This window comes from Mustela putorius, unplaced genomic scaffold (genome assembly GCF_011764305.1).
Source record: "Mustela putorius furo isolate JIRA1106 unplaced genomic scaffold, ASM1176430v1.1 tig00003988_pilon_pilon_pilon, whole genome shotgun sequence".
Classification (NCBI taxonomy): Eukaryota; Metazoa; Chordata; class Mammalia; order Carnivora; family Mustelidae; genus Mustela; species Mustela putorius.
In genome coordinates this window covers 10,024,120-10,082,727 of record NW_025422127.1, presented here as the reverse complement: position 1 = coordinate 10,082,727, position 58,608 = coordinate 10,024,120, and the positions used below count along the sequence as shown (strand labels likewise).

General features: G+C 42.8%; 1 protein-coding gene and 1 pseudogene across 11 annotated transcripts; both read left to right on the top strand.

Moving 5' to 3' along the window:
• The first annotated feature begins 16,060 nt into the window (after positions 1-16,060).
• On the top strand, positions 16,061-33,785 carry PEX5 (peroxisomal biogenesis factor 5). Of its 11 annotated transcripts, none has more exons than XM_013063586.2 (16): positions 16,061-16,213; positions 16,841-17,007; positions 17,340-17,375; positions 17,642-17,774; positions 17,985-18,116; positions 23,983-24,088; positions 24,622-24,712; positions 25,110-25,220; positions 25,456-25,548; positions 25,886-26,005; positions 30,205-30,348; positions 30,551-30,621; positions 31,015-31,227; positions 31,570-31,735; positions 31,999-32,156; positions 32,331-33,573. In XM_013063586.2, the coding sequence occupies exons 2-16, from the start codon at positions 16,861-16,863 to the stop codon at positions 32,530-32,532; spliced, it is 1,923 nt and encodes a 640-aa protein (XP_012919040.1). In that variant the 5' UTR covers positions 16,061-16,213; positions 16,841-16,860; the 3' UTR covers positions 32,533-33,573. The 11 variants fall into 11 exon arrangements, 10 of the variants coding, with proteins under 10 accessions (XP_012919040.1, XP_012919041.1, XP_012919042.1 ...); XM_013063587.2 differs by having other exon boundaries at positions 16,070-16,213; positions 16,844-17,007; XM_013063588.2 differs by lacking the exon at positions 16,061-16,213 and adding an exon at positions 16,220-16,323.
• Positions 33,222-45,865, top strand: LOC106007240 (annotated as a pseudogene).
• The last annotated feature ends 12,743 nt before the right edge of the window (positions 45,866-58,608 follow it).

Here is a 58,608-nt window from a genome sequence, read left to right as displayed (position 1 = left end):
CTCGCCCTGCTCTTCCGGTGCCATCCTGTCTTTGCACGTTCTGTTCCCGGTGCCCAGCGTGCCCTTTCCCCTTTGTGCTCCTCACAGTCTTCAACCTATCCCTGGAGACTCTGTTCAGACTCTTTCAGGACGTCTGTGCTCCCTTCCAGGACATCTGTGCTTGGTGCCCCTTGATCGCGACTTCACCATGGCACCCCCTCCTGCACTGTGGCACCTGTCTGCCTCCCCTGCCGGCTTCTCCTGTATCCTCAGCACCTTGCGCAGTGCCTGGCACAGGGGCAGGAGCTCCATGAATATGGAGCAAGGGATAATGTGTGGCTTTCAGACTGAGAGAGGACTTTATTAGCAGGAGGAGGGGCTCTGGTAGCCTCTGGCCTTGGGGGGTCCGTGCACAGAGCACCCAGCAGATGCTCTCCAGCAGCCTCCTGGATGCCAAGCTGATGGTTCAAGGTCTGTTCAAGCCATGGTTCAAGGTCTGATGGTTCAAGTGGGAGGCAGCTGGATCTGGTCAGCCGAGAGGTCCTCAGAAGCTCAGGTGGTGGCTCCATAGGTAGAGCCTTCAGACATCTGAGAGCCTTTGCTCTCAAAGGGGTAGGAGAGAGAGATTTAGTGAGTTACCTGCCTCTCCTCCTTGTTGCCGTCCTTCCAGTCCTCCCCTGGCCCTGGTCTTGGGGACTACTGCTTCCCATGCAGTGGGTCCCATTTTTCTTGTGTTGGTCCTTGGAGCCCCCCCAGTGTGGCTGAGGCTTTGGATCTTTATTCACCGCTGGCTCAAGCCATGGCGCTAGGGAGCAGGTGGAGGAGAGGGTAACCTTGTTGCGAACTCCACATCCCCCACCATCCCTGCCCTTGACTTACAGACTCCTACAGCCTGCAGAGCAAGTGCTGACATAGAGTCTTTCTCTTAACATCTGCCCAACCTTGGCCTGACTCTTAGTCTTCCCGGATCATGTCTTGGGGCCTGAACAGGGGTTTCTCCTGAAATGTATCATTCTGTGTTTGTTTCTTGGAGACTGGCTCCGTAATTAGAACCATGGATCACTGATTAGTTCTTGTAGGTGTGAGCTTTCCTGTCTCTCCTCTTCACCCTCCCTCGTTGTCTGACACCACAGATCTCAGGCCTTGGTGACCACTATCTCCCTCTATGACAACTGGACAGGTAGATGTGTCATGTAGTCTGAGGGTAGAAATAGGAGCCTGGAGGCCTACAGAAGACGTTGAACTCCTTGGGCCGCCACCTGCCCCAAACTGTTGCTCTTGCTTACCAGCCCGTCCTACCTCTCGCAATCTCTCTGTCCCTGTCTCTTTGTATCTCTCTCCTCTCCACCTGCCTCACCCACTACACACACACACACACACACACACACACACACACACACAGAGGAATCATGAGTGAGGCAGGATGCCAACTACAATCATGCAAAGAAAGGGCACCAGGCAGGAGTCCAAATGGGTTTTTATTTTGTTGCTCAAGCTCTCTAACCTCTCTCCCAGCAGCTGGTAAAGCCTCGGGATGCCAGGCCTTGGACAGGGTTTCCAGTTTGCCTGTTCTCAAGTTCATTAGAAACAGCAAACACATCTCCCTTGGCCTAACTCAGATCTTTCCTTCTGCATTGGGAGGCTGTTTTCCCGTTAGGTCCATTCTCTGCAGGGTAAATTGATTAGCTTGCTGAAGGGTGTGTGATGAAAAAGCTATGCCCTTGGGAAAAGCCATGCTGTCACCACCAGTTCAAGAACAGAATGTGTCCTTCTTCCTGTTACCAGACCGGAGACCTGAAAACTCACCTGTGCTTTCTGGGCAGGTGGACACAGACACACTGGTGGTGTGTAAACACAGCACGCGCGCGCCTTGACCCTTCAGGAGTCTCTGATTCCACTCTGCACCCTTGGGGCTGATGCACTAATCAGCAACAATAAGGAAGCCTCCATTTCCCCACCTACCAGCCCCCACCCCTGGGGCTTTGCTGGGAGAGGTCAAGAATGACGAAATTGCTCCCGGTCTTCTAGGAGCTATGGAAGATCTCATATTCCCTTTAGATTTTGATCTCCACTCCTGAGAGCGTGTCCCCTGGATCCCCCAGACTTAGGACTCCTCAGGGCTCCTCTGGACTGTGTGTTGATCCATCAGGTGAGTCCCTTGGACACTGGGGTGTTTCACGGCAGTGTCTCTAAAGGTGTGGACCAAGGAGGAGTTTGTGTGCATTAGTTCCCTCTGTGGTACTGCTGGGACCTCTGTGGTTCTGTGGGTCCTGTTTTCCCAGACTTCAGCTCCTGGGGATCCTCTCCTCTCCCAGTGTCCTGCTGAGGGCTCCCAATGAGGTCCCTCCTGGGAGAGAGTCAGAGCATGGGTCAGGGGGATAGATGGGAGGTGGATGGGGGAGTCCCAGGCGGGCGGGTTCATCTGACAGACAGAGGGGAGGAGCTGGCACGCTTATTTTCACAGCGCTGGTGTCACTGCCTCTCCTGCAGCACCACGCTGTCACTCCCTTAAAATACTCGCATCCTACAGGAAAGGGACAGATGAGGGTTTAAATATAGCAACGGTGGGTGGGAGGAGGGGGGATAGAGGCGCTGGGATGTGGTGGAACTGGCTGTGTCAGAAAAGCAGTGGGAACCCCATGGGACCTGGTGAAGATTCTAACCCACAAGGATAAGGGAACTAGTCTCAAAGACCTGACCCCAAATTTTGAAGTGCTCACCCCAATTCTATATCCCTCTCCCACTTTCCCAATCACATGTAGTCTTTTCTCCTCAAGTGTGTGTGGGTTGGGATTATGCTGCCCTTTTTCCATGGGCTGCAATGTGGCTGGCTCTAGGGGGTTGTTAACTGGACAAAGCAACATTTGGGAAGACCACTGGTTTTTACTCAGGCCACTGGAGGGGGACTAATCTTCCTTCATTCCATGTTATTACAGAGAGAGTAGAGTCCAAAAGGCAATGAAGAGAGGGTAATGCAACTTCCACCCAACAACTGGGCAAGGCACCAGGGTGCCAGTCCCAAGGTGGACTTGGGCTGTTTACATTACATTGTCCCTGGAAATCCAGCCAGCCCCTCACAGACCACTGGTAGTCCTTAGACTACCTCAAGACTCTACTCTTGAACTGCCATCTTGTTGTTTTGAGAAAGTCCTAAAGCCCAGAGGGGCACCTCTTGCCAGGGGAGGTGGTGGGTGAGGAGGAGGGGTTGAGATGGGCTTTGCTGTCAGGCTTCTGTGTTGGGATCCCAGCAGCTTAGGGTCCAGTCTTGGTCTTTAATTTCTCTGAGCTTTGCTTCATCACTTAACAAGGGGGAATTGCTTACTCGAAGGATTGAATGAGGCTTAAATAAGGTGACTTTTTCTGTAGTGACTCAGAATCAGGATATTACATTAGTTATCATTATCATTGATTATCGGGAGATGGGCAAAGCCCTCCCAGGCCCCAGTGGCAATGGGGTCTTCAGAAACACAAGGTCTTGGGGATGACAGGATCCCTGAAGTTTCTTTCACCCAAATCCCAGGCTTGTGGTTTTGAGCACATACTTTGGAGTCAGGCACACTTGGGTTTTCTCTCACCCTGGCTCATGTTCATAGGAGAGTGACTGTCTATATAGCTGCCAGGCTGTTTTAAATGGGCACAGGGTTATTTTTTAATAGGTGGGGGCTTTAGCAACAGGAGTTGCTAGGGTCTTAGTAGTCAAGAGCTCACAGGGGCTGACTCCTGCAGTTAATCTTGGGCTAGATGGGCAAAGATGACCTGGAGCTTCTGTTAAAGCAACACAGAGATTAGTTCACATAGAGATGGTTTTTTTTTTTTTTTTATCTCACTTCAAAATAGGCAGAGTTTTAGCTATGTAGTCTTTCCACAGTCAGATGTTGGTGGATGGAATAACTTTTTGTTCTGCTATGTTTTTCAGTCTGGTTTCCAGGCTGGGCCTCAAATGTCAAAGAAGCCAAGTGTCACTCCCCAGTGTATTTGTGTGTGAACTTTGTGTAGGCCTAGGTGGTCCAAGTGTCACTCCCCAGCATGTTTGTGTGTGAACTTTGTGCAGGCCTAGGTGGGCTGTGCCTGGTCAGCCTCTCACTGTCACTGGGGACTGTGTTATGCAACAAGGGAATGGGGTGTGGGGAGGCCTGGAGTTCCTTCCAGTCATCTCAGGGTGGCTCTGGAATTGTATCCTTTATATTCCTTTGGTTAAGTAGATGGTCCTTGGTCATGAATCCGAATCTCGTAGACCCAGACTGCAGCTTCACCTACCAAGGTTAGCATACTTTTTCTTTCCAATAAAGAGATCAAAAGAAGGGGGGTTCCTTTATTATATATAGGGGATATACCACTTTCCTGTTAAGATAAATAATTGAACTTACAGCAAACCCAAAGGCTCAGAAAGGTGATTAAAAAGGTCTGTGTCTGGAACTTTCTGGCTCTAAGAATCATGTTTGCTCAAGAAGTCGGGAAGAACTGCTTAAGAACAACAACAACAAACACTTCTCGGCCTTTTGGCTAAGATCATTACTCCTGGAACAGGAGAGGTGGGATACTGGAAGAAAAATAGAAGGCTGATTAAGCTAGAGGAAGGGATAGATTTCACTGGAAGAAAGATTTACAGTCTTTGAAGACAGGCTAGACACATAGGAAAGGAACATGGGGTTTCAGAGGTCAGGCCAGGCAGTGCGAATGGGAAAAGATTAATGTGAATTTGATGCCCCTTAATTAGAGGATTAGAAAAGAGGCCAGTGACAGGGCTAGAGAATCGGGTAAGACAAGCAAAACAGAGAAGGAATGGAAGACCTAATAAGTGAAGGGAAATTTGCTGAGAGATTGATGGGGTGCAGGAGGCATTCATCTATCCAAGATGGGAAAAGGTAGCACGTGAGAGGTGCTCTGATTTGAACTCACATGAATTGTGAGCTGGTCTAACTGAAAGCCCAGCCCTACGGTCTACGCAGGAGGCTCTGCCAGGAGGATATGCAGTGAGTTCACTGGGGAGAATTATCCTGACTACATGCAGCCCCTTCACTCCCCTGGTGTCCCTGTCCTGCTCTTCAATCAATCTGACAACTAACAGTTTCATTGGCATTAAATTTTTGAACTAATAACCTCAGCCTTCCTGACGTAGTCCAACCGATCTTCTAAGAAGGTATAAAATTTGGTATAGAGATAGTGAAGTAAATAATAATATTTTGATGTTAAGTTTATGGTAAGTTTACAAATCTGAATTTAAGTTAAGCTTTGCATTTTCAACTTGGAATATCTGTTGATTTTAGAGTTATGACTTTTAGTTGAAAGTTATAAGATAGTGCTCAAGCTTATAGACAGTATTAGAACATTTAAGACAAATCTAACATCTGAACAGGGTAAATTAAGTAATGTGATTTGTAAGAGTCGCTTATATTATAAGAAAGATTTTTTTTTTTTGTAAGAAAGATTTTGCACGTAAGGATTTTAACCCTACCTTGCCAGGCCATTACAACGAATGAGGAAAAAAAAGTAAAAAATCAAATGTATTTTTTAAGCATATGAATGCGGTCTAAAACGGAAATTTTAGTAAGTTTTAGTAAGTTTGTGGATGGAACTAATTGTTAAGGAAATTTGCATCTGTTCAAGTTGAGTTAAACACCAATCAAAGAACAAGTGGAAGTGATTAAAATGTACCATTCGGCACATTTATAAATAGAATTTCAGGACTCATAAGTTAAATTTAAAGATTAAAGCAAAACCAGATTTTATACTTAAAAACAGTTTTAATAAATTAGCTATTAAAACCCAGGTAACCGGAAGTAGTCGCTTCCCCACACACGGGACATCATAGCTCTTCACAACAATGTGGTGTATGTCAGTTGTTGAATCAGAAACAGTGATGGGACCTAAAGAAATCCAAGATGGAGGAGACATGTCCCAGAGAAGACCAGAGATCTCACGAGAGAGCTCCCGGCCAGGGCACAGCTGAGAGGTGGCTCCTCAAAGTGCAATAGAGACCATGATGGGACCACTGAAAATCAGAAGATTGAAGGATTGAAGATTGGCAGATTAAAATAGTGACACCAACCTGTTGACTGGCAAATCCTTTCAATGGAGTTTAATTTCATAGTCACTGGCATAGCCTGATACTGGTGAGCAATAGGGTATGTGATTCACATCCTATATTTGCCTTATTAAAATCCCCAAAGTTTTGAACATGGAGACACATCGAGCTCCGAGAGTTTAAGATGAGGGGCTGTGGACCTGAGAAAATGTGGGTCTGGGTTTTATATGTATTGTCCTAGATTCTAGGATATATCTTGCTTGGGCTAATCAGTTTTGAATTAGAATCTCAAGCTAATACCTTCTGGTGCCTCTGCCGTTTTAGACACATGATTTCCAAGGTCACTAGGCATGGATGGCTGCACCACGCTGGAAAGAGCAAGAGTTCAAGACTGGCACAGGGTGGGATTTCAGGCCAGACCTGGAAGTAGTGCCTATCATCTTGTTCAGGTTCTGTGAGCTCATGTTTAGTCCCCTAGCCACCTTAACAGCTGAGGAAGCTGGGAAATGTAGTTTGGCTGCATGCCCATTCCTCCCAAGAGGAGGAATGAGGCTTTGTAATTAGCTGGCAGTCTTTCTACGACAGTCCATTCTTCTGGTATTTTTGGCAAAATATCCCTCTTATCCTTCTTCCCATATAGGGAAAACACTCACCCCTTTCCCAAGGGACACACCCAAGTCCCAACCAGGCATTTCTGGATCGTGTGTGGCATTCTCTAGGTCACTCCTCTGGGTCTGGTGACTCGGGAGCTAAAAGACAAGTTATCTGAACGCTGCTAGGACTGCACAGGAGTTCAGCTTCTTTCTTTGCTTAGCCCTGCTTTCTTTGCTCCACCACACATGTTGATCCTAGAGGCACTCCCCATGAAACCTTGTGCATGCAAATTTCCACATTCAAGTCAGCTTGCAAAGGAGTCCAACCTGTGACAAAAGAGATATGCGAAGTAGTCTCATAATTAAAAAAAAAAAAATCCTGTTTTTTAAAAAATTATTTTCTCCTTGTCATTTCTTGTTTTGTGCATTTAAATTTCCTTTTCTGCCTCCTTGACTAGGTTTCTAGTAGTTTATGTATTTTCTTAACTTTTCGAAGAACCATCTATCTATCTATCTATATTTAAAATATTTACTTATTTGACAGAGAGAGACATAGTGAGAGAGAGAACACAAGCAGCGAGAATGGGAGAAGTAGAAGCAGGCTTCCGCTGAGCAGGGAGCCTGATGCGGGGCTCGATCCTAGGACCCTGGGATCATGACTTGAGCCGAAGGCAGAGGCTTATCGACTGACCCAACCAGGTGCCCAGAACCATATTGTTTTAAAGATTTTATTTATTTGAGAGAGAGAGAGAATGAGAGAGAGAATGAGAGGAGTGGTCAGAGGGAGAAGCAGACTCCCCATGGAGCTGGAAGCCAAATGTGGGACTTGATCCCAGGACTCCGGGATCATGACCTGAGCCAAAGGCAGTTCCTTAACCAACTGAGCCACCCAGGTGACCCCAGAACCATATTTTTAAAATATATTTGTTTTGTGATTTATTAATTTAAGAAAATTAATAGACTTTAATTTTTAGTGAAGTTTTAAGTTTACAGAAAAACAATTTCAGGTTTTACAGAAAAATGAGCAAGAAATACAGAGTTTACATATACCTTCTCATACCCTCTTCCCTCTATTATGCTTTAGTGCGATTATGTTCAGTATAGTTGATGAATCAATACTGATATATTATTATCAACTAAAGTCCATAGTTTACATCGGAGTTCACTCTTTGTGTTGTACATTTTATGTTTTTTTTCCTAAAGATTTTATTTATTTATTTGACAGAGAGAGACACAGCGAGAGAGGGAACACAAGCAGGGATGTGGGAGAAGGAGAAACAGGCTTCCCACTGAGTGGGGAGCCTAATGAGGGGCTTGATCCCAGGACCATGGGATCATGACCCCAGCCAAAGGCAGACACCCAGCAACCGAGCCACCCAGGAGCCCCCATATTATGGGTTTTGACAAATGCGCAATGTCACGTACTTGCCATTATAGTATCATGTAGAATAGTTTCACCTTGTTCTCCATCTAGTCTTCTCTTCCTCTTCCTGTCCCTGCTGGAAAGCACTGATCTTTTGATCTTTTTACCCTCTCTGTAGTTTTGTCTTTTTCAGAATATTACATAGTTGGAATCATAGAGTACATAGCCTTTTCAGTTGACTTCTTTCACTTAGGGTTCCTCCATTTCTTTTTTATGGTTTAATAGCTCTTTTTTTTCTTTTTTTTTTGAGAGAGAGAGAGAGAGAGAGAGAGAGAGGAAGTGCGACTGTGCATGAAAGCAAGGGGGAGGGGCAAAGGGAGAGGGAAAGAGAGAATCCCAAGTAGGCTCCACACTCAGCACAGAGCCCAGCGTGGGGCTCGATCCATCTCACAATCCTGAGATCATGGCCTGAGCCCAAATCAAGAGTCAGATGCTTAACTGACTGAGCCACCCAGGCACCCCTCATTTCTTTTTCTTTTTAAGCTTTAGCACATTTCTTTTTGCCACTGAATAATACTCCACTGTATGAATGCATCACAGTTTATCTATTCACCGACAGAAGGAATCTTGGTTGCTTCCAAGTTTGGGCAATTATGCATAAAGCCATTGTAAACATTCACATAAACGGTTTTGTGTGGACAAAAAATTTCAGTTCATTTGGTTAAATACCAAGGATCACTATTGCTGGATTGTATGGGAAGAGTATGTTTAGTTTTGTAAGGAACTTCTAAACTGTCTTCCAAATGGCTGTACCATTTTGCATTCCCACCAGCAATAAATGAGAGTTCCTGTTGCCACACATCCTTGCCAGCATTTGGTGTTGTCAGAGTTTTGGATTTGGGCTATTCCAGTAGGTGTATAGTGGTATCTCTTTGTTATTTTAATTTGTATTTCCCTAAGGACATAAAATGTTGACCATCTTTTCATGTGCTCACTTGCCATCTGTATGTCTTCTTTGGTAAATACATCTCTTCAGATCTTTTGCCTATTCTTTAATTGGGGCTGTTTATCTTCTTATTGAGTTTTAAGAGCTCTTGGTAAAATTTTGCTACCACTTTTTTTTTTTTTTTTTTTTTTAAATCAGGCATGTGTTTTCCAAATATTTTCTCCTAGTCTGTGGCTGGTCTTCTAACTTCCATGAATCAATACTTTTTAGAATCAATAAATGTAGAAGAGGTCTCAGTGGAAGTTGGGTTGGGAAGATGGGTGGGATGGAATGTTCCTAAGGGCAGGAAGTGTTTGTGTGTGGTGGTGAAAGAGGGCTAGGTAAGTTTGAACCCTGGGAGGGGATTTAAAAGTAATGTAAGTATCATGGTAAATGCCCAGTACCAGTGTCAATAATAAGGAATTAAGGAATTAGCATAGGGATTTGAGCTCAGTACATACTTGCTGACTTAGTGAATTAATTGTCTGTCTCTTCTACTGGATATTTGATACTACTCACTGCATGAGAGTCACAGATTTTAGAGATGGAAGCCTTTTAGAGATCTGATGAATCCTATCCCGTCCCTGGTCATAAATGAGAAAATGAGGTTTCGGGCCAAAGTTACTGCAACTCATAGATGGTGAATATAACTAACTAGTGGGAGAGACTGGTGATTCAAATCCCAGGTTTCATGCCTTTACCTAATGCTTATTCCAAAAAACAAACAGTGGTATAACATTGCTTCAACTATCAAACATATTTTAGAAAACTCAAGCACACTATATTTGTCCATAATGTTGCTTAATGTATTATTTCTTTTTTCATGATGTTGCAGTTTTTTTTTTTAAGTTTTATTGTTTCCCTCCTGCTCAAAGAACTTCCTTTAGCATTCATTTAAGGTGAGTCTGTTGATGACAAATTCTCTTCATTTTCCTCCATTGAGAATGTCTTAAGTTTCCCATTCCCGAAGGATATTTTCACTGGATATGGTACAGAACAATGTCCCTCAGAAGATGTCCATGTTATAATGCCCAGAACCTGTGATTGTTTTAGGAAAAATGGTTGTAGACAAATTAAGAGTGCTTGTCAGCTGAATTTAAGATAATCTGAGGGAGCTCAATATAATCACAAAGGTCCTTATGAGAACCTTTAGAAGAAGGAGGCAGAAGTGAGAGAACCAGAGGAATGGCAGGCAGGGTGACCAGAACTTGGCCCGACCTTGCTGGCTAAAGATGGAGGAAGGAGGCCATGAGCCAAGGAACATGAGTAGACTCTAGAATCTGGAAAGACAAGGAAATAGATTTTTTTCCCTAGAGCTTCCAGAAGGAATATAGTTCTGTTGACACCTCAGTTTTAGCCTGATGAGACCAACTTCAAGACTTCTGATCTTCAAAATTGTAAAATAATAAATCTGTGTTGTTTAAAGCCACCAAGTGTGTGATGATTTGTTATAGCAACAATAGAAAACTAAGGTTAATATATTATAATAATATAGGATTCTGGGTTGATAGCTCTTTTCTTTGAACACTTGAAAAACATTGTGCTACCTCTTTCTGGGCTTCTTGGTTTCTGAGGAGGAATCTGCCCAGGTTTTCCATTTGGCCTCCACTGACATGGAGAGGTTGAGACCGCTCTTAACTGAAGGGCTGGGTAGGAGTATTAATTCCAACTCCCCATTTTGTGTCCACTGACACTGTAGGAGATGGAGGAGAGCCTCATTACTGGCCTGTGGGAATGGGCTCCCTACCTGGCCTTCTTTGATTTCATCCCACAGTAGGTATTAGGGTATCTTGTAGGTATCTTGATATAGCCTCATGAGGGTGGAGATCTTGGCTCCACCTCTTGGCCTTTGCTTGTGTGAGTGTGAGTAGGGCCACAGTTTTTTAGTGTTTTGCTGGAGCAGAATTGTTGTCTAGAAGATTCTGTCTTTGCAGGCTAACCCTTTCCTGTCTTTTGGCTAGAGAGAGCAGGGCTTTTACTGGAGCTCTTTTTTTGTCTGTTAATGTTGGTGTTAATAGGTTGCTGACCCTTCCAGTGCTCAGTCTGGGATATAAGAGGCAAAAAGAAAATTCATAAAACTCACTACCATGTTGTTTCTTGGGTATCGAGGTCCCTAGCTAGTCTGCTTTCTTTTTTCCACCTTTTGGAATCTCCTTATATTTATTTTACATACAATGTGCAGGATTTTTAGCTGTACCTAAGGGGGAGGAATAGAGAAAATATGTCTTCTCCATTATTCCGAGAGCAGAAGTTTTCCTGAAAACAAATACATTGCTTATCTATGTAAGCTATGGATATTTGGTGAAAAATCCTGAAGAAGGAACAAAACTCATTTCGGGAAAGACTCCCAAATAAAAAACCTTGGCTTCTTTTTTTTTCTTCCTTCCATTCTTTGAGGGAGAGAGGATCAAAACTTTCCCAACTGGATTTGGTAAGAGTGACATATTCTGAAACTTCTCTGGATTTCTAAAGGTGGAAAATTCTGCTATAAGCAGGGGTAGAGGGAATGTGTACCATAGTCCTTATTGCTATCTGGGGGAATTCCCCGCTTTGTGTCCAGGAAATGGAGTACTTTGCACCTAAAGCTAGGTTGGTAGTGTGGGCTACACCTACATATCTATATCTAGATATACCTACACGTAGGTATATCTAGATCTCATTCTTCTTTTTATTTTTTTAATTTAAATTCAATTAGTTAACATATAATAATGAATTATTAGTTTCACATGTAGAGTTCAGTGATTCATCAGTCTTTTAACATACCCAGTGCTCGTTAAATCATATACCCTCCTTAATGTCCATCACCCAGTTACCTAACCCCCCAACCCCTCCCCTCCTGCAACTCTCAGTTTGTTTCCAATGATGAAAGTCTCTTAAGGTTTGTCTCCCTCTCTGATTTGTCTTGTTTTATTTCTCCTTCTCTTCCCCTATGATCCTCTGTTTTGTTTCTTAAATTCCACCTATGGGTGAGTAGATCTCATGATTCTGAACACTTAAAGCAAACTGAGATTTTTGTCCAGGTATATTTAGATGGGGCAGCTTTGGGATTTGATGCGTTTCACTACACATACAGCTTTCTTTCTCTACTGAGTTATCCCTGCCAGTGATGGTACTGAGGCTGAAAGGCTGTGGAAATCATAATCCACAAGTCCTGCCAAATGTATGGGTAGAAAGACAGTACCTTGATATGCAATTTCCAGAGCATGGACAGTTCCATAATGCTACATCTCATGTCATTAAAAATTAAAGAACCAAACCAGATAAGATAGTTCCCTATTTCCAACTCTACTCCCCACCAAAAAAGAAATATAGAAGTCAACACTTCTACAATAATTTGTTTGCTCCAGTGAAGTTGAGTAAAGAAATTAGTTGCACCTAAATGGGACAATAAAAACTGGGTAAAATTGAAACCTATGAGTCAGGTATCATATTCGTTGAAGGACATGGCCTTAGGGACTATGATACAGCAGAAAGAACTCATCTCTAAAATTGGGCTGAGAGTGTTTGCTTGTTATTCAGACAGCACTGTCTTGGAAATATGTAGCTCCTAAGTCTTGTGCCTTGGTCTCAAATCTCTGACTTTTAAGGATCTTTTACTATGGCCAAATTTAGCCTAGTAACCTTGACCTACCTAAGCCAGTAAATTTACTTTCCAGAGGTATAAGTAAGTGACTTTATGAATTAAAATATTTGATGTTTAAGAGAATCTGATGTATTAGCCTTCAATTTGGGAAGTAAAATTTTAGGCTTGAGAATTTAAGAGGACTAAGGGAATTGGAAAAATATTTATAAGTTTGATTTTTTAGATGTACAGGGTTGGGTTAATTTAGAAAGGTTCTGCCTGATAGGGTTGTTGGCCTTGGCATTCAAAATACTTAAAATATATGTATATTAAATGCCATGTAGTTAAAAATATTTAAAGAAATCTAATTTTTATTTTTAAAAAGGGGAAGTCTAGTGTCATGTTTAAGAGCATGGCCCCTGAAACCAGATTATGTAGGTCAAGGGTCATTAAACTACGGCCTGTTGCCTGTTTCTATACAATCTGCCAGCTAAGGGTAGTTTTGACATTTTTAAATGGTTAAAAAAGATCAAAAGAATACTTTTGTGATGTGTGAAAATTATATAAAATTCAAATTTCAGTGTCCATAAAAAATGTTATCGGAATATGACCATGCTTGTTCATTTGTATATTATCTTTGGCTGCTTTATGCTATAAGAGCAGAGCTAAGTGGTTGTGACAAAGACTGTGTGACCTGAAAAGATAGTATTTACTGTTTGGCTCTTTACAGATAAAGCTGGGTGATCCTGGTGTAGGTTCCAAACACACCCTAGCTACTTATTAGTATGAGGTTGGGCCAATCATTTAACCTCTCTGTGCCTTGATTTTCTCTTCTGCAAAATGGGTAGAATTATAGTTGCTATTATGAAGTTATTTTGAGGGACACCTGGATGGCTCAGTTGGTTAAGAATCTGCTTTCAGCTCAGGTCATGATCCCAGCGTCCTGGGATCAAGTCCCCCATCAGTCTCCTTGCTCAGTAGGGAACCTGCTTCTCCCTCTGCCTGCTTTCCCCGTGCTTGTGCGTGCGCTCTCTCTCTCTCTCTCTCTCTTTCTCTGACAAATAAATAAATAGAATCTTTATGGAGTTTTTGTGAGGATGAAATAAATTGATAATTGAAAAATGCTTAGAACAATGCCTGGCACACAGTAAATATAGTCTATATCTAAAAATTGGAGAACTTGAACCTGTTAAATTTGAGTTAATCAATCATTAGTTAAAACAATAAGAAGAATTTGGGGCACCTGGGTGGCTCAGTTGGTTAAGCATTTGCCTTCTGCTCAGGTCATGATCTCAGAGTCCTTGGATGGAGCCCCATGTCTGGCTCCCTGCTCAGCGGGGAGTCTGTTTCTCCCTCTCCCCCTGCTCCTCTCTTCGCTTATGCTCCCTCTCTCTCAAATAAATAAATAAAATCTTTAAAGAAAGGAATAAGTAGAATTAAAGTATGAAATGAAATTTTCATTTTATAAAACTTATTAGGGGGTGCCTGGGTGGCTCCGTGGGTTGAGTCTCTGCCTTCGGCTCAGGTCATGATCTCAGGGTCCTGGGATTGAGCCCCAGGTCTGGCTCTCTGCTCAACAGGGAGCCTGCTTCCCCCCTCCCCATATCTGCCTCTCTGCTTGCTTGTGGTCTCTCTCTCTCTGTCAAATAAATGGATAAAATCTTAAAAAAATTACTTTTATGAATAGAATAAAAGTTTGAAGTTGAACTTAGTATTTTAAATCTAGAACTTCAATAAATTGAATGTTAAACACCCAACTAGTTTTATTAGTCCTTTCTTAGCCTTGAGTCCCTCTTGGACTTGTAAGCCAGGTTCTGTGCAGAATTCTATGGCCTGGGAGACAAAGCTCTTTGGGACTTATAAATAGGGCTTCCTTGAGACTGGGAGGCAGTGTTTCATACAGGTAGGTATTTGGAGTTATGTCTGGATTGAATTTTGACTTCCTAGCTGGTGATTTTGGGTGTCATCTGCAAAGTGGGGTCGGAAATACCTATTTCATAGGGGGTATTATGAAGATTAAAAGCACCACAGCCCATAAAGTGTTTAATGCAATGCCTGGGTTTTAGTAAGCATCAGATAAACACCAGTTGTTATCATTATTATCATCTCCTAGGAGGTGAGCACCTAATGAATTATTGATAATCAGTTACTAAACTCCTAGCAGAGCAGGTGCCTATGTGTGTGGTATGGTTTGAGTGGTACCAGGAAGTCCTTTCTGGTTGCCTTGATTTTCTAAAATTCTACTATATCATGTGCTTTCAGTTAAATATTCCCCTCTGCAGGGATCCTTTACATGCTAGAGTGTCCCTTTCTCCTTGGCATGGCTTAGTTTACTAGGTACTAGTTATTTTCTTTACAGTGGCAGCCTGAGAAGAGTGAACATGCAAGGGCTGGGATTTGTGTTCTCCAGGGAAAAGGGGCAGGGTGGGGTGGGAGTTCTGAAGGATGGTGAAAAGGAGAAATTCTGCACAATCTCCAGGTTTGCCCTGCCATTCTGTTCCCCTGAGGTGTCAGAGCAGCTTCTTTATTTTCCCAGGGAGGAGTTTACAGAGCCAAGGCCCTCTGGTCCCTGAGGGCCTGAACCTTTGAAATCTGCAGGACAACCAGGAAACAAGTGTGGCACAGGGCGCCACCTGCTGTATACCTGTTTCCCCTCCTGCACCCTGGGATGGGATGGTGCTTCTTTTCCCTCTGGTATTAACCTGTCCTTGCTCAATGACCAGCAGCCCCAAGCCCCTTCTGCTCTTCTTTGGGGCACCAGGACTCCCTTGGCCTTGGGAGGTGAGATATAAGGAGCTAGGTGAGAGATAAGGGTTTCTTTCCTGGAGACCTTTAAGTTTGACATCAGAGCCAATGCTGTGGCAGATGGTGGGGCCTGAGGCTTATCCCGTGATTAAAAATCATTTCTTGGATCATGTCTGGCTTTCCCAGTCTGGAGCAGTGGGAATAGGGCCACCATGGTGACCTTGACCATGGGTGAAGGAGGAACAAGGGGAAAGGAGTGATTCACTGTGCACCTTCCCTGTATGTTACCAGTTTGAGGACTGCGGATGCGCTGGACCTTATTTTAGTCTCCGGAATTTGTCATCATCCAGTGCTATTTTCCCCAGTACGCAGTGGCAGAGGGATTGGGGGCAGGCCTCTGTCTCCAAGGAGACTGTGACGAGGTCCCACTAGGGGCAATTTGGAAGTGGACAACCTTAGAGAGCTGAAGAACGCCTCGGATTTGACCCTTGCAATTGTCGGATTTGACCCTTGCAATTCCCGTGTGAGGGCCTTTCTCCTACCTACTTTGGGGCTTAGGAAGACTAGCCAGCCCCTTTTTAGAAGGGGAAACTGAGGCCAGAAAGGGCAGGGAATCCCCTTGGGGCACAATGTGCCCCTCCTAGCTCCATTCTTATTTGAGCTTCCCATCAAACCTGTCCTAGTGCCGAGGATCCTTTTGAATGCTCTCAGCGTCGCTGCTCCAAGACTTCCCCTTTAAGGCGTTCTTCCCCTTTAAGATTCACGGCTCCCTCCGTCACGCTGCGTCGCAGCCTTAAGGCCCCGCCCCTACAAACAGCTTTCCTCTGGGCAGTGACGGCTGCGCGGCCGCCACGGCCCCTTTAAGCTCGAGCCCCGCCCCTTACTTCCTGCCCCCTCCCCTCCCCACCCCCTTTAGCCCGCACCAGGTGCCCGGGCGGGTCGAGCGGCGCGGCGCGCGACGGTGAGCGCCGGGCCTGGAGGGGGCGCGGGGACGTGTTCCCGGTCTTCCCCTGTCGGGGCCTGTTCCTCGCGGGTCCCGGGAGCGGAGCTGGAGTTGCGGCTGGGGCGGGGGTAATGGGTGGTCCGGAGCGCTGGTGGGGTGGACCGGCACCCACCGAATGGGGGGAGGGGCTCAGGTGACTTAGGGGGGTAAGGAATGGGTCCTCGCGGAGCTCGCTGGACATGAGAGGTTTGGGGGACCGGGCTTACGCTCTGGCGGCGTCCCCCCTCCTCATTGCCTCTCCAATGCCCGGGTACAGCCCAATTGCGGAATTGTCCCCTTAGACCCCTGGGGTTTCGGTCCTTCTGTGGGGGGCGACCGCCGGCCGGTGTCGCTGCCTGGGACCGCAGTCGTGGAGGCCGCTGGAGAGGGCCAGGCTGAAAGCGGTGGCCTTTGAGGGGGGCGGCAGGAGGGCACCGGCCCCCTCTCGGACTCCTGGCAGAGGTGGGGGCCATAGCAAAGGTTACAGGGGTGGAGGGTGGTGAGTGGCTAACAACCTGAGACGGACGTTCGCCCGCCTCATGGGCTGAGTGTGGGTTGAGGAAGGATCTGGCAGCTGGACCTCAGTTCCAAACCTTCTCTGCCCAGCAGTGGGGCTGGCGGTCACCATGGCAATGCGGGAGCTGGTGGAGGCCGAATGCGGGGGTGCTAACCCACTCATGAAGCTGGCTGGGCACTTCACCCAGGACAAGGCCCTTCGGCAGGAGGGGTTGAGGCCTGGCCCTTGGCCCCCAGGAGCCCCGACCACAGAGGCGGTGAGTGTTCTTGAGGCAGAAAACTCAGAAAGGGTGACCAGGGATAGAGGGGCCAGATGAACACGTTGGGATAACTGCTTTCTCTATTGTGTTGCAGATAATAGTAGTTATCACTTAATGAGTGTTTACTTAACACTGTACTAAGCATTGTACATCCTTATACAGATGAAAGCAGTCATTCTGTAGATGAAGCAACTGGGGCTCAGAGAAGTTTTGTGACTTGCCCAAGGTCACTCTAAATGCTAGAGCTGGAATCTTAACTCTTGTTAACTGAGTTGGGTATGTGGACTTCATTACTGTATCATATTGCTTCCCTTTTTTTTCTGTCTTAGGTCTCTAAGCCTTTGGGAGTAGCCTCTGAAGATGAGGTAAACATACCAGTCTCTTCTGCTCCATTTTTCTTTTGTCCTTTGTGTTTTTACTTTAAACATGGCTTATTTATATTTCATTCTTTGGAGCTTCCTGACCAAAAGAGATTTGCCTTATTTCTTCTCCTGCTTGGTATTAAAGATGTACTGAGTATTTTGACATCTGTAGTTTCTGTGTTTCCCTTTCCTTGTATTTGATGTAACTGCCTCCCGTTCATGGGGCCCTATCTCTTGCTGAGTTCATGTCATCGTCTTTCTCCTGGTAGCTGGTGGCTGAATTTCTCCAGGACCAGAATGCACCACTTGTGTCCCGTGCCCCTCAGACCTTCAAGATGGATGACCTGCTGGCAGAGATGCAGGAGATTGAACAGTCAAACTTCCGCCAGGCACCCCAGAGAGGTGGGTCCTGAGTCTGGTGAGAGGGCACATCACCATTTTATGTGCACATGGGACCAAGGGGATATCATACCGCTGGCATTAGGGAACTGAGATGCAGAAGGAGATAAAACGGAAAGTGCTTTCATGTCCCTAGGGTTGCTGAGGCATGATAGAATGATACGCATTTCTTTTTTTTTTTTCTTCTTCTTCTTAATTTTCTCTTTTTTTAAGCTCCTGGTGTGGCAGACTTGGCCTTGTCTGAGAACTGGGCCCAGGAGTTTCTTGCAGCTGGAGATGCTGTGGATGTAACTCAGGATTATAATGAGACAGACTGGTCCCAAGAATTCATCTCTGAAGTTACAGGTGAGGCTTATCGTGGGTAAGTGGCTCATATGGGACAAAGTTTGATTCTGTGCCCCCAGTTCTTAGGGTATAGAGCGATTTCAGCTTCTGTGACTTTTCTGGACTTTTGACTCATTTCTCTAGGGCACTGAACCTGATTTCCCCTAGGTGGTAGTAGGGAGTTATTGAAACTTACATGAAAGAAGGGATTGGGTTTGAACTGGGTAAGAGATTTTGGAAATTATATCTATGTATCTCTTTATATATATATAAAGACATATATATATATATATCTTATATATAAAGAGAATGGGAGAGAGGACGAAGAGAGAGAACATGTGGAGTTAGGTACTTCTTTGTTATCTGGGACGTTATTACTGTAGTGTGGTGGTGTGGATCCACAGATTGGATGGATGGCAATGTGGCCCACGAAGAAGTGCTAGGCATAGCCAGTGGGATTCTGGCATTAAGTCATCTTGAACAGGGACGCCTGGGTGGCTCAGTTGGTTAAACATATGCCTTAGGCTCAGGTTATGATCCCAGGGTCCCAGGATCAAGTTCCGCATCGCTCCTTGCCAGCAGAGAGCCTGCTTCTCCCTCTGCCTGCTGCTCCCCCTGCTTGGGTGTATGCACTGTCTCTCTGACAAATACATAAAATCTTAAAAAATAAAAACTCCTCTTGAAGACAGTTGGGGCCTTAGAAAATGGAATTGTGTTCAAGGGCTTGAAGTATGAAGTTTTAGAGGGCAAAGACCATATCCTGATGATAATAATAAATACTCATAATAATCACCAGTGTGTATTTACCATCTTCTAGGCTTTGTATTAAGTGCTTTCAATGTATTATCTGTTTAATCCCTATGAGAATTCTTGAGGGAGCCACTGTTTCTGTTCTTAGCATATAGATAAGAAAACAGGCTTTGAGATTAAGTGATTTGCCTAAGGTGATACAGTTTTGTAAGTGGTGGAGTTGGGATTTAGCTCTGGGTTTGAACGATTCCAGACCCGGTTGGCTGAACCATGGTGCTCTACTGCCAGACCTGCACCTGGAGCTCTTCAGATTCCCAGCCTCATTTCCGTTCTCTGTCTTTGAGAGGATCTATGCTCATCCTATCCTTTGGAATTGATTCTTCTTCCCCAAGCCTGTCTGATTAGGGGCATGGGGAAAAGGCACTCTGTCTCTTCAACTTTCCTCTTCTTCATTGCTTTCAAAGAGAAGCACTTGCTAGCTTTTTTTCCAAGTTAAGAAATTAAGAATAACAAGAGATACAAATGGAAAAAGTTACAAAGATTCTAGACTCTCAGGGCATTCATCGTCCTAGATCTTGAACATTCTCGAGATCATTAATGGCAGCTCTTTGTTTTTTTCCCGCCATCGTTTTTATTCTCTAAAAATAGGGCTTTCTCTCTCTAGGGAAAAAATCCCAAATCTAACAACTAAAGCTCATCTTTAGTAAAAGCTATTGATCTCTTTTATAGTGACTCCCTCTCCCACTCTTAAGTTGGAAGTTTAAGGTAGAACAATAGATATTCTTAGTTTCATTAGTGGTACTTTGCACTTGATAATAATCATTTGGTCTTCATGGTTACACTTAGCTGGTAGGTATTCCTTCCCCATTTTATAGATAAGGAAACTGAGATTTGGAAAGGTTAACTACTTTGTTTAGAGTCACTGAGGAACATTCTCTACACTCCATACTTAAAACCATTACTCTATCTTTGAGACTCCTCTTCAGGGAACTGCCTCAAGTGAAAATCTGAGTTGTAACAAACACCTTCCACCAAACAAACTCAGTTTTTCATACAAACCTTAGACTTAAATGCGACCTCTTTATTGTAGAGGGACTTCTTTTGTAATGTGTGGGCATCTGTCATTTTTGGTAACTCAGAAAAATAAAAAGTACTACTATGAGCATCGAGATTGATGAGATTTCTGTTATAATGATCAAAATTGCTTGTAATCAGTGAAAGCTTCCTTAACCTGTAAGTGAAAAACAACTTTAGAAAAATGAGTTGGACCTCTCTTAACTTGTTAAGTCCTCTTTGGGAGATTTCTTCTGTTTTACACATTCTTTTGGGACTGTGCCTGCTTCATGGAGGCAAGACGATGGAGAGCTGGAAAGGGAAATTGAGCTTTTGGGGGTCTGTCTTCATAAAAATGCCAATTGCAGCAGTATATTGCTTTGTAGGTACTGGACCTTCAGTATTTATTGAACAAATGAATTGAGATCTGGGAGAAAGCTAAAGGAAATTAATTTTCTGGTAATTCATTTTTTATTATCATAACGTTTGTGGCTGATATTATATTGATGATATAGGTTAACAATTGCTTTATGGATAAGTAGACTTCAAGATGAAAGGAGGTTATATTTAAATCCTTTTTATCTTCAAGTCTCTGTTGTTAAGATTCTAGACTCAAGTTTAAAAGGAGGCTTGGCAGTTCATTTTTTTTCTTGTATTAGTGTTTTATTTGGAAATATAGTTTCACTGGAAGTTGCCAAAAAAATGTAGAGGAGAGTTCTGTGTATCCTTTACTCTGTTTTCCCCAGTGGTAATATTTTACATAACTGTTAGTTATATACAGTATCAAAGTCAGGCAGTTGCCATTGTTACGATCCATAGAGTTTATTAAATCACACCAGTTTTATAGGTCTTTGTGTGTGTTTATGGTTTTGTGCCATTTTGTCATGTGTGCAGATTTGTGTAACTACCACCACAATCAAGTTACATAATTAATCCATCACCACATGAAGCTCATTTTTTTTTTTTTAAAGATTTTATTTATTCACTTGACAGAGAGAGATCACAAGTAGGCATAGAGGCAGGTAGAGAGAGAGAGAGATGAGGAAGCAGGCTCCCTGCTGAGCAGAGAGCCCGACGCGGGACTTGATCCCAGGACCCTGAGATCATGACCTGAGCTGAAGGCAGCGGCTTAACCCACTGAGCCACCCAGGTGCCCTGAAGCTCATTTTTGAGTCTGCCATATTTCTTGATGCAATCCAGCCTCCACCCATGCCCTTAAATCTCCTGGGTCAAATAATGCTCCATCTTATGACTCAGCTATAGGGATGAAATACGTCTTTAAGGGATTTTGAATTTAGACAGCTTCAGCTAACATGGTGTGTGAGGTTCCTGCGGTAATCATGAGAGAGAAACCTGAACTTTCCTAGGAAGGGCAGTATACAGCAGTAGCAGGTGGTGAGTGGCAATCCGTCTCCCCCGACAGCAGCCGAAGAGACTGTGGATGAAAAGGAGTAATAATCTCACTGTGATGTTTTCTACTTTCGGTATGGGTTTGCTGTGAGCAGACAGTAATGATAATAATAACTAGCATTTGTTACTCTGTGCTTGATGTGTGCATTAGCTCACTTGGTCTTTACAACAATTCCTATGTAGTTGCTATTATTATCTCTATTTTATAGATAAGGAAAGGGAAACTCAAGGGTTAAGTACCTTGCACAGTGAATAAGTGGTGGGTGGTGTTGGGATTTGAGTGTCCAGTAGGCTGATTTGGAACCTACATTCTTTCCCATTGATCGAGCTCTTTAGTAAACTCAGAAACCTTTACAGATAAGGGTGGGAAGTTCGGAGTTTTTGACTTTGGAGCTTGGTCTGGATGTGCCAAGGAGCACCCAATGAGAAACTAAGACGACATTCTGTGTTGGATATTTGGTATCTAGGTTGTTGGTTCTAACTCTGCTAATTTATGTGACCTGGTATAGTCCTTTCCTGTCTGTAGGTCTTAATTGTTTCAATCTCAGGTATCCAAGAGGATCTCATTTTCTGTAAGAATTTATTGAATAATAGTGTGAAGGCCAAATAGAATTCTTTTGGTCATTTCATTTTGACTCCTTTTTTGGAGCAGGTTTCCAGTGCCAGGAAATTCTGAGGCGTGTGGCTAATATGGTAAAATACCAGATCATGGCTGTTTGAAGATGACTTTTCTCACCTCTGGGATTTTTTTCTAATCTGCCTCATGTCCCTTTTAAAGTCCAGGTGGTTTGTATTTTTTCCATTGCTTCTTGTCCTTGAAAGGAGCATTTCACAGAAACAGTATTCTCTATAATTTGAGGAGTACTTTTGGCCAGAGTCGGGTTTGCAAAATCCTCTAGTTGAGAGGAAGGAGTGACTAGTTTTCAACAGAATGGGACAAAGGGACCAGGAGGCGTTGTAATGTCTACTTAAGTGTTAAGGTATCTCCTTACTAAGTCTCCACTCTTGAGCCAACAGTCTAGTTGGGGCAAAGAAAAGAGAACGGTGAGGGAATCTGGATAAAAATGTTGAGAGTCCTTGAAGTTAAGAGGTTGATTAAAAAAAAATCACCAACCACATCTTTTGTTATATTAGTAATATTTATTATTTATAATTAAATGTATTTTGAGAGTTTGGATCCCCCCCGCTTTTTTTTTCAGATTTTGACATTACTTTCTCAGATGTTGGGTTTACTTTGTTGAAATTGTTCAGGCAAAGTCTCGGTAAATAGAATAAACTATTCTGTTAACATACTTACTACTGAGGGGATGAATCTGCCTTCTCAGTGTTAAAAGCAATGGCAGATCTTTAAATTGGGGACAAAGATAGGACGAGCACTTCAGTGTTGATGTGGAAAGGTATGGATGCAGAGCAGATGGAAAGGATACCGAGGCTCCTGACTTCTGGGTGTTTACTTGTTCTTTTGGGCACCTTTGAACCATGTCTTAATGCTTTCATTTTGTTTTAGTTTGGGTTTTTTTTTTCTGGCCCTGGAATAGTTCAGGACAAAGTCCTGGAGGTTGAGAAAGAGTTTAGTGCCCTCGTTTGATCTGATCTGTCACCTTGGTGTGTTTATTATGATGTTGCAGTGACGCCCTTTGTCACTAGAGCTTCTGAGACAGTTTCCAGAATTACACTTAAAAACATAGCCCACAGAATGAATCAAAAGTCAGACTAGTGGGGGCACCTGGGTGGCTCAGTGGGTTAGGCCGCTGCCTTCGGCTCAGGTCATGATCTCGGGGTCCTGGGATCGAGTCCCACATCGGGCTTTCTGCTCGGCAGGGAGCCTGCTTCCCTCTCTCTCTCTGCCTGCCTCTCTGTCTACTGTGATCTCTGTCAAATAAACAAATAAAATCTTAAAAAAAAAAAAAAAAAAAAAAAAAAAAAAAAAAAAAAAAAAAAGTCAGACTAGTGTTTTTTCCTGGGGGAGGGGTGGTCTGCGGGAGCCTGTGAGAGAGCAGTAAACCTCTGCATCTTGATCTGGGTGGCAGTGATCCGAGTGCACTCACGTCAGAGTTCATCAGGCAGCACGCTTATGTTTGGGGCACTGTATGTACTTTCATGCTTGCATGTTCCATCTCAGCTAAAAAAATGGAACAGACATCAAATGGGAAGAGTGGACCAATGTATCTTTAAATTCTAGCCTTGCGTTCTGCTTCTCAAAGTCTCTAGGTATAAGATGAAACATGAGGCTTGTTTTCTTGGGAGAGCGTGAACTCTGTTGATTGGAACGCACGAGAGCTTTGGTTAAGGAGCAGGGGCTCTTCTCTTCTCCCGTAGCTCCTTACCAGCTGGCCGCAGTACCTTTGAGGAAGGTGGAGGCCCTCAGCACCCGCTATTTCTTACTGAAGTCTCTGACACTTCAAGCAAAAAGGTTTGGTCTGTCTTCCTTTCCTGAGTCTCCTAATTTGTTCTCTTGTTTCCAGCTCCATAAACTTCGACCCTAGGCCCCTTGGAAGTAGGTTGTGTATTGAGAATTCATTAGTGTTTTCTTTTGGCCAGGAATCTGAGGTATTCAGTAGGATCTCATCTGCTTTGACTTGGGTAAGAGGGTCAGTGGAGTACGTGTCGTACTCTCCCTTTCCCTGATCCCTCCCTGAGCCCTGTGTGATTTCTCCATGTCTGTCCTTTGTAGATCCTTTGTCTGTTTCCCCTGCCCGCTGGGCTGAGGAGTATCTGGAACAGTCAGAGGAGAAGCTGTGGCTGGGAGAGCCTGAGGGAACAGCTTCCACAGATCACTGGTGAGTCCAGCTACTTCTTTCTGGATGGATACCTGTGAAAGGAGTACTAGATGGTTTTCCTAGCCTCCCTCACCTCCTCCATCCACATTCTCAAACCGACTTGCAGTCCCCTCATTTTCTGTGTTAAGGTTCCCACTTGTATTATTACCCTAGAAGTTTGTCTCACATCCAGTTGAGTCAAGAATCCTAAGTGTCTTAACTAGAATTTCATAACTTTAGCTTATGCACCCTGTTCCCTTTTTACTTTAGAGGCTACTGCTGTATTCCTTCTCTTTATAAATGAGTATTAGGGAAAGGGAAGGATAAAAGAATGTAGCTAGTGCTTTGCCACTTCTGGCCAGGTGTCCTTTTTTAATGTAACTTGGAATTTGTAGGTCCTTAATGAGAGAGTAGAACCCCCGCCCCCTCCCAAGCCCCCCACCCCTACCCCGGGACCCAGGAACTGTGATTGCCATGGGCTGGGAGTAGGCAGTAGTGTGGGGAAGGTCGTGTCAGACTAGTGTGTGGAACTGGTTTGTCCTTACCTGTTCTAGGTATGATGAATATCATCCCGAGGAGGACCTGCAGCACACAGCCAGTGACTTTGTGGCCAAGGTGGATGACCCGAAATTGGCTAACTCCGAGGTGAGCCACATCCCACTGTTGCTTTGCCCAGCAGAGCTGATCTTGGAAGTCAAGAGTCTAGCTTCTCTTACCCCAGTTTAAAGAGAAGGAAATAAGATCTGAAGTCCATTCCTTCTTCCTGGAGAACAGAGACTTAGGATCCTTCTTCTTCCTTCCAACATCCTTTCTCTCATTTCCTTGCATACTAACCCTTTCACTTTTCTGTGTCTTCTCAAATCTTTAAGGCCAGAAATCCCTTTCTTTTTGCTCTTGACATTTTTCAGGGTCTTTAGCAAGTCTTGTCTGCAGCTAGAGATGGTCAGGGGGAGGGGGAAGTGCAGGCGTCTCTTGGGCATGGTTGAGAGTGCACACCTGGAAGTCCTCTCCCAAGTGGCCTCTGTGTGTCTCTGTGCCCCAGTTCCTGAAATTCGTGCGGCAGATTGGCGAGGGGCAGGTGTCCCTGGAGTCCGGTGCAGGGTCGGGCCGAGCTCAGGCAGAACAGTGGGCAGCAGAGTTTATACAGCAGCAGGTAGGACATTGTCACTTCCCAGTCCCACTTCAGAGCCAGCTGGTGCCCCAGGCCTCGGGTTCAGTGTTCAGGGGTCCCAGACGGGGAAGCGATTTTATTGCCAACGTGTCTTGGTAGCATCCAGGTCCTGAGCGGGTGGGAAAGAGAGTCTGAGAATGTCCTCAGAAGCGTCCAGGTTGCTGGTGTTCAGTGGGTAGAAAGTTGGTGGTGGTATGACCATCCTTCTTTGTCACAGGGTACATCAGAGGCCTGGGTTGACCAGTTCACAAGACCAGTAAACACAGCTGCCCTTGATATGGAGTTTGAACGAGCCAAGTCAGCTATAGAGGTGAGAGCAGGTAGCACAGGAGCAGACGCCTAAGGGAACGCACTCCATTGGACAGTGTCATGTGAGCATCACCAATGATGAACGTTGTATGCTGTAGTGTTCCTGGATGCTCTGTGTCAGAACTGCCGGGGCTAGGGTGGGTGACTGTCAAAAATGCCAGTCCCAGGTCATCACCTTCCACTGCAGGATTGGAATCTGGGGGTATGATCCAGAGGCTTTTGGACGCTTTGACATTTAGGATTTACTGTCGTAGGGAAGCCATCCTAGAGGCGCTGAGGGTGGAGTGGGGTGGTCATGATGGATCTCCTTTTTTCTACCTGCCTTCCCTTCCTTACAGTCTGATGTCGATTTCTGGGACAAGTTGCAGGCAGAGTTGGAGGAGATGGCGAAACGGGATGCTGAGGCTCACCCCTGGCTTTCTGACTATGATGACCTCACGTCTGCTTCCTACGATAAGGTAGGAACTCCGTTCTCAGATCACAGGGTTTCTTTGTTATGTTGTTTCTCCTCTCATCCTGAATGAAGGGTACTTCCTTGCAAGTAATTACTTCCTTGAGCCCCTTTCTGTGAAAGGAAATCTGAATCATTCCCTTGTCCCACTCCTCTTTAGAAATTGAAGGTATGCTTTATTCTTAGAACATACAGATTAATAATAATAGACTGTCCTTGTCAAATCATGATAAGACAGTGATGTAATACCTGTGACAGAGATTTGCATGTGATGCATTCAGAAAACAGATGAAGGAGCTCTGCTTTGGAGGTTGATTGGGGGATAGGTGTAATTCCTTTGGTAGAGAGTAGTAATTGGTAGACTATGTCTCTGTTGCTACATCTTAGTATCTATTTACTTTTTTTAACTCACAAATTTATTTTAAAAATTTATGTTAAAATTAAAAAAAATTATTATAAAAAATGGATCTGTTTCTCTAAGTACTGACCATGTGTGCCAATTTAGGGTGTTTGCAAAGAATTAGATTAAATAAAATGTTAGGAAAATTTCCCAGCTAGTCAAAGATAATCTAGTTTCATACACAGCATAGACTTAGACTTAGAAGCGTATGCTATTTCAGAGGTATTACTGTAGAAAAAAATGTACTTTGAGGTTGTAGGGTATTTAGGGATGTAGTTAATAATCGAACTGCTAAGTTGAAGCATGAGAGGGAAGAGAGAGAATTATTGGGTTTTGAAAGAAGCAAAACAGGAACTGAGGAGGTGAGTAGCGATGCCTCTTCCCAGCTCAGATCTGGTTGGGAAAGGATTCTGGCGCTAAAACCAAGGCCTGAGATGTGGAGCTGGATGCTGGGTAGATCTTGACATCAGGGAGCTGTGTGTGCAAAGATAAAGAAGAGTTAAGTTCAAGATAACTTTAAAAGGGTTAGCATTTGAAAGCCAATGAAAAACTTAGTACTGGGAAAAATGGGGTTTTGTTTACTATTGCAGTCTGATTTTTTATGAGCTATCCTGTTAGTAGAAAACAGCTTACTTCTTGGATCCTGCTTTGTGTTTTGCCAAAATGAGTTTCTTCTATAGAATTCTGAGGAGGAAGAACTCAAGGTAACACCTAGTATAATACCTGGTAATACCTGGAGATAATACATTTATTAATTTGTATTAGCAATTTGGTAAGTTGCATAGGTTCTCTTAGCTTACAAATGGCAAATTATAAATTTTAGGTGAAAATTTCTGTGCTTTGATAAATACAGATATAGCACTGATTTTGTATGAGCAGCATTTTTTACTCTCATGTTAATGACTTGCTAAGTGAAATATAATTTTTTTTAATAGAGTTTTAAATTCAGAACTTATGTTTTTAGATTTTTGAACCCTATTTGATATTATTGATACCTTGAGATATTGCAGATGTAGGACTAGAAATATATATATATATTTTTTAAGATTTTATTTATTTTGACAGACAAATCACAGGGAGGCAGAGAGGCAGAGAGAGAGGAAAGGAAGCAGGCTCCCTGCTGAGCAGAGAGCCCGATGCGGGGCTCGATCCCCAGACCCCGGGATCACGACCTGAGCCAGAGGCAGAGGCTTTAATCCACTGAGCCACCCAGGTGCCCCAGGACTAGAAATATTTGCATTAATGTTCCACAGAAATGTGCTCTACTTTGTTACTCACTAATAATGAATGATTCAGATTTTATCTGGCTTTATTCTAACTATTACTGAATTATATGTCAGTAGTGCTTTTTTTGCTTTTAAATGTGACTCTGACCCTGATTGTTTTATAAATTCATGGGTCTCTGAAAAATACTATTTTTTACTGGGTGGTCCTTAAATTTTCAAGACAACTTAACATGTGTACCTCAAGCAGGTAGTGTATTCTTTTAGCATAAAGAGAAGTTTCTGTGATGGGACAGACTCTTAGTAGAAGAGCAGAAGCTGTGTGATCCTTTGAGATTTCAGAGTAGACAATGGATCAGACTTAATGACTAGCTCAGGTTAGACATTTTAGGTTGCAGCAGTGATCATAAACTCATGCTGCATTCTTTGGCGGGCTGTTGAAGCTTCCTTCAGCATATTCTTGTTCCTATTGTGCACGTATTCTAATTGTGAACAATTCCTCTCTGATCAGCAGTTGATAAAATGGCAAGGAGGCTAGACAGCACAGATGAGGGAGCACTTAGGGAACCCTGTGGTTGCAATCTGATGGCCTTGATGTGTTACATTGTCTTTTCAGGATAATACCTATTTTATAAATAGTATTTTATGCCCTTTTTTTTTTGGAAGATTTTATTTATTTATTTGACATACACAGAGAGATCACAAATAGGCAGAGAGGCAGGCAGAGAGAGAGAGGGAAACAGGCTCTCTGCCGAGCAGAGAGCTGGATGCAGGGCTCGATCCCAGGGCCCTGGGATCATGACCTGAGCCGGAGGCAGAGTCTTAACCCACTGAGCCACCCAGGCACCCTATTTTATGCTTTTTGATAATACGACTTGGGTGAATATTCTTATTCGATGCGCTCAATAGCTCTGAGAGGCAGGAATTAATTTCATTATGAAATTGTGTTATAGATGACGGTGATCTCTGTTTCCTACAGGGTGGCTTAAGGCGTGGATCGCTGATAGATAGGAATTGAGGTTGAATGTGGTAAACTGGTAGTTTGGAGTAGGGGTTAGCAAACTAGGGCCTGCAGTAAGTCTGGCCTGTCACCTGTTTTTGCCTGGCCTGTGAGCTAGCTGATAGTGGCTTTAAATGGTTGAAAAAAATTGAAAAGTACTATTTTGTGACATGTGCAAATTATACAAAATACAAGTTTTGCTGCCTATAAATAAGGTTTTATTGCAACACCGTCATACTTACTTGCTTACCTATCTGTGGCTCCTTTCTCTCTCCAAAGGTGGAGTTGAGTAGTTGGGACAAAATATTTATTTGCTTACTTTGTGGCATTTTACAGAAAAGACTTGCTGATTCCTGGTCTGGGGTCATTGTCTACCTTCTAAGTTTTCATATTGTACAGAGATTTACCAGGCACATTACCTATTCTCAACATGAATAGACTTTAAATATGTTTATTTTTAATCCAGCTCCTATAATATGTCTTGTTTTTTAGACTTCCATCGTAATTATGTAATTTCGGTTCGTCACAGATAATTTACATCTGATCGCTTATCATGCTTTAGAACTTGGCTGATAAGGTTTAAGTGTTGCCAATTTTTTTTAACAGGTCCATGGTAATAGTGAAAAGGGGCCTCGCTCTTGTCTGTATTATGTGTAGTTTCATTCTTACGTGTCCTTAGCTGCATTTAGAAGGGCTCTGCCTGGTAGTTTGCATCGTCTTTTCATTCTGGTGTGTTGTTTGTGTTGGTAACTCCCCAAAAGAACTCCCCCAAAAGAACATTTTATCTGCTTGTCCCAAGTCATGGGGCTTACTCATGACTCCCATTTTATCTTATTATTACTACTCTTTGCCTGACATGAAATACCAGTAGACAGAGCTTTGCATTCTCAAATTAGAAATCCTCAGTGAGAAAATGTTGTCTTTCTGAAGCATTTTCTGCCATCAGGATTTGGGGATCTAGCTTTCATTTACTATCAGATAGAGATTAATATTAGTAGCTTCTAAGAGTGAAATTAGTGAACAACTAAAATTTTCAGAGTGCTTGAACACATGTTATCCAGTCACACACACAGTGATTCTGTGAGCTGGCTAAGAGTGTCATCTGAGTGGTGCAGCCTCTCATTCCAAATTGTATTTCCATTATTCGTTTTCATACTGTTGCAGGAAAATAGGAAGTGCCCTTTGAATAGCTAAGGAGAGCTTATCTCATAAGGTAAGATCTCATAATATCTGCTTATCTTAAGCAGATCCTGTAAGAAATGTGTTCTGTCCAGTGGTGAGAATCAAGGAAGTGGAAATACAGGCCTATAAGGACTTCCTAAAATTGGCTTATTTCCAGCGTGGGTCAGAGTTTGTAGACTATTAGCTTTTCAGGAGATAGCAGCATGAGCGTGATACTGAATGGATTTACTGCGGTCCTAGATGATCTCCTTTCTAATAGGGAAAATTTGCCCGTATTTAATTCAGATACCTTTTTGGAGGCCTTTAAGTTCTCCACCTCTGTCTTGGTTGTCATCTGCCATCCCGGTGCTTTGACTGTGATGGCTCTTTCTTAGGTTTTCATTTGCTTCCTTTCCCTCTAGGGGTACCAGTTTGAGGAGGAGAACCCCCTGCGTGACCACCCCCAGCCTTTTGAGGAGGGGCTCCGGCGACTTCAGGAGGGGGACCTGCCAAACGCTGTGCTGCTTTTTGAGGCGGCCGTACAGCACGATCCTAAGCACATGGAAGTGAGTGCTGCACTACTCTGACTTCATATGAGAGCCCGCTTCCGTCAGTTTTGAGGGAAACCCCACAGAGTAGTGCAGGTGGATTAGGGCCTGGGTGATGGCCTGGGATGGGGTAGTAGGAGTGAGAGGGTGAGTGGGGGAGCCAGAGGAAGAGAGGTTGGAAAGGTGAATGCAGTGATAGAATCTGACACCTTCTCTCTAGGCTTGGCAGTATCTGGGTACCACCCAGGCAGAGAATGAACAGGAACTCTTAGCCATCAGTGCGCTGCGGAAGTGAGTACATGAACGGTGGGGTGAGGTGGTTCCTGGGCTCCTAAATAGCCATTGGAATGATAGGATTCCAGACCCAGATCCTTGTCTTTTTTTTTGGTCACTAGCAAGAGTGTTTTCTTGTGGTGAGACTCTTAAGATTTGGAGTGAATTGGAGATATCTTGTTCCATTCCTTCATCAGCTTTAATTTTGTATGTAGGACCCTCACTGGTTCCTTGGCTGCTAAAACCTTCTCCTTCTTGTATCTGTAATTTTTTTCAATAACACCCCTGTAGAGGAGTCCTCTGTGTCATTAATCTGAGGGAGTTGGCAGGTGAGGCCATTGTGACTCTGTGTTCTAGGACTATATTCCAGCATCACTGCAGATACCAACTCTGCCCACTCTGTCTGAACAGGTGTCTGGAGCTAAAGCCCGATAACCGGACAGCACTCATGGCGCTGGCCGTGAGCTTCACCAACGAGTCCCTGCAGCGACAGGCCTGTGAAACCCTGCGAGACTGGCTGCGCTACACGCCGGCCTATGCCCATCTGGTCGTGCGTGGTGAAGAAGGGGCTGGGGGGTCAGGACAGGGCCCCAGCAAGCGCATCCTCGGGTCTCTGTTGTCCGAGTGAGTGAAGGATTCCTGGGATGACAGATGATAACCTGAGCCCCAGTAGAAGGAGGGCCTTGGTTTTGGAAGCCTGCCTGGATTGATACTCAAGGACCTCAGAGTGGGATAGGAAGCCTGGGATGCACTTGAAGGAGGTCTGCATTGTGTGGTGCAGTGCTGGGATGAAACATAAAAACCCGTTTCTAAAATGAAATTTGAGAGTAGGAGGATGACTGATAGATTGATGAATCTTGGGGATATGAGTGACGAATTAAGGAATTATTTTGGAAGGGTAAGAATCCAGACACATCCATCCACCTATTTTTGCATTTTTTTTCTTTTTCTTTCCTATTGATCTAGCTCCCTCTTTCTTGAAGTGAAAGAGCTCTTCTTGGCTGCTGTGCGCCTGGACCCTACATCCATTGACCCGGATGTGCAGTGTGGCTTAGGAGTCCTTTTCAACCTGAGTGGGGAGTATGACAAAGCAGTGGACTGCTTCACAGCTGCCCTCAGTGTTCGTCCCAATGTGAGCCTCAGGGGAGGAATGGAAATAGCACATGATTGCATCTTACTAAAGGGTCATTTGTTGGGACCTTCGAAGTCACGGGAGCTTCCGTTCCATATACTGATTGCCTTGGGAGAATTGGGCAGAGAAGGCTGGGAACATTTGAGAAGAAAGGAAGGGAGAGTAACATGTATTAGCTAAACAGAATGGTGACCCGGGGAGGACGGGCAGAGTTGGATCTGAGCCTAGTTGTTGTCGCTACTCCTTTCCCATCTCTGTTCCAGGACTATTTGCTGTGGAATAAGCTAGGGGCCACCCTGGCCAACGGAAACCAGAGTGAGGAAGCGGTAGCTGCGTACCGTCGGGCCCTCGAGCTACAGCCTGGCTATATACGGTCCCGCTATAACTTGGGCATCAGCTGCATCAACCTTGGAGCTCACCGGTGAGAGCATCTATGGAGTAATTAGTGAATGAACTCTCTCCCTGCCTTTGGCCGTAGCTCCTCATTCTCCAATCCTCTGTTTGACTAAACAACCCCAGCTTTCTCCCCATGCCAGCTGATCTGCCTCCTTCCAGTAATGTTCTGCTCACCATCTCTCCTTCTTCTTCCCCACAGGGAGGCTGTGGAACACTTTTTGGAGGCCCTGAACATGCAGAGGAAAAGCCGGGGCCCTCGGGGCGAAGGGGGTGCCATGTCAGAGAATATCTGGAGCACCCTGCGTTTGGCGTTGTCCATGTTAGGCCAGAGCGATGCCTATGGGGCAGCCGATGCCCGGGATCTGCCCACCCTCCTAGCTATGTTTGGCCTGCCCCAGTGACAGTGGGATGGGCTGCCCTGTGAGTGTCAGCTTGGAGGGGTCCCTGCTCTGGACGTGACTCTCTCTCCCCAAATGGGCTACTAAGGGGGTGGGCTGATGACCACAAGTGGTGTGGCCCCTCAGGAGCTGCCTCAACGTAGTGGGTGGGGGGTAGTCCATGTTCTTCCTACATCACTGTAGGAAATGAGCTGTGTTATCTCTGAGTCCCTTGGTAATTCAAGGGATGTACATTGAGCTCCAGATCTCTCTGCTCATCATGCCCTTTCTTGGTGCTGCTTTTTGGGTAGGACCCGAAGATCTAGGGTAACTGTTGTCATCAGCTGCCATTTCTGATAGGGTCTACCACATTCGTAATGTCTGTCCTTTCCCCTACTTACTGGGAACTGATAATAGTACAGCTTTCTTGGTCAATGGTGTGCAGCAGGTTCTTTTACCATCCATCTCTGAGATGACTCCACCTGGGACAGGATGTTAGGAGTTGGCCTGTTGGGTTGAAATGTTGCTTTTGCTCAGCAGAGCTGAGTTTGATAGGGCTGCTCATAGTTCTCTTGCTCCTGAACCTCTCCTGGCTGTAGTTCAGATTCTCTGGGTACAATGCTGCATGTGGTGCTGCTGGCATCATTATTGAGGGGTCCATAGGAGTTGCTGGGGTCAGTTGTACAGAGAGTGTTTGTATGTAGGGTAGGAGGATGGCGTATTTGTGGAATGAGCCTAAGAGGGACCAGATGGGGTCAGATCAAGGGCGCTGGTGGGAGGAAGAGCAGGTGGCCTGGGGGTGTGGTGAGTGCAGCCAGCCCTCCTCTCAGAAAGGCCTGTGAGTAGGCCTTGAGCTAACTCTTCTAGAAAGTTGGTTCAGAAATAGTCTTGCCAAATTCCTAGCAAAGAGGCAGTTCAGTGTTACCATAAGCCTTTTGTTGTACTTCTTGAAATGTTTCTAGGGGAAAGCAGTGAAAAAACCCCTACCCCCTTATTACCTCCACAAGCTGAAGACTGAGGGAGCAGGTTGGACTCTTTTTTTTTTTTTTTTTTTTTTTATTTTTTTTTTAGGTTGGACTCTTCTCAACTGTCCCCTGTATGGGGAGATACACTAACCCCCAGAAATGACTGCTAAGCCTTTTGCCTTGTCTTCAGTAGCTAATGATCAGAGAGATTTTTTTTTTAAACTACCATGGTCCCAAGGTTCCATCCTGAAATTTATTTTTCTTTGTATGAATATGTGTAAATGATTTAAAAATAAAACTGTATGAATAAAATTTGTATGAAGAATAAATGGAGCTGATCTGGGTGTGAGTTCTGCCAGGTATGAAGTTGGGGTGTGGAGGTGGGTTGGTGTCTGAAGGACAGGTATTTAAGAGTGTTCTTCCTCTTTCTTTCTCTCTCAAATTCTCCTTGGTGTATTGATTACCCATCCATCTATCCAATATATGCCTGGTACTGTGAATAACATGGACAAGGTCCCTATGTTCATGGAACTTAAAATTTAGCAAGAGAAACCACTGGTTAACAATCATGCATTTTTCATACTTGTGATAGTACTATAAAGGGAAATATGGGGTGTGATATAATTGGTATTGTTTTCATTCTGAATTACATGGGAGGATTATGGTAGTTTTGCCAATACTTATGCTTTCTAAAGGTTTTCATCTGGCTCTCCCTGGTTTTATTAGAAACTGTATCAAGAGCCATATAAAGATGGGTATTGATCCTGGGGAAGTTTTTTTTTTTTTTTTTTTTTTTTTTTTTTTTTTTTTTTTAAGAGAGAGAGTGTGCAAGCAATAGGGAGGGGCAGAGGGAGAGAGAATCAAGCAGACCGAATGCTCAGCATAGGACCTGATGTGGGGCTCGATCTCACAATCCTGAGATCATGACCTGAATCAAATCAAGAGTCAGATGCTTAGCCCACTGAGCCACTGGGTGTCCCTATCCTGGGGAAAATTTTTAAAACAAAGAATATTTATATTTGGAAATAAACGTCCATGGCCATGTTAGAATTGAATAAAAAAATGTCTAGGGCGCCTGGGTGGTTCAGTGGGTTAAAGCCTCTGCCTTCGGCTCAGGTCATGATTCCAGGGTCCTGGGATCGAGCCCCGCATCGGGCTCTCTGCTCAGCAGGGAGCCTGCTTCCTCTCTTCTCTCTTTCTGCCTGCTTCTCTGCCTGCTTGTGATTTCTGTCTGTCAAATAAATGAATAAAATCTTTAAAAAAAATGTCTAAAAGGAATTGGTTCAGTAAATTATCCAGATAGTGAAATATTTAGTTATTTCCAATGACAATAAATGCTAACATAAAACACATGATGGGAAAGAAAAGGTTGGCAAACTATAGGTTATCTCAAGAAAAGCATGCATTGAAAAGAGACGAGGGAAATATTCCATTATGCTAAAACTGTGATTATGAGTGATTTTTCTCCTGCTTTGTCATACTTCTCTGTAACTTTCAATTTTTCTTAGTGCATGGGTAAATACTTCCATAGAAAAACCCAGCAATACACCTTCGGGGGGAAGGGAGGGGCATCTGTTGTTGTTACCTGGGTGATCTTGGGACAGCTGTGTCCTGGGCTCTGAATGGCAGGCAGGCAAAGCAACAAACTGATGCAGCAATTTCTATAATGTATAGATAAAAGGAGAAACTCCTGGTGTGAGAGGCGAGCTAATGCCTGGTTTCACTGAAGTCTCCAGGTTTACCTACTTTGCCTGCCTTTGGTGGCATGAAGGTGGTCAAGAGGATGCTTTTCTTGCATGGCCGGGGTGAGGCAGCTCTTGAACCCAAGTCAGATCCATCTGGTGGTAATTGAGCCCCTATCACGTGCCAGGTGCTGTTCGGGCACCAGGGATACCATTCCCAAGGGCTCTGTTCTCATGGCTTACATATGAGTTGACTGAGAGAATATACAAGTTAAAAAGAAAATGCCTGTTTTACGTACTATGAAGAAATCACAATGGCACATTGCACTAGAGAGTAAAGGGGATGGCTTGCGGGCAACACTGTGGTCAGGAAAGGCCTTTCTCATGAGGTGAGCTGAGTGTCTGGGAGGGCCCAGGTCCCAGGGGGCAAATGTGAAGGCTGGGATCTGAAGGTAAAAGGGCTCTCTGTGCACACTAACAGGAAGGAGCCTGCACTGTAGAGGAGAGGACAGTGGCAGGACAGAGGGTAGAAAGGAGTGGTCAGGAGCCATGATTATGGAGAAGAATCTGAGTTTTATTCTAAGTTCCAGGGAATCACTGGAGAGGTTAAATAAATGTGATGTGATGTGATTACGTGTTAAAAGACCATTCTGGCCACAGGATAAAGAATGGATGCATGAGGCTGTGGTGGGTTGGAGCTGAAGCAGGAGGACCAGTTAGGCAGTCAGCCCACTGAAAGATATTGGTGGCTTAGTCTAGGGTGGAGATGGAGGGCAGGAGAGGAATGGATGGATGGCACACAGATGAGGAAGTTGCACAAATTCAGCATAAATTTTGTAGGTACAACTGTAGGATTTGCTGCTGGATTGGGTAGATGTAGAGGGCTAGGGTAAGAGATGAAGGATGACTCCTAGATTTTTGGCCTGAGCAATTGCAAGAATGGTGATGCCTTTAACAGAGAAGGGGAAATGGTGGGTGGAGCAGGTTTGGTAAGGCAAATATAAAGCTCTATACTGAACACATTAGATCAAAGGCCAAGATCTCTCCAAAAATAGATGTCAAGTAGATAAAGTGGGTATATAAGTCTCGGGGAGAAGTCAGGGCTAGATGCTTAAATTTGAGAGTCCTGTTTATAGAGACTGCATTTAAAGCCCTGGGACTGGGAAGGTTTGGGAGAATGTAAATAAGAGCGGGGTGGTGGTGGTGGTGGTGGTGGTGGTGGTGGTGGTGGTGGTGGTTGGCTTACCAAGAAGCACTGATTACCAGGCAGGCAGAATGGCTTGAAGCAGCTGTTTGTTCTGTAGGATACAAATCTGTTAAGGGTGACCTTGTTAAAACACAAAAACAAAGAATGACTTAGAGGTGGCACCAGGGTGGCTCAGTGAGTTAAGCCTCTGCCTTTGGCTAAGGTCATGATCTCAGGGTCCTGGGATCAAGCCCCGCATCGGGCTCTCTGCTCCGCAAGCAAGGAGCCGGCTTCTCCCATCTCTCTCTGCCTGCCTCTCTGCCTACTGATCTCTATCAAATAAATAAATAAAATCTTTAAAAAAATGACTTGGAGGTCTGCAACTTTAAAGAAACAATTTAACTTTTAATCCAAGTTTTTCTTTTTCCAGGAAGAAGTATAACCAGCAGATGATCTGTGTGTTCATTTCAGTAAGACCCTCTCCCTCTGGGCATTCTCTCTCTGTAGGTAAACTGATGGGAGTTGAAGGACAAAAGGCCTTCTTGGCAAGTGTGGGAATTTGGGTTAATGGCCTCCGCGCCTTGTTGCCAATGGGCTGACCCCACTATCCTGTAACCAAGGGGGGCGGGAAGGAGGCAGGGAAGCACGCCATACACCCTCTTCTCTAACTGGAGCTTGCACAAAGTCCTGAGGGCCTCCTTGAGCTCCTCTTTATTTTCTTTTTTTAATTTAAAATATTACTTCTAATTTTTACTTTAAATTAAAAAAAAATTAGAGCAGTTTTAGGTTTACAACAAAATTGACAGAAAGGTGCAAAAATTTCCCTCATGCCCTCTGCTTCCCCACAGGCATGGCCTGTCCCATTAACAGTGTCACCTACCAGAGTGGGACTTTCTTTTTTTTTAACCAAGTATGAACCTCTGTTGATACATTGTAATCATCCAAAGTCCATAGTTTACTTTAAGGTTTACTCTTGGTGTTATGCATCACATAGGTTTGGATAAACACATAATGACTATATCCATCATTGTTGTATCACACAGAGTATTTTTGCTGCCCTCAAAGTCCTCTGTGCTCTGTTCATTTGTGTCTCCCCCACCCCAAGTCTGACCGTTTAGTGGTCTCCATGATTTTACCTTTTCCAGAATGTCATAGAGTTGGAATCTTACCATATGCAGCTTTTCAGATGTGCTTATTTCACTTAGCAATATGCATTTAAGGTTCCTCCATGTCTTTTCATGGCTTGATAGAGCCTTTTTTTTTTTTTTTTTAATAAGCGCTGAATAATATTCCATTGTCTGGATGTATCTTTGTTTATACATTCACTACTGAAGGGCATCTTGGTTTTTCCCAGGTTTTGGCAATTACAAATAAAGCTGCTATAAATATTTGTTTAGACAAAAGTTTTCATATCTTTTGGGTAAAAACCAAGTAGCATGATTGCTGAATTGTATGATAAGAGTATGTTTCTTTCCTTCCTTCCTTTTAAAGATTTTGTTTATTATTTGACACAGAGAGAGAGAGTGAGTGAGAGAGGGAACACAAGGTGGGGGGGCGGGAGAGGGAGAAGCGGGCTTCCCGCTGAAGAGGGAGCCCAATGTGGGGCTCAATCCCAGGACTCTGGGATCATGACCTGAGGAGAAGGTAGACACTTAATGACTGAGCTACCCAGGCACCCCTCTTTTTTCAGAGATTTTATTTATTTATTTGATGGAAAGACAGAGAGAGCGAGCCAGTGAGCACAAACAGGGGGACGGGCAGAGGGAGAGGGAGAAGGAGAAGCAGGCTCCCTGATGAATAGGGAACCTGATGTGGGGCTCCATCCCAGGACCCTGGGATCATGATCTGAGCCCACTGAGCCCTCCAGGCTCCTTTTTGTAAGGAACTTCCAGACTGGCTTCCAGAGTGACTGTACTGTTTTTCATTCCCACTAGCAGTGGGTGAGAGTTCCTGTGGCTCCACACCCTCACACATTTGGTGTTGTCAGTGTCTTGAACTTTGGCAGTTGTAATAGGTATGTGGTGGTATGTCATCATTTTCACTGGCATTTCCCCAATGACAGATGATGTGTAACACCTTTTTGTAGGGCTTATTTGCCACCTGTGTATCTTCTTGGATGAGGTGTACTCTTTGCTTTCTTGATTACAGTCTCTCTTCCTAATGATTGTATCTTGAGACACTTTTCTTTTTAGACTTTTTTATTTCTAAGTGATCTCAATAACCAGTGTGGTGCCCGAACTCACAACCCCAAAATCAAGAGTTGCATGCTCTACTGACTGAGCCAGCCGTGTTCTCCTACATACTTTCTTTAAAACCTTCAACTGAGTTTTAAGTTATTTTTTCTGCATAGGAGCTGTTAAATTCCCTCTCTGTACTCAGAGGCCTTCCTGGGCAGGTTTCTACTTGGCAACTCCCTTTTTTTCTCGCAGCAGAGATCCTGCAAGGTCATCAGGAAAACACTGTATAAATGTTCTCATCTGCCCCCTACAAGTTTATCTCCACTTGTGTCCGTTGGGTCATTCCTCCTTCCCTGCTGCATTTCAGGGGAACAACTACCATCTTCCTCTTCAAGGATAATCCCTTATTCAGGCTTTCAAGTTTCAGTCTTGGCAAAATTGCTCATCTAGCCTTTACCTTTAATTCCTCCATCCCTACTGGCCCTTTCTCTTCATTAAGTAATCATGCTCAACTATTTCCCATCCTTAACCAAATAAAAATCTAACTGATCCACCATTAGATCAACCAAACAAAATAATCATTTCTTTTTTTTTTTTTTAAAGATTTTATTTATTTATTTGACAGACAGAGATCACAAGTAGGCAGAGAGGCAGGCAGAGAGAAAGAGGGAAGTAGGTTCCCTGCTGAGCAGAGATACCGATGTGGGGCTCAGTCCCAGGACCCTGGGATCATGACCTGAGCCGAAGGCAGAGGCTTTAACCAACTGAGCCACTCAGGCGCCCCTGTACCTACCATTTAAATGTTGATGATAATTTACCATAGATCTCACCCTGGGCCTTACACATGTTGCACACTTACATTCTGTCTCCTCCATTTGGATGTTCCCCAGCTACCTTAAACTCAACATATTCAGAACAGGAATTCCCTTCTAAAAATTGCTCCCCATGTTGTATACTCTTGGCAACATCACAAGAGAAAACAATGAATGGATCTGGATGACTCCTTATGGTCCTGTGATACTTCTTCAGTCACCCAGTCCCACAGGATCTCCCTCCTCAATCTAGCTCCCAAGGGTCCTCTGATCTTTTTATTGTTACTGTTACTTTTGTTTAGGGGCATATCATGTCTCTTGGATTGCTGTGATAGCTTCATGTTTGTGTGTGTGTCTTCTTTTCATTTGTCATCACTGAAACAAATGTACTTTCTATTTATTCAGTCAGTCAGTCAGTGATAGTGGGGATGGGAAGGGCAGAGGGGGAGAGAGAGAGAGAGAGGGAGAGAGGGAGGGAGAGAGAATCCCAAGCAGACTCCATGCCCAGCACAGAGCCCAATGAAGAGCCCAATGTGGAGTTTGATCTCACGACCCTGACTGAGATCGTGACCTGAGCTAAAATCAAGAGTTGGACACTCAGCTGACTGAGACACCCAGACGCCACTTAAGGAGATGTTCTTAAGGGTATACTGTCTTTCAGAACAAAACCGTAGAGTGAGGGAGCTAGAGACCTTGTCCAGCTCATTTTGTTATGGAAGGGAGAACACAGTTTGTGGAGAGGGACCTGTGCAGGGATGGGGTCTAATGTCCTGCACAGAGGCCCTTCAGTGCCAGGGCTCGGTGTCCGCAGTCGTGTGGTGTGCGAAAGAGCTTGTTGCAAGCTGCAGCTTGGCAACAGCTCTTCTGAGTAAGCTTTGTGTCAGCAGAGTGCAGCCGCAGCGCGACAGTGGCTCTGGCAGGGAACCGCACTATAACTGAGCAGTGATTGCCTTTACCAGCAGTGGCATGGCAAAGGCCACTGGATGTGAATGAACTGCTTTCTGGTGCCTGGGGTGCTGTGCTTGTGACAGTCCTGCTTTCATTTACACAGGGTGGGGACGAGGAAAGTATTGGGGTAGAACTCAACCACAGCTCGTGGCTGAACGAATGATAAGATAATCAGAAGAGAATCTCAGCAAACAGCACACATACACACATAACACACACACGGGAATTCTTAAGAAAATGCCAATAGAGCACAAAAGGACTTCCTAGGACCATTAGACATGATTTTCTAAGTAAAAATGCAATATGGAAACAGAAACAGAAGATGATCACCACTGAAAACTAAACATAAAAATCATAGCTACCTATAGAAACATAGAGATAAAAATAAAAAAATTTTAAAAAACCCCATAGGAATGAAAATGAGGGAAAGACAGGATTAGGACCCATCAAGGAAATCTAATATATGGAACTTAGATAATTTCCAAAAGAAGAATAAATTCAATCAAATAAATGAATAATAGAAAATATCCCTGGGCTCGAGACTTGATTGAAAAGCTATACTGAGTCCCATATGAGACTCGGTTCCCTTGAGTCAGTAGAATGATAGGATTCTAGAACAGCAGAAGCTGTAGGGAAGCACTTAAGCATGAGAGAGGAAGGTGGGCATAATTACCATATAGATGGTAAGGTTGGGTGGGAATCAGGGGACTCTAAGCCCTAGGAAACTATGGTGAAAGTTAATAGCATATAGTGTTCCTAAGAGTAAGAGGTGGGTAGCCAATGAATACTGTTATGCTGAAAATAAATAAAAAATAAAATTAAAAAAATTAAAAAAATAATGAATATTGTTATGCTGAAAATAAATAAAAAATAAATTTAAAAATAAATAAATTAATTAACTTTTTTGCACCATTAAAAAGAAAAAAAAAGAAAGTATTGCAGAGGACTCTTGTTAGCCTCTACAGTGGAAAATCATGATCCTTCCCCCAGGTTCCAGATCTGTGTCAGTTATCAATTGAAAGAGAGCATAGTTCCCTTTAAAAAGGAAACTTGCAATGCCACCACAAGTATATTCAATAAAAAGACTCCAAATCTTCTCTAAAGGGACCGATGGCCATATACCAGAGTAATTGTATACAAGGGAAAGGAGAATACCCAGATTTTCAGGGGATTTAAGTGCTGTTATGACCTCGGTTGGTATACTGGGATGTGAATGAAAGTCCTGACCCAAATGATCTAATGGGATTTTTTTTTCAACAGTTAGCTTTTCCTGACCAACACGATTATTATTATGAACACTTTCACCTCTGTTCAGTTCCCCAGACTGGAAAACTTCTGGAAACCTTCGTTCCCGACTCCTCCTCACTCCCACATCCCATCCGGTACTAAGTTGTAACTGAACCTTTCTTGTTCATTGTTTAAAATAATTTATTATATAACATTTGATACAAAGAACACATTTAACATGTAATTTACAAAGCACAGTAATGAAATTCATTCCCTTCAAGGGTCACAACCAGAATGTTATCAGTAATGTTGAAACTCTGTGCTTCTCCTCTGTTTTCTCTCCTTGACTTTTCTTCAGAAGTAACTACTATCCCTTTTCCAAAAATACTTCTTATCACACATGCATGCTTCCCTAAACAATAGTGCATGTATATTCGAGTTTTCTAAAAATGGTATCATTCTGTTGTAGTTTCCTGGGTTCTGCTTTTATTCATTTAACATTGTATATCAGACTCATTCATATTTCAATATACAGCTACAGTTTACAAATATACCACAAATTATTTCATTCTTTTGTTGATTAACACTTCGATTGTTTCTACTTCTGGCTATAATGAACAAATCATTGCTGAAGTATTCTTGTAACTGTCTCCTCGTGCACATATGCCAGCGATTTTGGGTATATACGAAGGAGTAGAATTATGAATGTTTAATTTATAAGGTAATGCTGAATTATTTCAAGAGTGAGTGTGCCAATTTCCATTCCATATATACACCTGTCAGTGTGTATAAGAATTCCTGTTGATCTGTATCATTTCCATACTTTGGATTGTGGATACCTTGTTCTCTAACTTGGTATTGTTAGACATTACTTTTTACATTACAGTGATTTCAAAGTGGTCTTGCATTGTGATTTTAATTTGTATTTCTCTGATTAACAGAGAGATCGAGTATGCTTCCATTTTTATTGGCCATTTGTATTTCCCATTCTGTGAATTGCACAATTTATTTTTATTGCACATTTTCCCATGGGGCTATCTTTTTATTTCTGATTTTAAGGAAGATCTTTATATATTTTGGAGACTAATCCATATGTATTACAAAAAACTTCTCATGGTCTGTGGCTTGTCTTTTCAGTCACATTCTAGTATTTTTTGATTAACAGAAGTTTTAAACTTTAATGTCGTTGAATTTCTCACTCTTTTAGAAAAATGAGTAGAGTTTTCTGTGTGTAAATAACAAGATTTAGAAATACCCTATATATTATTCTGTACATGCTAATGCTTTGGTTTTCACATTTGAAACTTTAACCCATCTCAAATTGATTTTTTCACATATAGTGTGAGGTAAAGACCCAATTAATTTTTTCCTATTTGGATAATTAATTACCCCAGCACTCCAGAACCATACATTGAAAAACTTCTTTTTTCTAGTGATTTACAATGCTTCCTCTAGTCATCTCTTCAGAGCCATATACATGTGGATCTATATCTGCCTTTCTATTCGGTTTCATTTATTTTTTATTTATCTCTATGCCAAGACTGCTTGCCTTCATCATCTAACTTTGTCATAGTCTTTGTTTATTTCAGAGAAAGTCTCTTCTCTCAGTTTATTCATTTTAAGTTTTTAAACACAAATTCTTGAGACTTTGCTTATATATATATTGTATATATTTATTACATATTTATTTATATATCATATATGTTATATGTATATCTATTATATAATATATATATGAAGAGTTTAAGCCTATTGAGACTTTAATCAGGATTTCATGTAAGTTGTAGGTCAATTTTAGGAAAGCTGATATCTTTACAATGATTTTTTTGTGAAACTTACAGAACTAAAACTTTCAGTTTTACTTAGATCTTTGTTTTTTCTTTTTTTAAGGATTTTATTTATTTCCTAATTTGATACAGAGAGAAAGATCACAAGTAGGCAAAGAGGCAGGCAGAGAGGGAGGGAGAAGCAGGTTCCCTGCTGAGCAGAGAGCCCAGGCCCCTGAGACTATGACCAGAGCTTAAGGCAGAGGCTTAACCATCTGAGCCACCCAGGCGCCCGTGTTATTGTTTTTTAAAAATTTTTTTTATTTTTATTTTTTTTGATTTTTGTTATTGTTTTAATGTAACATTTTAGAATTGTTAGATTTGTTTCTAGGTACTTGCGATTTTTATGGTTATTGTTACTATTGTCTTTATTAAATTGTGTGTTAAAATTGTTTATTTCTGGTGTATGAAAATGCAGTTTATTTATTTATTTATTTTTTACTCCCAGAACACTGGTTTATTTCATCTTGTTCCTTCCCTACCTCCAACCCCATCCCCAAATATTCCAGGTTTGTTACTGTGATCTTAAACTAGCAGATTCATATGTACTATTTACCCTGCACGTAATATCTTAGGACATTCATACCTGAGCTCCTCCACATTATGGATGTCTTCCATTTTCGTCCCCAGGGTACTCCCGAGGCCTAGCTCAGGGCCTGCTCTATGATAGTTCTCAAAAAAATATTTGTCAAGGGAATGAGCCCATAACAGTTTATTTTTTTTTATTATTTATTTGACAGAGAGAGAGCAAGAGAGGGAACACAAGCAGGAGGAATGTGAGAGGGAGAAGCAGGCCTCCTGCTGAGCAAGGAGCCTGATGTGGGGCTCGATGTGGGGCTCGATCCCAGGACCTTGGAATCACAACTGAAGCCAAAGACAGACGCTAAATGACTGAGCCACCTAGGCACCCCAATTTTTTATTTTTTGTATAGTTAACTTATATCTAGTTGCCAAATTCTCTTGTGAATCTGACATTATATTTACTTAATCTGACATTATATTCTTTTAGATCTTAGACAATCATATAAAATCAATGACCTTTTTGTTTCTTCCTCTTCCTCTTCCTTTAATTATTTTCTTATCATACTGTACTACCTAAAACCTCCAGTAGAACTTTATTTTTTATTTATTTTATTTTTAAAGACTATTTATTTATTTATTTCACACAGAGAGAGAGAGAGATCACAGGTAGGGAGGCAGGCAGAGAGAGAGGGGGAAGCATTCTCCCTGCTGAGCAGAGAGCCCCATGTGGGGCTTGATCCCATGAGATCCCTCATGACCTGAGCTGAAGGCAGAGGCTTAACTCACTGAGCCACCCATGCACCCCTCCAGTAGAATTTTAAATAAGAGTTTGTTCTTGGAGCATCTGGCTGGCTCAGTCAGTAGAACATATGACTCTTAATTTTGGGGTTGTAAGTTCAAGCCCCACATTGGGTTAGCAATTACTTAAAAATAAAATCTTAAAGAGGCACCTGGGTGATTCAGTTAGTTAAGTGTCTGCCTTCAGCTCAGGTCATGATCCCAGGGTCCTGGGACTGAGACCTGAGTCTGCCTGGCTCCCTGCTCATCAGGGAGTCTGCTTCTCCTTTCCCTCTGCCCCGCTGCACCGCCCCTCCTCCACTGCTTATGCACCCTCGCTTAAATAAACATATAAAATCTTTAAAAAATAAAATCTTAAAAAAAGTCTTGGGAGGAGACCTAGACAGTCTGGTGGGACAATCCTTCATCCCCTGTAGTCAGCAGGGGTCCCAACGACCTGTTTGAACTCTCCCCAGGAATAGGCATGGCACCTGGTGGATATGCCCTCCTAAGGCTGTCTGGCTGCCTGCAGTAAAAGCTAAAGGCTTGGAGATTTCCGGAACATTTACTCACTGCCAAGGGCGCATATTGATGGAAATGAACTTCACAAAACAAACTAAATGGACTTCACAAAACAAAGCAAACTTCACCTACAAAGCTCTGCAGCACAGGACAGGCTCTTAGTTCAGTTTAACAAGAATAGCTTTGGTGTCACACTCAGCTCTCCCCCCGACCATCCATCCACGGCTGATGCCAAGCCACAGCACTGATGTCTCCCTGCCTTTCAACACCTTGAGCCCAGTCATGAAGATGGAACCTCTGAATAACCTGCGGCTGGCTGTGAGAACAACACTGAGATCTGCTTAGGCTGCCTCATCCCATTCAATGCGCTTTTTGTAGAAGATGGCAAAATGGATCGCCCGGTCTTCCTTGCCACATGGAAGGATATTCACGATGAAAATGAACTTCAGTTTCAGATTAAGAAATGTCATTTAAATAATGGCACTGTTTCCAGCAAATTGCAAAACATCAGTGCTTATACTATTGCTGAGAGGAATGTGGAAGGGCAGAACATGCCCGACCAATCCCTGAAGCTCACTAGGGTGTTTGGTTTTCGGCTGAGCTACTTACGTATTCAGCCAGGAAACCCAAATTATACGCTGTTGCAGAAGTCGAGCTCCTGGGGTTCCTCAGTACATTACCAGGTCTAGGACAGCATTTTGAAAAATCAATAGACTAGTCTATGGCCCTCTGCCCGCCCTGTGATTGGTGCAAGCCAAGAATTCTTAACTGGCAGAAATTGTATTGCTGTGTGGAATCTGCACACAAAAGCGCTGAGGCCGCCCACCAAGGTAGTGACGAGTCTAACCTGTGCTAACATTAAGGCACAACTTTTTGGATAGTTTCAGCTTCGTGTCAATATTTGTAACCACTGCTTGGATCACCTCCCTCCTCCTGCTACCTGCTGCTGTGATCTGTCCTTACTTGTGAGCTTTTCCATAGTGGGCCAGTGGCTGGCTTTTTTTAAGTGTGGGTTGATATTTTGTCATGGAGAGCTCATTTCAAAAACAGAAAAAGACAAAAAATATTGAAGCGAGGAAAAGTGTCATTGAAAAAAAAAGTGTTTGTTCTTGCTTGTACATTCAATGCTTCCTATTTTTCACAAGTAAGCATGATTGGCTGTAATCTTTTTAGTAAAAAATTTATCAGTTTACAGAAGCTTCCTCATTTGCTAAGAGATTTTTTTAAAAAATTGTGAATGTTACATTTAAAAGACATGAATAGGTATTGAATTCAATGACTTGAGAAATCTTTACATAAATATAGACTCAATGAATTATTACCATATTGTATTATTCCAAAGTTCTAAAGTCATTTTGGGATTTTAGGAATTATAGAGAAGCTAGCTTCAATGAACAATATAATTACTGTCAATAATCTGAATTTATCAGAGAAATGTGGCAGCCTAAAATTTTACTCAGATTGTGGATGTAAGGTAACTTTGCAGTCTACATAATTTGTGCTCATGACTAAGATTAAGAAAACCCTTTTATAAAGATACTAATTACATCAATTATTAAATTTAAATATTAATTACATAAAATTATGTAAACACCCATTTGCGCATATATATACATTTACATGCTGTTAAATAATGACAAAGGTAGCAACTATGTCTCTAAAGCAAGTGTATATAATTTAGTAGGTTTCATTTAATCTAGCCTTTTAGAAAGAAAAATCCAAAGTCTTACCAAGCTATAATGCTACATTTGCTGTTTTATTTTATACTGTGGGAAAACCTGGAGAAATAGATATAGAAATCTTGTATATCTAAAATTCACACACCAGTTTCTTTAATCCAAGGGAACTTGTATTAAAATTTAATTCTTAAATTTATTTTGCCCTCATAACTTCTATTTTTGGGTTTTAAGATCTTAGGATCCCAACAAGAAGGTTTTCAATAAAATATCTTTCAGTTTTTAATAATACCTTTGAAAGGTATTAGACCTGGAATCTCCAAAGTTTCTTCTTGCAGGTTTTATTCAATTTACTTATTTCTTTTCTGTAAAAACATATAGCACATGCTACTTCTGAATCAAAAGGCTGGGGTTTCCTTGGGATACTGACGTCGTCTTGAGTTCTTTACTCAACATCTTTTAGTTTTCTTGGACACTCATATGGGAAAGCAAACCTTTACTTGTTTTCTGGTCACTCCAGTTATTCATGATAGACTTATATTTCAAAGAAAGGAAAAGAAAAGAAATAATTGAATCGGGGGAAAACGCCATCCCCAATCTCAGAATAAAACACATAAAACAGGGGTGCCTGGGTGGCTCAGTGGGTTAAGTCTTCCGCCTTCGGCTCAGGTAATGATCCCAAGGTCCTGGGATCGAGCCCTGCATCAGGCTCTCTGCTCAGCAGGGAGCCTGCTTCTCCGTGTCTCTCTGCCTACTTGTGATCTTTGTCTGTCAAATAAATAAAATCTTAAAAAAAAAAAACCCACATAAAACAGCTTGTTCTAGGATTTCCAGCAAACCATACATTTATTCCATCCTCTACAGCAGTTGGTCCCTTGTCTTGATGAAGGGCTGCCACTAGGGCCCAATCTTTCTGTTCTCCTCTAATCTCTACTCTAGCAAAAGTTTTCTGGTAGCCTGGGAATTCTTATCCCCTGATTCCTGCTGAGTGGCTTAATCTCAAATGTCACAAAGAAAGAACCCATTTGTCTCCAAGTAGGTTAATATCTATCTAAATTGATAAAAATTTTCAAATAATTGCTAACATTTCCAAGAGGACGGAGTTTAAAGGTTTATTTATTTATTTGTGAAGAGGGAGGAGCAGGCAGACCTAGAAAGGGATAAAGACTCTCCAGCAGACTCCCCACTGAGCATGGAGCCTGTTGCAGGATTTGATCTCATGACCTGAAACCATGACCTGAAGGAAATCAAGACTCAGATGCTTAACCAGCTGAGCCATCTGGGTGCTCCCAAGAGGGCAGAGTTTCAATCACTTTTCCTTTGAGTTGGATTACATAGACTTTACCAGTTAAAAAAGTTCCTGTCCTGACTCCACTAACAGCATCTGGCAACCATTACTATGCAGCAAAAACTCCTACTACCGCTCTTACATATTGGAAATTCTCTTGCATTCTGTTGGCTCTCAGCTCAAGTAACCCTAAGTTGTGTGGATCATGTTAGCAGATGCTTCTTCTCACTTTAAACAGCTAGTTCAAGGAACTTTTTTTTGTTTGTTTGTCTAAAAAAGAACCAAATACTCTCAATCTCTTTGTTTGAATAAATGACCCAACAGAAGAAGAAAACGTCATATGCAGATGTTCCCGTAAGAAGAAAAAACAGCTGATAGAAGGAATCCAAACCATTTGGTATTGCCAACCCTGGGCCAACAGCAGGGGGCGCCAAAGGATCTTAACCATAGCATCCAGAGATCTTCTTTCTCCTTTGAGGAATACAACTTTCTTTAAAAAATATATGTTGTTTGTTGTGAGCATTTTTATGGGCTTCTCTTCTACTATTTCGAGTGGGGAAAATTCTGCAGTACTTTCCAGTAAATTCGTATAATAAATTGTTCTGGATTTCTAGCTGGATTCTAGAAACTACTCTTTTCTGTGCTCCAATACCTTGATCCTTTCTTCACCCAAGCAATTGCTTTTTCTCTGAGAATTTATTTGTAGCACCATAATTGTTTGTACGGAATCTCGTTGACACTCCTCTATCCCCACCAAGTACCATTTTGCTAACAGTTTGGGTGGCACACAGGTGTACCCTTTGGTATTTTCTTTTGAGAGCTTTGACTGGGTAAGCAGGTTTCCTGTTGATATAACAGTGTTTACCCATCTTGGAAAAGCTAATGTGGAAAAGCCTGTTGGGGTCCGTTATTAAAGGAATGAGACTGAGACAAAGTGAAAGTTATGCAAAGCTTTATTCTATGCCAAGCAGTAGAAGTCAGACTGACTGGCAAGGGCCACCTCCGAAGAGAGTGACCACCCCCAGCTTACAGGCTCAAGAATCGACTGACTGGTCAGGGCTGCCTCTAAAGACAGCGACCTCTCACAGGCTACCTTTTATTGGGTAAAACTGCAACCCATATCTTGTTCTTTTAACCCACTGGGTTTGTGTGTCTTTTGCTGGTTGGCTAGTTCCATCTGGTCTGGTGACTTGCTATTCAAGATTACCCCATACCAGGAACTGTTACAAATAGTACTTTCCGGGAAGGCTTAGTCAGTTAACATATTCAGTGTGAATAATAAGATGGTCGTCCTTCCCAGGATGGAGTCATTTTGGTTTGGGCAGGACCTTCTCACTGTTACAAACAGTGCTTCGTACTGATTAGATGTCTCCATCTGGCCTGACTCATCCTTGTATTCTGGGCTGTTATCAGGAGCTAGCCAACTACATTTTACTGGTTTCCTGGACTTGCTTCTAAGTAAGTTTCTCGGGGTGGGGGGCTTAATTTAAGTTTACTGCACAAACAACAAAATGGCTATTTAACCAAGATGGAGTTGCTCTGGCTAAATAAGCCCTTACAAGCCACCATGACTTCCAGCAATTGGAAAGCCATGCAACCCTTCATTTTCAAAAAGAACCTAAACCCCTTGGGGCGCCTGGGTGGCTCAGTGGGTTAAGGCCTCTTTCTTTGGCTCAGGTCCTGATCCCAGAGTCCTGGAATTGAGTCCCGCATCGGGATCTCTGCTCAGCAGGGGGCCTGCTTCCCCCTCTCTCTCTGCCTGCCTCTCTGCCTACTTGTGATCTCTGTCAAATAAATAAATAAAATCTTAAAAAAAAAAAGAACCCAAACTTCATGAGCATCTGTGACATCCAAAGGATGGAAGAGATCATCTATTAACTCTTCTATTAACTTTTCTATACTGTTGCCCCTTTCTCTACAGAGTCTTACATGGGTACAGATAAGTCCTTATTTCTTGGTTTTCTTCCATACTTTCTTTTGATTCCTTTTTGTCCCTTCTTTCTGTTCAGGTGACTTCCTGCCACGTTACTGGAGCTAATGAGGTATTATGTAGTAACAGGTTTGCGGATGATAATTCCATTTCATTTTTGAACGACTAGTTTCTTTCTACTTCAGGAGAGCAGCCGTAAGTTTCAGGTCAGGGAGGGTCAGACTTGTTGAGCCACTGAGTCTCCTGGGAAAATCCTCATAGTAATCTGTGAGGCGCACACATCTCTTACTCCTGCAGTCTGACCTTCTGGCTCCTCTTCTCTGAGTGTTATTACTCCTATTGGTAGTTTACTTTATCATGCAGAACAATTTAGTTGTCTTGTTCTTTACAGTATACTTCAAGATCAGCTCAAGAGGACTCTCCTTTGAAGATGTGAAAGACTAATTAAGCTATTTGCATAAGCAAAAGGATTCTCTCGCTACCTCATCTCTATATCATATAAACAGTATTGCAGAACTTTTTTAGTAATATACTTTTCTTCCTGTTGTATTCCCGTGTGGTTTTACTTGAAAAACAGCCAAATGATAAATACATATGTAAATATCCTGTCTCTTCCGTTGTATCTGATTAAGATGTAATAAGTTTCCACCTGTTAGGATGTTGTGGTTTGTCCTGGGTATCTTTGCAGGCAGAGAGATTGGCAGCATTTTCTGCTAATATACATTCGTGGATGATAAGCTTTTTCTGTTCTTAAATTTGGCATTTATTAATTGCTGAAATCGTATGCCCTTAAAGCTAAAATATCAGTTACCTAAGTAATATTCTCAAAAAGAGCTCTTTTTACACATGATCATTTCTCTTAAGTGTCCAATACAGTGTTACTCATTCAACAAACAGTTGAGCTTCTAGTAAGTTATAGACATTGGAAATACAGAGCGCCTCCCCTCCATATATAGTTTAGGAGATTAAGTGGCACATAAATAAATGAGTTAAAAATTTCAGGCACTCTGGTAGCAGTACCTGGGAGGTAAAATAGGGAATATAGGCTTTACTCCAACCTTTGTCCCTACGGGACCTCAGCAGATGTCTGCAGCCTGCAGGGGCTTTAGATAACATGCCCAGGTGGGGGAAGAATTCAAAGAAAAATAAAAAAGAGCCTGTTTGCAGACTTTTAGATGTTGAAAGGAGGAAGAAATTTTGCTGTATTTTCAGTGTTTTCAAGCAGGTCTGCAGGCAGGACCTTAAGCTGCATCAAAACTCCATGTGCAATGCAGCACCCCTGTGGGAGCACCCAGCTTTGAGGTCTGAATGCCAACCATAGATGGTTCAGATGCCCAGATTCTGCTCTTCTTTTATTTGATTTTGAAATGCCTTCTGGTTGGAGAGCAAACTATTCTAGCAGTAACCTTGGGCTTAAGTGGCTTAAGAATCACTGCCCACAGCAAAAGAAACAGTTAACAAAGCAAAAAGGCAACCCATGGAATGGGAGAAGATATTTGCAAATGACAGTACAGACAAAAGGTTGATATCTAGGATCTACAAAGAACTCCTCAATCTCAACACGCACAAAACAGACAATCATATCAAAAAATGGGCAGAAGATATGAACAGACACTTCTCCAATGAAGACATACAAATGGCTATCAGACACATGAAAAAATGTTCATCATCACTAGCCATCAGGGAGATTCAAATTAAAACCACATTGAGAGACCACCTTACACCACTTAGAATGGCCAAAATTAGCAAGACAGTCAACAACATGTGTTGGAGGGGATGTGGAGAAAGGGGAACCCTCTTCCACTGTTGGTGGGAATGCAAGTTGGTGCAGCCACTTTGGAGAACAGCATGGATATTCCTCAAGAAATTAAAAATAGAGCTTCCCTAGGGCCCTGCAATTGCACTACTGGGTATTTGCCCCAAAGATACAGATATCGTGAAAAGAAGGCCATCTGTATCCCAATGTTTATAGCAGCAATGGCCACGGTCGCCAAACTGTGGAAAGAACCAACATGCCCTTCAACGGACGAATGGATAAAGAAGATGTGGTCCACATACACTATGGAGTATTATGCCTCCATCAGAAAGGATAAATACCCAACTTTTGTAGCAACATGGACGGGACTGGAAGAGATGATGCTGAGTGAAATAAGTCAAGCAGAGAGAGTCAATTATCATATGGTTTTGCTTATTCGTGGAGCATAACAAATAGCATGGAGGACAAGGGGAGTTAGAGAGGAGAAGGGAGTTGAGGGAAATTGGAAGGGGAGGTGAACCATGAGAGACTATGGACTCTGTAAAACAATCTGAGGGGTCTGAAGGGGCAGGGGGGGGTGGGATATTGGGGGAACCAGGTGGTAGGTATTGGAGAGGGCACGGATTGCATGGAGCACTGGGTGTGGTGCAAAAACAATGAATACTGTTATGCTGAAAATAAATTAAAAAAAAACAAAAAAGAATCACTGCCCATGAGAACTCAAATTGCTCTGGACTGGCTAATTATCTAAGCTCTGAGCAGAGGAGGATTAATCATGAAGCTAATAAAGCCTAACTTCCTGGCCTTGTACTGTATGGGCCCTTCCGAGGCCCTGGGAGGGGCCCCAACCTTGTGTTCACAAGGGCATATGGTTTGAGTGTGCCATTTCTAGGAATGAGGAAAAAAAATCAATTTGGGGAAGTTATTTTTTACCCAAAGGCCATGAAAGTAATTAAAACCTGAAAATGGAGAAAATGGAGCCCTAAATCCAGGAATCTGGTTTGCTCAGGAAACCAAGAAGCAATGGAAGAGGTTTAAAGCACACAATGTCTTTTCATTAATATGGGAATGTGGAAGGATAAAAATAAAGTCAAAGGTGATAAATTGAGTAACCTTGCAGAAAGGAGAGATGGTTAAGGATAAAGATCAAGATGTTGAGAGATGAAAGCAGAGAAATAGGAGTGTGGCTATTAGCACAGACTGGGGTAAAAGGAGAAAGGAGGTGCAGCCAAGTCCAGTTGTTCTTAAAAGGGGGGTTTTTCATGTAGTTGTCAGTAAGTCAGAAACAGTAACTGGAAACCAACAGAGTCCAACAGAGGAAGCACACTGAGATCTGAGAGAGAAGCTTGTAATGAATACAGAAGAAGAAGCCTGGATGCAAGAAACTACAAAGAAGCACCTTCTTCACATGGCAGACTCCATCTTCTTTCCAAGTCTTTCTCCTTCACCTCAATCAGAATAGACTACATTATGCCACTGGAACAAATGAACACAAAGGTCTCAGTAGTGGGATGCCTGGGTGGCTCAGTTGGTTAAGCAGCTGCCTTCAGCTCAGGTCATGATCCCAGTGTCCTGGGATGGAGTCCCACATCAGGCTCCTTGCTCAGAGGGGAGCCTGCTTCTCCCTCTGCCTCTGCCTGTGCTTGCTCTCGGTCTCTCTGACAAATAAATAAATAAAATCTTAAAAAAAAAAAGTCTCAGTAGTACACACACACACACACACACACACACAGACTTATTTATCACCATGCTAAAATCTGCTGCAGTCAGTGGAGGGCTATGTGCTCCTTAGGAAATCAGGGACCCAGGCTGACTGAGGGCTCTGTCATCTTGTTAATGTCCCATCTGGAACATGCAGCTTCCATGGCAAGAAATTGAGAGACTAGAGAGTCATACCCAGGCTTCTCACTTCCTCCACTGGGAAGGGACACACGTGATACTTACCTGCATTTCAATGGCCAGAAATAGTCATTAGTGCCTAGAACAGGGAATATTGGATGGTTATTTCTTGTCTATGCCATACCCTTCAAACTTTTGATAGCACTGCTATCAGTTTTTTCTTGGAGAGCTTGTAAGGTCTAACTTTGTATAGAAATTGAACACATTTGAACTTCCCCAGAGTGGGTGTTGAAGACATTTTATATCTGATTTCTCTAACTGATGGGATCTTTGACTTCTCACCTCCAATTTAGTCTGTGCTGAATGTGATTAGTCAGATTTGTGTTTTCCCTGTTTCCTAGCTTCCATGAACCCCAATAGTTATAAATTGCAGGTTTTATCATTGTTCATGTATCCAATTCTTTTCTTTCTTTCTCTCTTTTTAAAAGAGATTTTATTATTTATTTATCTGAGAGAGAGCACAAGCAGGGTGAGTAGCAAAGGGAGAGGGAGAAGCAGACTTCCTTCTGAGCAGGGAGCTGGATGTGGGTCTTGATCTCTGGAGCCTGGGATCATGACCTGAGCCAAAGGCAGACACTTAACTGACTGAGTATGCAGGGACCCCTCCATTTCTTTACCCAATATTTATTAAGCTTTTACTATGCACTTTTACTTGGTCTTAAAGAGACATTGAAGAATAAGACACATTCCCTGCTCTCAAGAAGTTTCCAATTTGGAGACAGTAAACACATTTGTACAGATTAATTAGACACAGCAGTGATTTCTAGCTGGAAGGATCAGAAAGTGCTTCATAGAGATGATAGCTTGGAGCATTTATAAATTCAGGAAAGACTTAAATGTGAGAGGAGGAGCAAGACGGTAGAGGAGTAGGAGACTTAAGTATCATCAGGTCCCAGGAGTTTAGCTAGATAGTCATTAAACCATTCTGAACACGTACAAACTCAAAAGGACATCAAAGAGAAGAAAAGCAACAATTCTAGGAACATAAAAACGACCACTTTCTGGAAGGTAAGATGTGCAGGGAAGTGAATCCAAGGCAACATATGGGAAGAGAGACCACGGGGGAGGGGTTCGCTCCCAGCAAGCTGTAGAGCAGCAGAACACAAAATCAGAACTTTTAGAAGTCTGCTCCACTGAGGGACAAGGTTCCAGAGGCTAAACGGGGGTGGGGGGGGTGGAGTCCTTGTGGGGACAATGTGGTCTCAGGTCACAGAAAGGCCAGGGGTATCTGAGTGTGGCAGAGCTCCCAGGTATCAGAGTGGGGAAGCTGGCTGTAGATATGGAGCTGATCAGTGGGCTCTCAGCTTGGGGCTACCTTAAACTGGAATACAAAGCACAGTTGGGCCACTGCTCTTCAAGCAGGGACCTCACAAATGGAAGATCTGGGGAGACTCACCTTCATCCTTTGGGAGAAGCCATGTGGGAGAGCATGGCATGAATCTGCTGGGTTTGGAGACTCCAAATGGGGCTGTGCACCAGAGACAGAAAGGCTCAGTCACAGGCCTGGTGAGCTCAGAGTGCAGCCAGGAAGACAGGAAGGATTGACCGCTTTTCTCTGAGGGAGCACTGAGGAGTGGGGCTCTGAGCTCTCGGCTCCTCCAGAGCGGATATTGTGAGGTCCCCATCTTCATTCCCATCCTCCAAAGTGGTATGGAAAGTGTTCAGAAACAAAAGCTCCTGAGAGCAAACCCAAGCAGATTACTTAGCCCAGCCCCTGGCAACGGCGGTGCAGTTCTGCCTCAGGCAAAGACACTTGATAATCACTGCAATAGGTCTCTCCCACAGAAGATCAGCAAGAACATCCAGCCAAGACCAAGTTCCCTGATCAATAAGAATCGTGGAACTCCAGCACTAGGGGAATGCAGCACATGGAATCCGTGGCTTTTCCCCTATGATTCTTTAGTTTTTCAAAGTTCAATTTTTAAAATTTTCATTATTTTTTCTTTTTCTATTTTTTGAATTTTTCCTCTGTCCTATTTTAACCTATTTTATCTTATTAATACCTTTTTAAAAATCTTTTTTAATTTTCATTTTTATAGTCATATTCTAACCCTTTATTGTATTTTACTTTATTTTTTGTATACATCTAAGTTTTTTTTTCTTTAAAATTTTGGGATACAGTTTCTTCTTCTTTTTTTATTAATTCTTAAAATTTATTTTCAGCGTAACAGTATTCATTGTTTTTGCACCACACCCAGTGCTCCATGCAATCCGTGCCCTCTCCAATACCTACCACCTGGTTCCCCCAATATCCCACCCCCCCCTGCCCCTTCAGACCCCTCAGATTGTTTTACAGAGTCCATAGTCTCTCATGGTTCACCTCCCCTTCCAATTTCCCTCAACTCCCTTCTCCTCTCTAACTCCCCTTGTCCTCCATGCTATTTGTTATGCTCCATGAATAAGCAAAACCATATGATAATTGACTCTCTCTGCTTGACTTATTTCACTCAGCATCATCTCTTCCAGTCCCGTCCATGTTGCTACAAAAGTTGGGTATTTATCCTTTCTGATGGAGGCATAATACTCCATAGTGTATGTGGACCACATCTTCTTTATCCATTCGTCCGTTGAAGGGCATGTTGGTTCTTTCCACAGTTTGGCGACCGTGGCCATTGCTGCTATAAACATTGGGATACAGATGGCCTTCTTTTCACGATATCTGTATCTTTGGGGCAAATACCCAGTAGTGCAATTGCAGGGCCCTAGGGAAGCTCTATTTTTAATTTCTTGAGGAATATCCATGCTGTTCTCCAAAGTGGCTGCACCAACTTGCATTCCCACCAACAGTGGAAGAGGGTTCCCCTTTCTCCACATCCCCTCCAACACATGTTGTTGACTGTCTTGCTAATTTTGGCCATTCTAAGTGGTGTAAGGTGGTCTCTCAATGTGGTTTTAATTTGAATCTCCCTGATGGCTAGTGATGATGAACATTTTTTCATGTGTCTGATAGCCATTTGTATGTCTTCATTGGAGAAGTGTCTGTTCATATCTTCTGCCCATTTTTTGATATGATTGTCTGTTTTGTGCGTGTTGAGATTGAGGAGTTCTTTGTAGATCCTAGATATCAACCTTTTGTCTGTACTGTCATTTGCAAATATCTTCTCCCATTCCGTGGGTTGCCTTTTTGTTTTGTTGACTGTTTCCTTTGCTGTGCAGAAGCTTTTGATTTTGATCTAATAGACTGAAATGTATATTAAGTCTAGCATATGGCTTTATTTTAGTCTCCAGCCTGATCACATTCTCTCTCTTTTTTTCTTTTTTTCAACCAACTTCTTATCAATTCATTTTTATCTTTTTAAAAAAATATTTTATTTATTTATTTGACAGAAAGAGATCACAAGCAGGCAGAGAGGCATGCAGAGAGAGAGGAGGAAGCAGGCTCCCTGCCAAGCAGAGAACCTGATGCGGCACTCCATCCCAGGATCCTGAGATATGACCTGAGCTGAAGGTAGAGGCTTAACCCACAGAGCCACCCAGGCGCCCTTATCAATTTCTTTTTAAAAGTCTTTTTAAATTTTCATTTTTACAGTCATACTTCATCCCTTCATCGTGTTTACCCTTGTGTGTGTGTGTGTTTCTTTCTTTAAAATTTTGGGAGGTAGTTTCTCATAACAGACCAAAATACACTCATAAAATATGTGGCTCTGTTTTAGTAACCAGCCTAATCATCCTTTTTTTTTTATTTCTTCTCCTTCCACCCTACCCTGGTTTCAGGTCTCCTCTGATTTGGTTAGTGTATATTTTTATGGGGTCATTGTCACCCTTTTAGTGTTCTGTTCTCTCATTCATCTATTCTTCTCTGGACAATATGACAAGGCAGGAAAACTCACCTCAAAAAAGAATAGTATCAACTGCTAGGGACATAATCAATACAGACATTAATAAGATGTCAGAAACTGGAGTTCAGAATTATGAGTATAAAGATGCTAGCTGAGCTTGAAGAAAGCATAGAATCCCTTTATGGAGAAATAAAATCTCTTTCTGGAGAATAAAAAAAACCCTCACCAAAATCTAACCAAGTTGAAATTTAAAAAGCTATTAATGAGGTGCAATAAAAAAATGGAGTCTCTTACTACGAGGATAAGTGAGGCAGAAGAGAGAATTAGTGATGTAGAAGACCAAATGACAGAGAATAAAGAAGCTGGGCAAAAGAGAAACAAGCAACAACTGGACCATGAGGGGAGAATTTGAAAAATAAGTGATATCATAAGATGAAACAATATTAGAATAATTGGGATCCCAGAAGAAGAAGAAAGAGAGAGGGGCAGATGGTATATTGGAGCGAATTATAGTAGAGAATTTCCCTAATATGGCAAAGGGAGCAAGCATCAAAATCTAGGAGGCACAGAGAACCCCCATCAAAATCAATAAAAATAGGTCCACACCCTGTTATCTAATAGCAAAACTTACAGGTTTTAGTGACAAAGAGAAAATCCTGAAAGCAGCACAGGACAAGAGGTCTGTAATAAACAATGGTAGAAATATTAGATTGGCAGCAGATTTATCCACAGAGACCTGGCAGGCCAGAAGGGACTGGCATGATATATTCTGAGCACTAAATGAGAAAAACATGCAGCCAAGAATACTATATCCAGCTAGGCTATCATTGAAAATAGAAGGAGAGAAAAAACCTTCCAGGACAAACAAAAACTAAAGAAATTGTAAACTCCAAACCAGCCCTACAGGAAATATTGAAAGGGGTCTTCTAAGCAAAGAGAGAGCCTAAAAGTAACAGACCAGAAAGGAACAGAGACAGTATACAGTAACAGTTATCTTACAGGCAATACAATGGCACTAAATCCATATCTTTCAATAGTTATCCTGAATGTTAATGGGCTAAGTGCCCTAGTCAAGAGACACAAGTATCAGAATTGATTAAAAAAACAAGACCCATCGACATGCTGTCT

What these genes read in the sequence shown, in the direction of transcription:
- PEX5 (XM_013063586.2), top strand. Translation starts at nt 16,861, where the DNA reads ATGGCAATGCGGGAGCTGGTGGAGGCCGAATGCGGGGGTGCTAACCCA. An exon ending in ACAGCTTCCACAGATCACTG is followed by an intron (nt 24,089 to 24,621) that starts GTGAGTCCAGCT and finishes TACCTGTTCTAG; the next exon opens with GTATGATGAATATCATCCCG. An exon ending in CGAAATTGGCTAACTCCGAG is followed by an intron (nt 24,713 to 25,109) that starts GTGAGCCACATC and finishes TCTGTGCCCCAG; the next exon opens with TTCCTGAAATTCGTGCGGCA.